The sequence below is a fragment of the Falco cherrug genome, chromosome 2, assembly GCF_023634085.1.
Source record: "Falco cherrug isolate bFalChe1 chromosome 2, bFalChe1.pri, whole genome shotgun sequence".
Lineage (NCBI taxonomy): Eukaryota > Metazoa > Chordata > Aves > Falconiformes > Falconidae > Falco > Falco cherrug.
This window is the reverse complement of record NC_073698.1, coordinates 69751239-69822538: the sequence shown is the minus strand read 5'-3', so window position 1 is coordinate 69822538 and position 71300 is coordinate 69751239. Positions and strand designations below refer to the sequence as shown.

Below are 71300 nucleotides of genomic sequence, written 5' to 3'. Positions count from 1 at the left end.
GCAGGTAGTAGAACTGTGTGCTACATTAGATGCCTCATTGAATGACCAAGAGGCAGCATTCCTCACTGTGAGAGGAGGATTTAGTGCCTCTTATTCATGCCTTTCCAGACTTGACTACCATGGTGCGCTATGCTATGGAGCAGAATGTGCTAATGAAAATGCATTAACAACTGCACGTTCAGTGCTATGCTGACAGCTGCTAGCCACCAGTGAAGAAGCAGAAACATAGATCTCACTGGGAATCAGTGGCCAAACCCCAGTAATCAGAGACCCGAGTTCTCTGCCTGAGTCTATACCAATATCTTGAGACACTGCATGCTTGTGACAGCCTCCCTTCCTCTATCTGTGAAGTAGAAATGGTGATAGTGATAGTTACCTTGTTGGCAAAGCACACTGGAAATCTGTGGCTGTCACCAGTCTGAATCTTGCACAGGTTAGAAAGCTGCTTTTTTCTTCAGGCTTCAGAGTGATGACTACAATTGCAGCCATGCACAGATTTATTAATAAGTGGTCTCCAGCTGTGGAACCAATTCCTGCCAGATTATCTGGCTCAACCCAAGTATTTTAACCTTTCAAGCATGTTGTTACTGACATGTATAATAATTAATCCACTATAAAAGGAACCAATTTTCCTAACTAAGCACAGTTAATAAGCTTTGTTGTCAGTAATTGGGCCTGAAAGTGTCTGATGAAGTTGAAGAATGTGCTGCATAGGCAACTGTACCGTTGGATTATACAGTTGCTAGTTCAGGCCAACAGGATTCTTGCTACTAATAATGCTAAACTGTAGTGGGGTTTAGTGCTTTAAATAGGCAGCAAAACCAACATTTGAGCCTGGGTTCTTTTTAATACTAGAGAATTTTTACACTGCCAGAGCAATATAAAGGACAATTGTGCTGGTGAAAAGTAACCCTCCTCTCTCTGGGATGTTCTGAAGTGACTGTGGCTTCCTCAGACATATGCTGCTAAAACTAATGGAAGTGATACACCCATTTTTCTCTGAGGATATGGGCCCAAAGTGGAAGATTTCATCTTAGTAACATGTTCAATGTTTATGCCATTAAAAAAGGGTTTTATGACCTAATAACTCTTGTATAACTTTATTCCAGGTTTCACGTTTCTCCTGGAAGAGTCTTACTTGCAAAAGATCAACATTTGCAGCTTGGCCAGTCAAGAGGACCAGGTGTGGCACTGGACATATGAACTGCAAGAGCAAGAAATTATCTGTCTTGATTGCCCTCAGTATGAATTAATTCTAAATAGCATTTATGCATACTGAAATGTTTAAACGAGTCCCTGTCTTGGACAAGTAATCAGTTTGCATTTTGAACACATCCAACCTAATCACACTGAACACACCTTCGTTTTCCCTGACCTTCCAAGTTCACCCTATTTGGCAGAAGCATGGGCTTGCCCATATTGTTAAACTTATGCTATGTTTATTTTTTGCTCTTTGCTGTTATTTCAGGTTTTAATCCAATGCCAATTATTAGGATTAGTCTTTAGTAGCCCTTTTAGTTATGCTTTGCCTCTGTGAGAGCTGACCTTAAGACAAGTCACCTGTTCAGCATCGAGTACTTGGGAAGAATTTTAAGTCAGCAGAAACACATGCTGTCCCTAGTGTACTGCCATTGTTAGTGAAATCACTGATCTGCTTCATGCCTGCATTTCTGTGGCATGATTGATCACCAAAAGAGATCTCTTATGTACAAGTATCTTGCTTTGTAACTGGGCAGGTGTGACACTTCTGACACGTAGTACATTTATTAGGGTGTGATCTTCATCACTAGATTCTGTCTTTCTGGAACTTGAGCAAGCTGGTTTAAATGTGGGTCTGGTTGATACATGACAGAACTTATGGAATACCTTCTGGCCTCCACAGTCATAAAAGACACTGCAGCAATCAAAAAAAAAGAGGCTGAGGAAAACAGCTTCATACAGATGCAGGATTTACTAGTATGGTCTACATATAATATATAAAGTATTATATATTTCCTGGATTAAACTTTATGTAAAATAACTTTAGCAAGGAGTGACCTATAAAGTGCATGTCTAAAATAGATGGTATATAGGAAAGACTCAGGTATGTGGAGAGATTGGGCAGCTTAGGGCTGATATCTGCAGCAAAATCAGACTGGCTTTAGCAGGGGCAAGGTCAGATCCATAAGCAGCAAATAAGACTTGTTTTCGTTTGAAGATTAAGTCCACTTTTTATTTCAGGGTAGAAGCAAGTTTTATCTCATGATAGCTGCCTTGGAAATTGGTAAATCTTTGTATATCATTACAACTATTTGATTGCCTTCTGAGTAGGAGACAAAAAGTTTAGACTGAGGCAAGTAGGTTGTTGGCTGAACTATCTAATTTACCTTGTATTCTTAAGACATTTAGTCTAAGCTGGTAGCTTGAAAGGGAAAACAGCTTTGTGGAGTTTATTAACAGCAATGAGCTGAACATGTTGCCAGGACTGGCTAGAGTAGCTAAGAACTACATTTAATTATCAAATCAATGTCAATTAAAATTGAACCAAATAATTCAAAATTAATTATATAGGTCATGAAATGAGCGCAGCCAACAAGCAAATTATCATGTCAATGTAGCAGGATAAATCTTTTAAAGATAAGTTTTTTAAACAAAAATCAGAAATAACAATTGAGTTTCAAGTCCCTGTTATGGGTGTTTTCCAAAGTAGAGAAATTAAGACAATTGACTGAATCAATTAGTATGCAAAACAAGTTACTTCAAAGTAACCTGCTACCCTCTTTTAACCCTGCTCTTTCCCCATGGCCTGAATCAGACAGCTGGATTTACTAACTTTTATTTCTCTCTGTGGCTGACAGAGTCAAAGTGGCAAGCAGCTGAGTCTTAAATTCACCTGTTGCATCCGCCAAAGGACAAATTAGTTCCAGACTATTTCCAGGTGACAAAGTTGCTGTGACACTGCAGGTATGGCACTCACCATCACTGTCATGGGACTGTGAGAAAAGAAAGAGAGGGGTGGAGGGAGAGGCAGAACCCAGGTCTCGTTGGCTAATGAATAGTGTTTTACATTAAATGGAACAGCTTTCACAGGGACACTGAGTGCTTCAGATAATTTATACTTGCTGGTTGGGCTGGCTCTTGGGAGGTGGCAGATGTGGTATCTATCAGGAAGAATTTGAACATTTGTTCCCCATATCCCTGTAGCCCAATAATTAACTAGGAACAGCACCACTCTTGTGAAGGCAAGAAGAAAATGTTCATGCCAGAAATTCTAGGCGATGTAAGTCTAGAGGGGTTGTCCTAAAATGACAGGCATTGCTCTACAATCTGAACTAAGGAAGGCATTCTGTGAGAGCTGGGACTTGACTTCACAGCTCTTGGCATGTCCTCCAGCCAAGGCAGTGCAAAGGCAGTCTGTGCTCTGGCCACAGAGGGTCACTCCCCAGGGCCTGTGGACTCCTGCACAGTGCAGCCCCTGTGCCTTACCCTTGGTGCCTGGTCCTCAGCCAAGAGCAATTTTGGAGCTCTTTATGTCTGACTGTTTCCAATGGAAATTAAGAGCCTATTTTTTTTCACAGAACCTGAAGCCTGGCCCATAATTTCCTTGATTCTTTATTTAAAAAGAAAAAGAGAGACACAAGGTGGAAATTCCTTGTGTTTTTAGGGGATTATTCTGCTGCTTTCCCGAATGTGAGCTGTTAATGCTACCATATGCCCTTGAGCTCACCATGCATGTTCAAATGCTAAAATATGAAAAAGAAAAAAAGGCACAAGGAACTTTCCTGGTCAACTTGTAGACAGAAATAGGCATAGGAGGAAGAGTTAAGAGGGAGAAGTTGAATTGTTTTGAAGAACGTGGTCTTTGGGGCTGCAACACAGTGGTCAGCAGAATTCTTTGGCTACTGAAACTTATGTTGAAGTTTCTTGCCCTTGAAAACAGAGACAACAGGCCCACAAGATATTCTAGCTTTACCTTTATTTTTTGTGGCAAATTTTTGTTTCCTTCAGCTTAATGTTTCCCAAGATATTAGTGCACAGCCAGTCCTGGGCTGCAACAATAAAATCTTGTTCTCACTAAGGTGAGAATACATGGGAGACTGTCTGTTTGAAAGGTCTCATTTTTAAAATAAGCATTGTAAGCAGTTGTGGCAACAACCACCAAGGAGAGCCCTGAAAATATGAGGGGCTTGGTAAATACAGAAAGTTGTATGACACAGCTTTCAGCCTCACTACAAGGAAAAGGCTGGAGAGTGTAAGGTGATTCAACACTTAACATAAAGCTTTGACATCTCCTCAAGTATAACTGATGGTCATCAACAAACTTCTCCATTTATTCAGCTCACCCTAAGAGCAGTTGATGGAACTGCATGACCACCAACCATTCATCAAACCTTATACCAGGACCAGCTGTGATAGCTCCACCATAAGAAGCATGATGGCTTATCCCCAGGAATTTCTTCATCTAAAAAGACGGAGAATGATTTTACATCTTCTTGCTATGCATTCAACTTAAATGAAATAGGGTTAATGAGATAAAATCTGTATTCACAGACAATCTCTTAAAAGTATTTTAAGATACTCAGTTACAAAGCACACAGTTACATGAAGTCATTGTTGCTATTGCAATTGATATTTGATAATTAGCAATATTGAATGTGCCAGTTTTACACTGCAAACAAAGAAAAACATCATTGTTGTTTAATGTATTACACTATGCTTTGTATCCATCACTGTAGTGTTCAAAGAAGTATCAGAATGTGTTTTTTCAGCTGATGCTGATGCTCTAAATTGCAAAATCTACAACTGAACTCAAAATGATGGAATGAATTAAAAAATGACCAAACCAAGCAAAGATGTGGTTTTCAAATACGAAGTAAGTGTTGTCACAAAAAGTGGATTTTTAGTGATCCAGGATACCATCTTGGAGCACAGACCCTACTGACATGACTGTTCTCAGTTCCTTTATAAATATTGTGGATAGCCCAGATCAGCTGTATTAAGCATTCTTCCTCTTGCAATCTAACATCATAAATTCTTATTGAATACAATCTTTTTTGACCATTCAGAGCCAAACTTTTCCCTTTCTTCAGCTGTCAGCTCTTGCTGCAGGGACTAAGTCCTCTGTTCATCTTCAGGCCCTGCTCACAAGAATCTTACAGAATCACAACTATTTCTTTTTTTAGAATAAGGGACACCCCAGCCCTGCATTTGGAAGCATCACACCATTTTAGGCATGTTTCCCCAGAAACACTGTCTTTATTTTAAGTTGTATTCCCAGAAAAGAAGAAGGCTGCCACCCACCCGCCCACTTACCAATTCCCTCTAGACATTCTATCCTTTTATTTTTGACATTATTTAACTAGTAAGCTTTCCCAGGTTTGAAAAAAGCACCAGAGCAGTTAGCATGTGCTTCGTTGCGATATCATTATTGCCTAATTTACATGCAGCTTCCTTGAGCACTTACTTCATTAAGGAAACCATGTCACTGAGCAGTGACATTGATCCAGCCAATGTAAAGAGGGCAGATTTTTTTGTTCTTCAGGAACAATAACAACAGCAACACACTGGGCCTCATTCTCTTGGGTAGCTCGTGGTGCTAGATTGTGCCTAGCACTCTTGCTGCTTAAATGCGCTCCTGTTACAGAAGTTGTTGGGTCATATCCATTTCTGCTCTTTTCTCAGGAATGTTGGTGGAGTTAGAATAGGGAAAATTCATTTTGGCTGTGTTTTCTCTGAACAGAAGGCGGGGAGCTCTGCTTGATTGCTTCTTTCTTTGCTTTATTGTCACACCATAGTCAGTATGAAGTTAACCTTAAGCCACTGCACACAGGTTTCATCTTATCCAACTCTTTCTCCCCAAAGGAAAAATCTCCTTTCTTCACTAGGATTTTACAACTGGATAAGTGAAGCACATTATTGATTCCATGGTGAAAATAAAGCTGCTTTAAAAAAATGTTTGTGAATGGTAGTTTTGATACCACAGTTCCTTTAGCACTGCCTTTCAGAGTTGCAGGGAATATCATGGACCAGAGCAGCAGCATTATTATAGGCCAAAAGCTCAGCAAATGACTAGAACCTGTCAGGCTACACTGTAAAGTGAACATGTAAATTTTTAAATTTAATGATAGCTTGGATTTTGGAAATATATGCAATACACTCTCTAGAATTTGTTTTTTTAAATTTTATTATGCATCATGAAGCATTAATATAGTCTTTAATGGTGTATCCTGCCTGGCTTCTTTAATGTTATACTCATATATCTTACTGTATTTCATCACAGATGGATTGGTTTTTAATGTTACATCCCTCCTCACTCTTCTATTAAACACTGTCTTCTTAGACACTGTATTGCTGGCCAGGAATATGATAACTTTTTCAACAGAAAGAAAATCTAACTTGCATACAATTAATTCTCCTGTCTCAGGACTATTCAACTAAACAAGAACAATGCGATCTCCAGTTTCATATGACTTCGTGAGAATCACATACCTCTAGCCATCTCAAATCTCTGAGGTTAGCATGGTAAACCAAACAGGATTAACCACTTATTACACTATATCTTTTTATACGAAGAAGTGATAAGATGCAGTCTCAACGTATCATCTTTGCTAAAACCTCATCCCTAAGATGTACTTGGGAGAAGGTGGCTGAGGTAACCATTGATGTGGCCACCTGTTTTCTTTCTGAGTTTTGGCTTTTCCTCCTTCTGTAGCAATTAAGTCTTTCCAGGTGAAAACCAGAAGTACTCTGCTTGTTTTTAAGTGTGGTGTCTTACAGCAAATTATACTGTGGAGGAAAGTCTGGCTTCTCCCCTTACATGCAGACAGGAATGCTAGAGAGGCTCCATCCTCTGCTTGTTTCTGGTAGTAGGGCTGAGACAGGCAGGTACTGTGTTTGACAGAATATGAGGACTAGAGTACTCCTTCGCTGAGTTAGAACTTATTTTTCCCTGTGGGTAGTCACTGTAAGAAACCTAGCTCTCCACTCTGTCATTATTTCCCTCAAGTCATGCTTATTCTCTCTCAAATTTTCCCCCTTCTTTTTTGGCTTTGGAGTAATTCCCTCTTTACTTTGGAGACTTCAGAGCCAAGAGGAAGTGCAGCATGCCATTTAAGACGGACAAGATGCATTCTTAAGATGTGTTACTACAAAAGCTCACCTTATTTCATGCACAATGTTGCTAGCATTGGGGGACGCTCAGGTGCATACAGGATGTCCAGGGGAAAACTGTTCATAGTTTAAAACAAACCAAGATTGAAGGGGTTTATTAACAGCATATAATTAATCAGCTATTGGTGAATAAACTACAACACTAGACACTCATAAACTGTTACTGAACTCCTACAAATTTTTGAACGCTTTTCTAATCCCCGAAAGTTCAAATCCTGCACAGGGAGTGGCAAATGCCCATCCCCTTCCCCTGGGTGTGGGGCTCCCCTCCCTGCCCACTTCTGCTTTGGGGGATGTGTCTGCTCTGGCTGTGTGCAAGCCCCCACTGCTCCTGACAACCCCCTGAACCCCCATGCTACTGAGGAAGCCCTGTTGGGCCACAGATGCAGGGTCCCTCTGCACTGCACCCACTGGCTCACCCCCCCACTGAGTGCTGGCTGTGTCCCCCGTTCCATGTGGATGCTGCAGCCTTGGTGCCGGGCAAAGGCTGTGGTGTTGTGGGACCACCCCTGGCACTGCCAAACCCTGCTCTGTTCCCATCACCAGGGCACTACCCTCTGTTACAAATTTTGGTGCATCTTCTGTACTTCTTTCAAGCTCACTCCCTTTTTTCAAAAGACTACAATTCCCTGTTTACTGTTAAATCTTGCTGATGTTCGTCTTCCTCTTTAGCAGCACCAGTTGGGGCAAATGTTCTCTCAGACAGTTTCTGGTGCTCCACTTGTTGACATTCAAGTTCCTTTTTATCAAGGGTGGTCCACAAAAGCAGTCCCACACACAACATTTTGCTGGCAAGAAATACTTACAAAGAGAAAGTAAATGCAGATGAGGGATAGAAGCTACAAGATGTCTGTAATCCTGCCACCATGTTGTTGTCCCTTATTTGTCTTGTTTGGTCAGTGCATCATAATAGGGGATCTCTTTTTCTAGACGTTTATGTCTAACCACAGCTTTGGTCCCTGTTGAGCTCAGCAGGGGCTCAGCACCCAGTGCAGAGACCAAGTGAGCAGAAGGGCTTGTTTGTGGAGTCCTTCCCTGTGCAGGGAGAGCTCCCTCAGTCCAAGGTTTGGCCTACATGGAACAACTAAACTCAAGAAGATAACTTGTAAACAGGGTATTGATGGAGGAGCCAAATTCTGTAACACAGAGCCCTTATTCTATGCCTATAACAAAAGCCACTGTGCTTCTGCAAATAGACTGAAACTGCCTTCAAATTTATTTGAGGAGGAGATTGAAAGCTTTAAAAAGATATTCACTGTGAAACAGGGAGTCCCCTCCAAAGAAAGTCCACCTTTTTTTGTTTGCCAGTGGCTCTTCTGGCCAGCTGCTTACAGGTAGACCAGGCAGATCTTTGTGATCCTCTGTAGGGAAGGGACATACATGCTCTGTGCACGAAGGGCCTCTGGGACTCAGGTGTGGAGAGGAACAGATACCGAGGGTGAGAAGCCCTTCTCAGTAGAGGCTGTGAGGGAGGCATCACTACTGACAGACAGTTTTGGACCCTAGTCCAAACAGAATAAGCAGACTTATTATTAACGGTGCTTAATTTATTGTTTGTCAATCTCGTCTGATCACTAGACCCTGGAGTGGCTGTTTCCCTGAAACTTACAGTTCCAATATTTTCAGGCTCATAAAATACTTTAAAAGCTGAAAAGTTTTGCTTTTTGCTACAGTAAAGCTTTTGAAGAGTGATATAACCTAATCAGATAAGCAAATACTCAGGCAATGCATGTCCAGGCATAACCACTTTGGCCAAGGGGCAGAATAGAAGTTAGCCCAAGTCTTACAGCTGTCAGGAGTGAGAACATACAAAAGTTCATACAAACAAAATGTAACATGTCAGGGAAGCAATCAGTTAATTGCAATGCTAGTAAAACTCTGTATAAATACATTTGAACTGAAACAGAGTGAGAAAATTAAATTGCTTTCATATTAAATGAGTCAAATTACTTAACAGGAAAAATACAGATATCTTTAGCAATAATTGTAAGTGACATTGAGTGCTTACTCATTTTGGATGGCACTCAACTCGTATCTCTGACAGGAGTAAGTGCTGCTAAATAAGTCTAAGGGAAGCAAACCTTTAAACTCCTTGCTCCTAACTCGGTAGTAAATGCCTAACTTGGAGTGACCAGAGGCCTGAGCTGCCAGTTATTTACACACTCAGCTTCCTAGATGTGTTGGGTTTTGTGTGTGGTCTCGAAGTCAGCCAGATAATAAGCAGTATCACAAACACAGGGTTGGTGGGTCATATGCTACTGACATGGATTAATGTAGTCTGGTGGTTTCTTCTCTCTGGCTGGTGGGTTTAGGGTGAGTGGTGTTTGAGGAAACTTGGTCAGATAGTAAAAATGGTCTGGGATCCGTTGTCCTTGTACCCAGCTCTTGCTGAGACAAACATTTATTTTAACATATTCTCTTCACATGTACTAATGGATTTAGGATTTAGGTATTTGCCAGGAATCTGAGACATGGTACACATGTTAGCCTATATGCTTTACTCTAGTAATCAGTGTAAGGTTTCCATTACCACAGACTGTGGTTATCCCTCAATAAACACAAAATTATGATTTACATATAACTATACTCAAAGAAAATTAAAGCTATGAATTAAATCATTCAGATTTAGGAAGCATGGATGAATGAGTTCTGGCATTATAATTAAGCTACTAAATTCAGATCTGTTCAGCTGGTGATGCTAAGTATGTGTCAGCCACTCCAGTATTTGACTGGGAGACCCCCTGGAAATTTCTGGTAGGGGCACAAGCTAAGAAGCCGGGAACAAATCATTCTGGACAAATCCTTGATGAAAGCTCAACCACAGATACTGATTGAGTTATCCCACCAGTTGCCTAAGCAGAACAGCATACCGCTTCCCTGTCTGACTGGAGAAGCACCAAATAAAATCAAGCCAAGTGGACTTACAGATTGAAGATCTTTCCAAATGCCACAAAGTGTGCTAATTATAATGAACTTTCAGCCCACTTTAGTCCAGTATAGCCCACTGCCACAGTGCTGTTTCTATACAGCACAACCTAGTAGGTGCAAATTGCTTCATTTCAGAGGAATTTCCATATCTCTGGCTGAAAGTAGCAGACATAAAATCATCTTTATCCAAGAAATTATCCAAAAGAATGCAAATGGTCAGACTCCTGGTCTAGTTCTCTAACTTCCCCATTAACACCCATCCTCCATTTTGATGCTTTTGGTTAGCTTCTTGTCTTTGAACTGCTACCCTATGGGGCATGCTTTTACTAGTGCCCTTGAAATATTTACTTGCTGGCCGACTCAACTTTAAGACCATGGCTTTATAGCTGTAAAGTTTAGCAATCCAACTATAAACAAAAGCAAAAAAATTAACTATTCTGTACTTACTTGACATTCTGACAACCAAATCAACACCTATGCTAGATGCCAGTTTTATAAAATGTGATGTGTGCTCGTAAAGCAAAGTTTGGCCCCACAGCCCTGCGTGCTGGGTGAAGCTTTGCCCATGTAAAAACAAAAACGAGACGATCTCTCACTCTTTGGACCCCTTGTCTGTGCTGGGAAGGTAAATTAATGTTAACTAAACCCACATTAAATACAGCCTTGTATTCAGTATAAATAGGCACTGTCATATCTAATAGAAGAAAAGTAGTGGGAGATATCTGCAGGCTTTATGGCAGGTTTGCCTAATAAATACCCTCCAATTTCTGCAGTTTTCCTCATCTTTCCAAATGGGTCATGGGTTAGGTATAGAAAGCGCTCAGAGCAGGATAAGGCTTTATAGCAAGAATTGCCAAGATGCAGAGGGTGAGAAGCATGTGCAAGCAGAAGCGAACCAGTTGGGATGTGCTCAGGAACTGCACAATGGCGATGTTTGGCCAACTCAGTCCTCCTTGTCTGCGATAACCTGCTGATTTCATTGCAGAGATCATTTACAAAAGGGAAGCCAGCCCTTCACCCTTATGCCCACTGAAGCCAATTTTCCTTCTTATTCTTTATTTATCAATTACAGGATGTTTTATTTTACGAGTACCGTGACAGCGGTATTGCTAAATATATGCCAAGCCTCCTGACTCACCATAAAAAATCCTCTGGTTTCTCATTGACTCCCCACTAAAGCTTCATTTTTAACTTGTTTGTGATTCACTGTGGGCACTGAAACTCTTAACCTATTTCTCTCTCTGCATGCAGGAAGGCCAGGACTTTAAAGCAGGAATTTCATTTGTGCAGTAAAAGTATGGCTTATTAATGTGGCTTGGTGCTGATATATCGGAGCTGCACCTTAGCGAACACCTATGAAATGAAATGTGTAGCAGCAAAGAAAGTTCTGATTTAAGGAAGGTGAATGCATTCATATGACACACTCATCTGTTTGAAATTTTATTTTTAAATACTTTTCCCCATTCTTCCGTCATACGGCACAGTCACTGACAAAAATAGTATTTTCAGTTTGGTAATGTGTTGTATTGATGTTTTTTAATGAAGCTTGTATGACTTAATTTTTTGTTTCGTCTTTAAGGATAAATCTCACTTGAAGCAAATTAATAACTCCACAGGCTTCATGGGACAAACACAGGCAAAATTCGCTGAAGGAAAGCACAGGATACATTTAGGGTACTCACTGGGAAAGGGTGAAATATAGCAGCAGATCCTTTATCACGCATGAGAAGGAGGAAGGATAAGTTCAAGTAGCATCCAGTATTTTATGTCAGGGAGTGGTAGATTTTACCCACCCAACGTGATCGCATACCCCTTTCTCTATTGCAAAAAAATTCCCACTCCTAAACCCAGATATATTTAAATACTTTGAAAGGGGCTGTTATTCAACAGGCTGTGTGGGACAGAAGTGGGAATTTAGGCAGGTAATGAGTAGCCTGAGAAAGAAAGCAGCAGACTGAGCCTTTCTCACCAGACAGGGAAAGCCAGAGAACCACGCTCTACTCGAAAATGTAGCAAATCATTAAGATTTAAAAGTATTAGTATCTAATATTCTAGCATTCAAAAAGATAGTAACAAACACTGAATCTACAATGGCTCTCTAGGATCCCACGTTCCTGCAGCATGGGAGTGATTTGGGTGCAAAATCTGCGATAAGCATGGTAACAGAAACACTATTGGTGAACAATAATTTTCAGTTTGGTTGAAGTGCCAAAAGACAGAAAGAAGATCATTAATACAAAACGGTGCAGTCCTTTGGAGTATCTTTACCTTCCGTCATTTTGCTGTCTAACCCTGATGGGCTCAGCTCACACTAGCGTAGCTCTGCTTTCACATTTCTGTGACCACTCTGGCTTAAATGAAATTACACTGAACAGGAACCTGCTTCTTGCTGCTATCAGAAATAAAATGCCATCCTCCTTTTCTGAGAAAATATAACAAGTACTTTCACACTGGGATTGCATGGGCTTGGACAAAAAGCAGGGTTGCTGCAGAAAAGGGGTACAGGCTTCCTGGAACCCTCCATCTCCTCATTACTGAATGCCTGGGAGGGTTTGCTGTGAGAAGTCATCATCACAAAACTCACTGCAATCTTCCATAGCTCCCATAAAGGGTAAAAATTATGCAGTCAGAAGGAATAATCTCTTCAAATACTATCCTGTCTTGAAACTCCAATCTCCAGTTCAGATCAGTAAGAAGCGAAGAGCTGAGTGCCTGCTATAGCAATGCCTGACCTCTCCTGACAGCTCCCCGCTCAGATTATTGCACCCAAGGGGCTGCGATGAGGCGAAGACGGCCGCCTCTCCCAGGGGAAGGAACAAAGGGTGAACTAATGGTGCTGGGGTCACTCAGCTGCTCCTGCACCTCTTTACGTACTCAGGACACACAGCTGTGGAGCTGGCGAAGTCACGTGAAGTCTGGCTCTCCTTTTCCTCGCCGTAAGAAAGCAGGTGCCCCTCCTCTCTGACTGCTCTGAGATGCTGAGATGCTCGCACCAGGAACCCCTTATCCGTGCAAAGCGCAGCGGCGGAGGGACGTTATGAGCTGAGGTGGGCTGCTGTGCCAGCAGTACCTTCTGCAGCTTTTTATGCCTTGTACCTCACATGGCGCCATCGCCTCCCGAACATCTCTACTGCATATGTCAGGAGTTGGATACCTGGATATGTATTGGCTCCAGCAGGCCCAGAATCTATAAAAAAGAGGTTGGGGAGGACTCTGCCTTTCTCAGTCTCAGACCTGATTAGAAAGCGTTGCCCGTAGAACTAGCTCTGGGGAAACCAGGAAGCATTTCCCCATGCAGCGGTGGAATCAGCTAGAACAGAGAATCCCCCTTCGTTAGGGCAGATCCGCGTCTGGCCCACACCGCCTAGGGCGCGAAGGAGGAGGTGGGTGGCTTTCCTCATTTCCCGTGAAGGGAAACACGGTAAGATGGGCCGGGGCTCGTTCGGCACGGGAAGTTCTCACGCGCCCCGTTCCGAAGGCAAGCTGTGCCGCCCCCGCGCCGCGGCGGCCCCGGCGAGCCCCGGCAGGACGTGCGAAAGGGGAACGCCAGCAGCCCCGCCGCTTCCCCCCGCCCAGCCTCACCTCCCCTTCCCGCCTCCCTCCCTGTCGCCTCCTCCAGAAAACCCGCGTCGCCGGCGGTTCCCAAGGGGCGGGGCCGCCCGGCGCAGGACGCCGGCAGCCCGCGGGCGGGGGTCGCGGGGGCGGGGCCGCCCGGTGCCCACTGGCGGGGCGCGGCCCGGGCTCGGCGCGGCCCCATAAAGGCGGCCGTCCCGCCCGCCGCGCCCCCGCCGCCCCGCCATGCCCCCGCTGCCGCCCGCCCTGCCCTGGCTGCTGGCCGCCTGCTGCCTCTGCGCCCTGCCGCGGGGCTCAGGTACGTCCCGCCCCCGGCGGGGACACGCGCACACCGGAGCCCCCCTGCCCCTCCCGCCCCAGCCCAAGCCTTGGGAAGAACCGTCCCCCCCCTTGAGCGGCGCCGTCGGGGCCGGGCTCCGCGGCGTCCCCGCACAGCCGTGACCCCATCCCGTGTCCCCGCAGGGTTCCCCCAGCCCTTCTCGCGCTACGGGGACGGCGCGGACCTGCCCAAAAGCCAGGTACGTCCCTGTGTGTCCCCCTGCCTTCCCCGACAGCCCGTCTGAAAGCGACGCGCGGTGGAGGGGTAGGACGGGGGCGCGCCAGCCCGGGCTGCCCGGGGCGGGGGTGACCCGCCGGTGACGGGGGGTGCGGTGAGACAGTGGCATCGGACTGGAAATGCGGCGTGGGACCGCTGGGGGTGGTGGGGAGCGTGGGGGGCTGGAGCCCTTTGCAGCCGGGGGAGGGAGGTGGGACAGGTGTGGGCAGGGGTGCGATGTGCGGGGTGGGGTACCCGGGCCGGCAGGAGCTGAGGCGGGTCCCCACGTGTGACAGACTCACTGCCAGTGTCTCGCCCTTACTTTTTAAAGCAACTGGCGCTGTGCTTCAGTCAGTGGATGGAACTGTCTAATCAGCCCCAGGTAAACTGACTTTGGTAACGTGTTTGATCTGCTGGGACTTTCTCTTCCAGACATACTAATTGCCCAGGGCAACCCTGGGCGTCCGTGTCTGCAGGCGGCAGAGCCTCCGCCACAGAGCGAGTGTGCTCGTGGCTGTGCTCTCCTCCCTGCAGAGCTAACTCAGACCTAGAGAAAGGAAAAGGTGGAAGGAAAAAAAAAAAAAGTGCTTTTCATCCCCTCGCGGTGGTAGGCAGCGTGGCAGCAAGAGCTGCTGGTCAGTGCTGTAGGAGATACCGGCAGGGTCCCGCCTGGTCCCAGCTCACTGATGGTGGGTTGGATGGGTTTGCTTCGGGGTGCTTAGAGGAGAGGGGAGCGAGGGGAAGTTTTCACAGGTTGTTTCGGCTGTGGTGTCTCTGGCCCAGACCTTGCAAACAAGTTAAAAAACAGTAGTTTTGAAAGATCAGCCCCACTGCATTAGATAGTGAGCCCAAGGGTCATTCCCTTTTTCTAAGGGGAGAGAAAAATCTTGGCAGGATCAGGAATTATCTGGAAATTTTGAATATTTTGTGCAGACTTTTTTCTTTCTGAAATCTTTGTTTTGTAAACCAAAACTTGTGGGAAATGGCTCCCAGAGCCAGTTGTTCATGTGTCTTAGACTTTACTTCCTTTGGAGCCATAGTTATTTCTCATCTAATGTAATTGCATGCATCGGCAAATCCCTGTCCTGTGGCAGTGAGAGTGGGACAGTGCATTTCAGTATATGGTTAAAGGTTTATAGTATTGATTAACTGAAATGCTTGTAGATTAAAATGAGTGTAGATGCCGAAACCCTAAGTATTTCTAGAACACTTAGCACAGGAAGATGTATTTTAAATATAATAATATATATAAAATTTAGATCTCTTTATAGCACAGGACTGTGACATTAGCAGTATTGTGTGTATTCTCCTCCTACAAAATAGTAGTTTTTAGCTTGTAATAGCGTCAGTAAGTCTTACCTTGCTGTTGAGTGGTTTTAGTGTAACTGTGTTCATTTTAAATTGTGCTGGGATCAGAATCAGGCCTGTTCTATATCCAACAGGGTACACCACAACCCCTCAGTAAATGTATTAAGGTACTGTTTGGCTTTACAGATCTCCAGCACAGTTTTGGATCTCTGTTATTCCATATTCAACAGCATGCATACAAATGAGGTAAGGTGTAACTGCTTCATTTATTTCAAAGCAACCCCTCCAAAAACAACTTTCTGACATTTCTTTCCAAACAGTAATGTATAATCTAATATTCTCATGGTTTATGAGATGTAGGAGAGTATATAAAAGACTGTCTTCTGTCTTCTCATTATTAGTTTGCCTGTAATTCTTAACTCTATTAAACTATATCTGTGAAATTGCTGTTTTTCACCGATTCAGAGCTCAAGAATCAAAACATCTACTTACACCCAGGATCAGTATTTTAACCCTCACTTTTGAATAAAGCAGGGTGGAATATACTAAAAAAAATAGATACATATATAACAGCATACTTAAGGTCATGCTGAACATGGAGGTGTATGAGTTACTTTACTGATTTTAATACTTTATTTGAGCTTTTCTTGTGTTTCTGACTGATCCAAAAAATTAAGTTGAAGAGTCAGTGATTATAGCTCTTCCTCATTGGTGCAGTCATATTGGAATCTATCTCTGAGTAGTTTTGCTTTATATTAATTCTTTATTATTACCAGTTTATTAAGAGCCTTTCCCATAAAATTAACTCTGTGGCTGTGGGTATGTTTAAAAGGCCAGTTTACTTGAGTTTGAGTCCCCTGTTTCCAATCACGAGCAGAGCTTTCAAGACAATAATAGAAAGTATTTTGACATGAATTTCAGTATGTCTTCCTGCTGGTGCCTTTAGCTTGTAATTCCAAGCATGCTTTCCTAAAGCAGCCATAAAACTGCAATACTGTAGTTGATGGTATAAAATTCTATCATTTCAGTTTTAAATAGCTAATAAGTGTTTTTGAGTTCTATATTGACTCCTATGCTTCTGCAGGTTAGCTAATGAAGGGACATCCAGAATCATCCGGTAACTTTGAATGGAGCCTTATTCCTGGTTACTATTTCAGTTGCTAATTTTGGAAAAAAAAAAAATCACTTTCTTGTGCATCATCGAGATTGGGACCTGAATCTTGTGCAGTATCCTTTCAAGACATATGACATATCAGCTACATACATGCAATATGGCTTCTAGGTGTGGTCTGATTAAGTGGCAGATCAAATATAAATGTGAGGTATGGGAAAAGAACTAGGCAAAAGTAGCCAAGTTTTACCCTGCTGAGTAAAATTCTTATTACATGAAGTTGTACTTTCTCAGCCCATTCAGAATCTTGAGAAAGTACTGCAAACATGAGTCTGTAGTACACCCAATCAAACGGTTATGAAATCCTACTGATTTTAACTGGACTTCAGCTTTTTACATGATTTTACATTTGCATGGATTTTTTTTAAAAAAAAATTGATTCAGTGTTGCAGACTACATGGAGAAGGTAGATGGTGTTTCAAGAGAGGGAATGGGACCTCAGCACTCTGAAAGGCAAAGTCAATGGCAATTTGGGCATTAATGGGACTTGAATTCCATCTGGGGAACTTAAAATCTTTTGGGAGAACTAATAGACTATTTAACTTCGATGTCTAGTCTTTGGGTAAATCTTGCAGATGGAACTTTCAGAAGAATCAGGAAGAGCTACCTAAACCCAGCTGTATTGCAGTCACCTCCACAAGTTTGAAATTTCCATCCTAAAGTCAAGCTGACACACTGTTTACAAGCTCAGTTTTTACCATGTTTCTTCCACATAGTAAACCCTCACCTGTTATAAATTAGCTAGGATATTTGAAGCTGCAGGTTAAGTCATGAGTCAGTCTCTGTCTTTGGTATGTAATAGTCATCTCTGAGCAAAGCTAGCATTCACACTATCTATTTGCTATAGTCTTCTCCTCTGCATCTTTTAAAGCACCTTGATGGAGCAAGCACTTTTTTCTTCCATAATATTTCATAGTCCTGTAAATCATAGTCTTGAGGCTTGAACCAAGGTATCATCATCTCATACCCTGAATCATGATTTCCTTCTCCTTGCTCGTATATTTTGTAGCCTTAAATTCTTCCTCACCAGTTTCCATCTACATGCTTTTCCTGTGTTATCATTCCCTGTCTTCATGTCCTTGCTCATTATATGTGCTTGTTTTTTCAAGGCTGTCCCAGGTAACTCAAACTGTTCATGGATATAACCGTGGCTGTGGCACACAGAGCTATCCCATTCCTGGACAGCTGGGACCGTGCAGCCTGGAAACTGTGCCATGGGCAGGAGGGCTCCCAAAGCTGGCCAGTGTACCAGGCTGCAGGTTCAGGGCTTTGTTAGACACCGAGCTTAGCTGGCTTCTGTGAAGTCATGGTGAGAGCTTCTGTTCCTTGATGTAAGGCTGAGTAGAAAAATGAGCAATTTTCGTGAAGCATAAAGGGTGCAGGGGAAGGCTTAAAACCAGTAATCATGCCTGGGTTAAAACAAAGGTCAGTCCGAAAGGCAAAGAGCTACCACATTTTAAAGTAAGAGCTATCGGTACAATTCAAGCCTGAGGAATGGAGCTGCCACGTTTGCTCCAGGTGGAGCTCTGCTTCAGCCCCCAGAGCATGGCTGTGCTTTGCTGCACAGTGAAGGGGGCATGTTGAATGGTGGTAATGAATGGGTTAACATTGGTTAAGGCAAGGTTTACAGTCAGTCATTAAAAAGATCCATTTGCTGCTGTTCTTACGCTTATCACAGACAGATAAAAGATTATCCCTCTTCTCACACAAGAGTGCAGCAACCTCATCAGTGATGGAGGATTACTGTAACAAACCAAAGAAGTGACAGCATCTTGATTAACTTACATTGTCCACTTGCAGGAATCACAGATTGCTGCTGCCAAGTTTACAAAGAAGGTATGTAAATGTGGAAACAAGTGCGTAGCCCTGGACAGGGAAGTATGGCCCTTCCCCTGCTTTTTTTGCTGCCTTTTTTTTAAGTCAGCTTGGTTTTTTTCCAGTGGTTGGAAAGCCAGTTGTGCTGACCCTGCTTCTGCAAAGCAATCAGCTGTGTGTAAAGCTTTTTTTATACATTTTCTGAAGCCTGTGAATCTTTAATTATGGTAATTTAGTATATTTACACTAGACAGAATGGATAGTTCTTGACAATGCCCTTTGGGGTATTTTTAATCTGCGTTCCAGATGAATGGGTATTGGGGACTATCAGCATCTTGTTAGCAGGGCCTTTTTCAACAGTGTGAATTAATTGCCATTCTGATGGAATGACACCAAAACCTGTCAACAGATCTATGGAACTGAGTTTAAACTATTTTGTTATTGTTTGTGTTTTTATTTTACAGGATAGTCATGGGACTCTGGGACGCCCTTTTTTCCTTTTCAGGGTATCTGAATCTCTTACTACTTATAGATTCTGAACCAGTGTTAGATATCTATAAATGAGCAGCTGTTTGCCTTCACAAGTTCTTGCTGCACTTCTTTTGACTAAAGGCCAAATAACCTTTGCTTGAAAGCTTAGGGAAGTTTGTTTAAAAAGCTCTGGTTCAACTAAGAGATGACGAGACAATGACATGTAGTAATAGATTAAATACTTCTGTATTTGAAGAGGTGACTCTAAATATCTGGCTCTAGATAAAATGTTTGCAAAGACAGAAGTAGCATATGGGTTTTATCTTTGAGGCTGCCAAGGTGTGCTGATGCTAAATGTGTTAGATAAAGTGTGTGTGAGCTGAATGTCTACTTGGTCTGAAAGGTCTGGCCAGTAAGTGAGGCACACTGCATAACAGGATGAAAAGCCAAAGAAAAACTATGGATGTAATTTCTCATGTTTTTCACCCATTGACTTGCTGAACTATGGCACGGTCTAATGCAGAATATGCTGTTTTAGAGACACTCTGATTAACATCAAACTAGTTTTTAGGAACATCTCCAACACATTAACAAAAAAAAAAAAAATGTTCTAAAGTAGGTTGTAGCAGGTAACCAGAATCCCAGTTCAGCTGTCAACTTACATTTTAGCTCACTTCAGGTGTGTTTGGCCGGGTATTTTCAGTGCTTGTATTTATATGCTCTTTCTTAGGCATCTACATATAGTACCCCAATGAATTGGGACCAAGACCCTTAACAAGAATAAAGCCAGACTGTTTAGCTCTCTGGACAGAGGCTGAATGAATATTTCTGTTTCAAAGGCAAAACCCACCCTGCATGGATCACCTGGTATTTGACAGGCTGTCCCTTTAAATGAAACATTCTCAGTCTTATGTACTCTGTCTGCATGATGGGAGACTTATTTTGGTGTGCTTATAAATCTGGCATCTAATACTTCTGCACAACCATCTAATTACTTTTTTTTTCAGCCTCGAAATGGAAGAACTATCGAAGGCAGTGGTAAGTAGGCATTCAAAAGTGAAAAGAACTTGTTCTGGTTTTCCTCAATAATGATGATCCTCATGACAGAAGGAGTTACTGAGAAGTATTACAAACCTAGATACCCACATGGATGTTTCATGTAGTCACTAGGAAGTGTCTGGGCAGAAATGCATTTTTCATGCTCAGATATTTACAGTGTATGCTCTTGGCAAAAGGATTGTTTTCTCTTTAAGGTTCAGTAAGGAGGAGCTTTCGTGCTCTGCAAATGATAGAAACAGTACATAAATTATAAAGTTTAAAAACAGGCTGTAAATTGTGCATGGAACACAAAAGCTAGACTGCTTTGTTCCAAGAGAGCTTCAGTCACCTGATCCTGCATGAGACCACTAATACAGGTCTGCATGCAGGTGGAGGAGTCATCCTCACATCAGAATTGGGACCTGTTTTGGGGTAAACATTAACTAGAAAGAGAAGGGGTGGGGATATAAGGAAGGAAGACAATGAGATCTAATAGTATCACTTAGCACTTGTATATCCATCTTTGAAAGTGTTTGTTAAAGGTCTTCTGAGCTTTAGTGGGAAATGAACAATACAGATGTTCCCTCTCCACCAGTATGTGTCCCTCTCCACCAGTCTCTCCTTCCAATATCTCCTTCCCTGCAATAAACAGAAAATGGTGATCTTTTGTAGTATAAAATTACATTACATTCCAGCTGTTGACTGAAAAGGTTGGATATTTTGGGACAGGACAGAAGGATAGGAAAGAAAAACTGCACGCACAAAGAATACCTTTATATATTCAGGAATAAACTGTTTTATAAAAAGAAGGAACCAAAAACTTAGGAGAATATTGCAGAGCGGCATTGTTACTTGCTGGCTCTGGTCTCAGGCCTGCTCTGAGCATCCATTGCTTTTCATGGATGGAAGGAAGATAAGGAGCTATATGGATCATTGTTTTGAGCTGATGCAGCTGTTCTTGTGTTGTTAGATCTGCATGTGTGTGGGAGACATTTCTTAGCCATGAAACCTGTAGGGGCAGGTAGTGCTGCCCAGATCCGTTCAGAGTTACACGGAAGCTTGAGCTGACAACCAACCACTAAGATAAGCCAAACAGGCAGAGAGTCCCTATAGATTTTGGGCAACGCAGTTCAAAAATCAGTTCGAGTAAACTTGCATGAAACTATCCAGAGTACTCTGGAGTTAGCATAACTGCTATGCTATCAAACGAGTCTCGTTGAAGTGCTGGTGTAGAAGCCACTACTCTGTAATCATGCCCTAGCCTCCCATGCAGTGGTAAATCGTATCCACAGCTCAGCCCCCTGAACCAGCCTGGCTGCAAGATGCACACCACGCCTCCGTACTCTAAAAGAAGGACAGTGGAGTTAGGACACGGTGGAGAGACGAGAACTGTACAAGGAGGGAGGATTCATGTTTGAGTAAAAATAACAGCTCTGGGCACTTATTGAAACTTTCAAACTTTCATTCATCTTGGTTTCAAATTCTAGCACCAGAAAATTATTTTATTTCAAACTTTGAGAAGGACTAGACATATGGAACTGAATACTAAGTCATATGCAGATCAACATCTCAACATAAAATATAATACTGTGTTAATTTGTTTCAGAATACCGTGGAATATGATGTTCATGGGTCAATTTACCAGCTTGATGACTTGGTTTACATAAAGAACAGAGACTTCCCATTGCACTGGCTGTCTGTTATGTGACTCAGTTGTCTGGAATTTACTGTTCCATGTAATAAAATCGCAATCATTAACTCATCTTGTTGTCCTTTTTTATTGAAGCAGGTACTGGACTTTGTTGAGCTATGCTGTAGCATTGCCTGGTTCCAACTGTATTCAAAGGAAATAATAATCTGAGTATTGACCATTTTCAAATCCAACAGTGCATTTTATATTTATAATATCATCTTTAATAGGGTCATGAACAGATAAGCTTTCCCTTTTGACTAGATAATACATTTCCCCAGTATCTCAGAACATGCATCCCAAACAGCATGATAATGTTAAAATAATCATAGACATTTCAATGATTTAATTCTTATTTTGAATAACTAAGGGCTTGAGTGTGGTACTTGACGAATCCAAAGCACTCTGAAAGAAAGAGAACAAGTACCACTATTACACAGGGGCACTATTTGATCAGAGGATGTATTTTTTCCAGCCTTGCCTTACTATTGTAAAGCACAAGTCATTTATGACAGAGATTTTGAACCTGCTCTTTTACTGAAGTCATGCATTTAAACTTGTGGTACCGCCAATTGTGTTTGCAGTGTATAGAGTGGGGTGATGTGTTTTGTTAAAAGTTTTCTGCCCACAAATATCTCCACTTAAAGTACTAAGCAGTTACTTCCTTAGGAAGAAAAGAGCACAGTAAAACCCAGGGTCTGGGGATACATACCAGGTTGGTATTCCTCGGCACAGCGTCCCATAGTACAGAGTTCCTCAAGCCCTTTGTTATTCCCCCTTCCCCCTCTGTGGCTACTCTAATCTTAGTGCCAAGGCATGGTACCGTCTCTGTTACGCTGGCACAGCTGTGTGTGAACTGGATTTGGGAACTCCTCTATCCTTAAAAACAAACCCTGAGAAACTGGGTAAGTTCCTGATTTGGGTTGTATTAACAGAAGTTTGGCTGATAGATAAAGTGATGAGTTATTTGGCAATTGTTAGACCACACCTAGGGTAGCGTGTCCAGTTTTGTGCCCCACAGTACAGGAAGGGCATGGTCAAGCTGGAGGAAACTCATGGAAGGCCTTCAAAGTGGTGGGGACTGGGGCACTTGCCCTGTGAGGAGATGCAGGGGCAGCTGGGCTGGTTCAGCCTGGAGGAGGGATGCCCCTCCAGTGCTGTGAGTGGTCATCAAGGAGGCAGTGAAGCTCCTTACAGCAGGTGAGAGGACAAGTAGCAGCAGGCGTGAGTTGAAGCAAGAGAGGCTGAGACATCCAGGTGCTGCAACAGGTTGTCCAGAGAGGTTGTGCCATTCAGTCCTGGGAGGTTTTCAAGACCGGAGTAGACAAAACCTGGTCTGAGTTCCTGCTTGGGATCAGGCTGGAGACCTCCTGAGGTCTCTGCCAGCCTCAGTTATTCTGTGCCATGAGTACCATTTTGTGCTACCTATTTCAGCCTCTGACAGGGTCAAGCCCTGGCTGAGTTGCAGCTCCTGAGCCTCCACCTGAGCAGAGTGCTGGTGGGGTAGGGGGTCCCCAGGCAGGATGCTCAGGGCAATTAAGGCCGATTTGTGCCCTCAGGGCACCCTGTTGCTGCTGTTCACCATGTTGTCAAATCCTGTTGGAAATGATTAGCCTATAGAAAGACTACCAAAGGGCTGCTGGCTCCTCCGGCTCCTCAGTATTTGGAGCCAGCTGGGGTGCCCCTCTGGAAGAAACAGCTAAGCCAAATGCAAATGGTGGTGATGCACTGTGGTAATGCGAATAAACAGAAGATAATGACACAAAAACAGCAATGGCAATTCTGGCCTGTTTGAATTCAGAGGCCAAAGCTGAACTGTATCCAGTTTTCCTCAGTTCTGCATAAATATTTGTACTGGTTTTGGCTAGGATAGAGTTAATTTTCTTCATAACAGCTTGTGCTGTGTTTTGGATCTGTGACCAAAACTGCACTGGTAACACAGGGATGTTTTAGCTATTGCTGAGCAGCCCTTGCACAGCCTCAGTGCGTTTTCTGCTCCCCACCCCACCAGTGAGCAGGCTGGGGGGGGGGCATAAGAAGCTGGGAGGGGGCACAGCTGGGACAGGTGACTCCAACCAACCGAAGGGGTATCCCGTACCGTATGATGTCATGCTCAGCATATAAAGCTGGGGGAAGAAAGGGAGGACATTTGGAGTGATGGTGTTTGTCTTCCCAAGTCAGTCTTACGCGTGATGGAGCCCGGCTTCCCTGGGGATGGCTGAACACCTGCCTGCCCGTGGGAAGTGGTGAATGAATTGCTTGTTCTGCTTTGCTTTACCTATTAAACTGCCTTTATCTCAACCCATGATTTTTCTCCCTTTTACCCTTCCAGTTCTCTCCCCGATCCTGCTGGGGGGAGTGAGCGAGCGGCTGCGTGAGGCTGAGCTGCCTGCCAGGGTTACCCCACAGCAATGCTGTACCATGGGCAGCCCATGCTGTGTTCCCGCCATCAGCAGTGGCTTCCTCCACCCACAACAGGTTTCAAGAACATCTATTTGGGCCTTGAAACTGGTGAAATGAGACTGACAAATAGGTGGTAATTTGCAGGTTAGGACCTAGCTTATGTTCCTTAGCCATATTTCTGTAGTAAGTGTGTCTCCTCTGTAAAATGCACAGGAGAGCTCTTGTTCACTGCTCAGTGGAAACCTTTGCTCCCTGGAGCAACACAAGTGTCACCTGTGGAATAGGAGAGATTAATAATATTGAAATGTAAAGGTCACCCCTGGCCTGAAAATCTTTCTAAACTCCCCACTGCAGAATCCACAGCAGAAACTGAGGAGTGCAGACACAGGTGACAACAACAATTAGAAGCACAGAAAAAATTCTGCAAGAAAAAGAAGTGAAAGCTCAGTTCCCATTGTCAGCAAGAGAAGAGATAAAGAGTGACATGACAAGGTATACAAAGTAATGAGGGCATTTAGAAGAGTAAATCTGATGCTTATCCATCCTCTAGTAATAAAAAGGAGCAAGGAGGGAGACTCAATTACACTGAGAAGCAATACATTTAAGCTGCAAAGGGAAATTTATTTTCTAACACTTGATCAACTCTTGAAACCAGTTGCCACAGCTTAAAGCACATGGTTAAAGACAGCTTTGCTGGCTCTTGGGAAGGCAGGCATGTTCAGGAGCGCACACCTTAATTGCCTCAAAAATCACTTTAGGCTGGCCCAGGACCTCCTGTTTAAAAACCTGGCCTGCTCGAGCTGGGCTTAGCAAGGCTTTGCTCAGCAGAGTGCACAGCAAGGCACCTGGAAATGGGCTCGCTGGTGGGGGAGCGAGTGCCGCCCAGCCTCACGACATGCTGCTCACCAAAGAGCCAGAGCACGAAGCACCAAAGAGCCAGAGCACGAAGCACAAGAGGAAAACCCGCTTGGTGCTTTACTTCACTCTTTCTGGCTCCTTCATGCTCCTTTGCCTCGGACTGCCTCACTCCCTTCTCAGCTCCCACAGGGAAGAGCACACTTACTCAATCTCCAGGTGATTGCAAACTGGGAGGGACAGCAAGCACTGGAGGACAGAGTCATCATTCAGAAAGGTCTTGGCAAAGATACATCTGGAAAAAATATGTACAGCTCGCTGAGGATGAAAGGAAGGTATTGCACATACTGAAGAATAATCTGTTGCAGATTTGCAGCAAAGGGGATGGGTAGCTGCAGGCTGTGAAGTATCACAGTGTTGGGGAGAACACAAAAATACGATGTGGAATGAGTAAGAAGCTGTAGAGACTATGATATGAGATGTGTTGCACTGCTGATTATAAGGAAGACTTCATGTCCAGAGTAGCACTGGAGAAGGAAGAGGGGGCCCAACAGGAGAGAGCCCAGCAGAGAGGAAAGGCAGAGGTCAAGGAAAGTTGGTACCTTGAATGATGAGGGTTTGGTTTGCAAGAAGGGAAGTTTGAAGAGGGGAATGATAAAATGCTTCATCTTAGTTCTCAGCACTCCTGGCGGTATCCACTGTGCCCATGGATGGGTACTGCCGGGAGAGATATACTTAAAATGAGGAGATACATTAAATCTGCCAATCATCGGGAGAATGAAGCACTGACTTACAGGCAGTTACCTTTTCTTGGTCATAAAAATTCTCCCGGGGGACTGACACCTCACTTGGACTTTAAGTTACAAAAGTCCCCGCTCTGAAATAACTGCAAGCAGCATTTTGTCTCTTCAGTGTTACATCATGGTGCAATGTTTATTCCTAACTATGTTCCATTTAATGAAAGACTAGTACCATTGTTTTGTTGAGTATCTAGCATACCTTGCATAGAAGTTGCTCTGGCTGCTTCTGGAGAAGTGGAAGATTCAATTTTAGAGAACCCAGCACTTACACCTTATTTACTTTTGTCTTGTGACAACACTTACCACACTAACAGCTGTGACAAGTGGCACCTGACTCCCAGAGCTGCAGGGCAGCCCTGGAAAGGACATTGTCTTTGCTTCTGGAACACTTGTGCAAAACAAGAGAAAACATCCCAGCATGGAAAAGGAAGCATATGGATTACAGAACAAATGGGGAAGCCCATTTGTGGCCTGCAAACTTAGACTGCACACAAACTGAAGTCCTTTGAAAATGCAATGAGAGGATTCAGATGACTGGCAGTGAGGGCTGACTGATGGCTAGCGAGATAACTGCCGTGTATGCATGACATGAAATACCATCTGGGAACCAAAAACACATCAGCTGACTGCTTGTCTCATCTTCACAATTCTCAGCAGGTGACGACACAGAAGTAGCTGCAGAAATTGCAAATCTACCTGCTGGAGATTTAACACCATTTGCTTAACATAGCTGGTTGGGCAGAAGACAGGCAACTGCTTGACAGGCTGGCCAAATGCTGCCAGTGTTGCATTCCAGGTTTCTTAGTGCATGTAAAGCTGCCAAATTAACTCCTGCTACAAGATGGATATGCTTATTATTCTAAACATAGCAACAAAATACTTATTTCTTTGCTGGGATCTTAAGAGTCAGTGGTGATCTAAGGATCTCTACTGGCATCCAAGAGCGATGCTTATGTGGGGATCGCTCTGAAGGGTTGTCTTACTTCTCTGTTCCAGACAACTCACACATTGCAATTGCCACTTCTCTACCTTATTAAACAGGGTAAAAGCATATGTTTGCCTGGGCTGGACTGCATAAACTGTCTTAACCTATACATCTATCATGCTGATAGATTTCTGCACTGAACAACTAGAAGTAACTGCCAATTCTCTTCCTCCAGTCATTTCTGGATCTACTTTTTCCACACGGCAGGAACAAAAATGTGACTGATCTTATAGCTGCTTATGATTCACCATCTAAAATGTTGACATTTCTTTGGGGTAAAGGACCTTGTACACCAAACACCATCATGTACCTATTAGCCTTAAACCTGCTAGGAGATCAATAGAGGAAGTCTGAAGGAGAACATATGGCAAACTCAAATAAGTTTTGAATATGTTTACCACAAAGCTTATGCACCCAGGGGTTTCTACACAGCAGTTCAAACAGTGCCTGCAGAGTTACTGTGTAGGGGAGATGTGTGCATATAAATGCATTCTTCTGGAGTAGAGTTATCTAAACATCAGCCAGCAAAACACCTAAATATGAACTAGAACTTCTAACAGAAAAGGCAAAAATGCAGAACACGCACGAACCGACCTCAGAGCGCAAAGGACCGGCAATCACGTGTGACCCACCAGGAAAGTAGCAAAATCCAGGAGCCTCTTTCAGCGTAGGACCAAGCTCTCTCATGACCCTGGAGTGGAAGGAGATGCCACAGCCACCCACCCTGCTGGGCAGTGTGGCCTCTCCGGGCACTACACCAGAGACACTGCTACATAAATAAACACCAAAAATAGATTTTGATTGATTGTAACCTGGTAACCTTATACCACATCTTCCTCATTTCCACAGCTGTGCATAGCCTGTAGAGTTCCACAGACTACGTGTAATTAAGATAACCCAGAGTCACTATTTTATACTGGCTTGCGATAGGGTGCCCCACTCGACTTCCAGGACGAGGATGTTCGACGCTGCAATATTGGGAGCGGTCAGCAGAGGGCACCACCACCGCCAGCTCTGTGGTGCTCGGGGGGGACCCGGCCCCGCGGCCCCGCAGCCCCGCGCTGCGCGGGGTCCGCTCCTCACCCGCCTTGAGGGGCGAGTCCGGAGCTCGCAGCCCTTGCTCGCCTGGACACGGCTCTCCGAGCCCATAACTTGGGATGCTTCCGCTCCTTACAAAGAAAGCGAAAGTGACAGAAGATGGCAAGTTTATAAACACACAAATCTCAGCGCGCAGTGAGCTGCAAGCGCTCCGCACAACTGAAACATCCATCAGCAGCACTGGTCCTCTAGACGGGTAAAAGAAGAAGAGCTTTCCCAGGCGTCATTTCATCTCCACGCTTCCATCTACCCACAGCTTCATTGAATTGTGGAGCACCACGTACAGACATTTTCTAATGGGTATTATTGAAAACATCCATTTTCCTTGACAGACAATTGTGCCATGTCACAATTGAGTTAGGAATGTAACGCTACATTGAGATAAATGTGTTTTGCAGTTTTGGTAACAAGAGAGGTGTCAGAGAGGCCGTGTTTTGAAATTTTTCATTGCTTTGTTTTACAACTAAGTCACGTGCTGGCCTCAGCTACGGGTGGCTAGACCTAAGCTGAAATCTGTAGGATGGGACATGAGAGAACTAGTCATGTGCAAAACTACCATGCAATGAACATCTTATTTTACCAAAGTAAATGAGCATTTCTGTGACCAATAGAACTAGCAGAGTTATTTCTATTAGATTTGTACTTTGAGGAAGTTCTCCTATATACGTATTTAATGGAATATAGTTTGTTACCATTTCATTAGTACAACTTCATGCTGCGGCCCCTGTTTAAGTCCTGGCATACATCAGAGCTCTTTCTTTTACAGAGCAACCTATTTCCATGTAACTGGTAGGAATCAGCTTATGGTTTCAGCTCTCCATCATATTTGCATAGAACGGCTTGGCAGATTCAGAAGTTGATGGATGAGGACAGATAGATAAGCAAGCAATGGTGTACTGCCATAAATGTTTGCTTAGGAGGAAGGCCAAAAAACTGAAGAGAGTAAGGCAGCTGAGTAAGGAGTGCATGAAATGGGGAACTGGGTGTCTGAGCTCTAGTTCTGGCTCTCTTGCTGTGTAACGGTACCCCTACATTTCAGTGAACCACTTAAGGTCATGATTTCCATACTTACCAAGTGCTTACCTGTGGTATGAGGTTAAGCTTGTACACTACCAAGATGGCACCTTTCCACCTGACTCAGATTCCCTCTTTGTGAAACAAGGGTATGGTTACTTTGCCTCAGGTTTGCTATGATACCCTATGATACAGTTCATTTCTGTTCAGAAACAGCCTCAAAATCCTCAAGAATGTCTATTAAACAACCTGGATAAAACCCCAACCTTTCAAGGAAGCCGGACATTGATGTTCTGGGTATTTGTCTGAATTTGTTCCAAATCTCTATGTCTAGAATAAATAGTGACATCAGTTATTGTAATAGATTAGTAATATTTTTTCACAGAGTTTAACTTACAATCAAATTAGATAATTTATCCTTACATTTAATTTATCCTCAAATAAAAGCTATCATCTTATTACCTTAATGCATCATTATTTATCAGTGTAATTAGCCCTACTCCAGTAAACATTCAAGTACTCCTCAGTGCACATTTTGCAAAACCAGGGGCCAAAACCCAGTTCTGCATTCATCCTGTTCAGACTGGTAACACCATTAATCAAAAACCCCCAACTTTTCTCAATGTTCTATCCCCAGGATTCTGATTATCTATCATTTCTCTGCTGACATGTTGTAAGGCAGCAGTGAAGTGTCATGACGGTGTTTGTTTCCTCTTCAGCAGCAGACGTTTGATGTATTGGTGGCCCCTGCCAGGGCTGCTACAAAGCTTAATGAGCTGCATTCACTTTTAACAAATGCTGTGGAAGGAAGAATATGTCTGGAAAATATCAGTAGTCCTGTTGAGTAGGTAATGGGACTGCAGGTATAAACGCACAGCTAGAACGGCTGGAAAGTACCCTGACATTCATCTTGCTTGACAACCTCCATAGCATAAATGAAAGAACATCACCCAGTAATTCCTGCTACAAAGGGAATTATTCTTTTTTTTTGCTTTGTTCTATCATGAAATGCTACTTCACACAATAAATTTTATGTTCACTTCCTGCTGATATTTATGCTGCTCTTTCCTTCACTGTGTCTATTTTTACAGCATTTTCATCTTCATTCTCCCATTTCATAGTTTCTTGACACTTCAGCACCATTTCTCCCAACAACTTCTACTTTAGCCCTTCCTCCTCTGGTTGCCCTGGTGCCAAGTGTCCTGGTACAGATGAAGGAGGCAATGGATGTGCTCAGAGTAGGAACATGCTTCAAGGCAGGAACCAAAGCAAATTTCCTTTGAGAGGAACTGTAGATTGTTAATGTAGTGAAAGTAAGTTAAAACCCCCTGGATGTGGAAGAGTCACTTTACTTCTTTAAAAGTTACAAAAATTACTAACAAAAAAGAATTACGGATCCATGGAGGAAAAGCGATGGATTACAGGGCACAGAAGGAGGAGTAGATCCCTTCTTAAGTTCTTAATAACTTGCATACTCACTTGTACCACAGACCAGTACTGAATTTGTAATCTGTGTTAAAAGGGAACAAATGGCTTCATCAGTTTCTGGATCTTTTGCAACGATTTCAGAGGAAGGAAGACTAGTTCTATTTAAAGAGAGAGTGAATTTCAAAAAGAGACAGCTTAAAGACATGAGGAGTCCCAACGCACACATCTTTTAATTTCTCAGAAGAATGCTTCAATTGACAGTACTAAGTGACGATGAAGCACTCAGATTTTGCAAGGATATTATTTTACCAGGATTTAGTGTTGCTGCCATTGTCTTGTCATGGAAGACAGCCCGTTATGCCCATCAGGAGGGTACAAGGGACGTGCTCAGCCAGAAGCAGGCCATGATCCAAATCTCCAAACAGTTTCACACCAGTGTATCTCCACCAATTCAAACAGATTTAAACTAGTCAGAGTGAGAATCGGGCCTGTGTAATAACATGTGGAAAGAAGACCCCAGACTTGTAAATAGGAAGCACACTGAGGCAAGCTTCCCAGGTCTTCTGCTGAACGGTGTCCCAGTGAGCAGGGTACATGTATAGGGTACCCTGGACAAGCTGGGTCCCAGGTATGTTATCTGATCTGTTACAATGACCCTGATAGGAGGTATCAATAATGGAAAAGTAAATCTGAAAACCTGAAACTTGGGAAGGGAGAGGGACCAGGATATGTGGCAGATGCTTAATGTTTCCTCGACAGATGTATGGGCTGTGTTTGAGTTCCCTTAAAGCAGCGAGCACCTTCCTTGGTGAATTCAGCTGGCGAAGTATGATTTAAGCCTCATCAAGAAACGGCATGATGTTTGAATGAATAGAGAAGCTCATTAAAAATATATCTGTTTCCTATTTCAAGCAGCAATCTTCACTGTTTTCTGGGCATGTTTGAGACTCAGCACTATCTGAGTTTCAAAAGAGAAAGTTGTCCAAGTGCTGTGACAGCTTGACACAGCCCCTCACTGTTTTGCCATTAATTCCAGCTTAACCAGTGCCCTGGATTCAGTGCATGCTGCAAGGAAAAAGAGCCAATTTTCTCCTCTGACCTAGATGAAAGACAGCTATTTTAAGGTTACTAACTCGCACTTCTCTTGTATTCTGCATTACACAAAGTAAGCCTCTTGGCTCTGCCTTTTATCACTGTGTGGTATGATACCTAGAAGCATACTCATGGGCTGAGATCACATCTGGACTAGCCATTGAAATACAAGGGAAAAAGATATGTCAGTACCCCTGCTGAGTTACCTAACCACTGAGTAACAGAGTCACGCTCCCTCTTTCTGTTGCTGTGCTGACTCTGCACGGTACCTTCACTTACCACAAGTCCTTGGTGGAGTCGAGAGCCCTAGGTTCAACACGCAGTGCAAAGCAAGGTGCTGGGATAACGCAGCTCCAGGGCAAGCTGTTAGCAACAGAGCTGGCTAATGCCTTAGGCTGACAGCAGCAAGTCCAAAAGAAAGTACCACTGCCAAATCAAGCCTTAGGCAGCTTCGTGAAAAACCTCCTGGACCGGGGGCATGTGCAGAAAGACACCTGAATTCTGGTGCTTAGGAAGAAGAGAGGTACAGCTTGACCTGGCAACGCCTGAGAACATGTGTGCGCATTCCTTGGCTTGGCAGATCGAAAGCTTGCACTCCGCCAAAGGATGCAGCTAGCAAGTTGATGCAGTGAGTGTTTTTTTCTGAGTCTGCCACTGTGAACAATGCATTCAAAATCTAACTCAGCCTAGTGACCACATCCCCCTTCCCTGCTTTCAAGAGAGATCAGAGCACAGAGTTAACATAGGGTCAGCTTGGGCATTTTGCTGGTTCATTGGTTACGCGTTTCTAAGAGTATGACTGGCTCCTCTCCCCAGCTGCCACGTTGTTGCAGGCATAGTGTTAAAATGGTTGCTAGCCGAGTTTAAATGAACTTGTCTTTTTGGGGGGTAGAATGATTAAGAAACCCCACCATGGCACTGCTGGCAAAAGTATTCTCACAGATGCTGTGTACAGCACTGCAAAGAAAGGCACACAGATAGCTGGAGCAAGCTGGAAAGAATACGCTTTTCATTGCAATGCTGGAAATGGTTGTGCTGTTCTCTCCCACACACTCTTTTCATATAACCCCTTGTTTGGGAGTCTAATGAGCTGCTTGTATAAACAAAACAATAATTTCCAGTAGTTCTAATGCTCAACAGCCTCAAAATAGTCAGTGAACATTAGCTAGTTAATAAGCAATTTGCTCCCTGAAGTATGTAAGTTGTGACACAAAGGAGAGCTGAGGAAGAGAGACCCAGAAAGAAGCGAAGCTGGTAACAGTGGTGGAAACAGGAGCAGTGTGACCCAGCTGCTAGGACAGCCTTCACAAACCACCTGCTTCATGTATTATCAAGGTATTTATTTGGGACAGAGTAATGCACAACCTGATAATGAACAGGGGTGGGGATACACTAGAAGACTGGACGTAGGTTTTATTGTGTATTTAAACTGAGACTGGATTTGTTTAATCAAAGATTAGAAGTGCCCCATTGAAGCATGCATAATGTATCTTCAAAAGAAAGACAAATCAGGCTTCACAGCTGCAGCAGAGAAACAGAACTAGGAGAATTAATGAGTTCCCCAAAACTGATGTCTTAATGTTGGGCATTATCTTTTCAATTGTCTTGAGACTACACAAACCCAAGAAGGAATGCACTGATTGTTCTGCATTTAGAAACACAACAGAAAAGCTGTAGTCAGTAGTCACGAGCACAGAGAACTAGATAGCCACAGCCAGGCATGTATCAGGAACCAGAATGTCTGTAGGTCAGCTCTAATCCCTAAAGACTGAGCAGAGCTGCATGACAGGAGCTGGGACTGCTGCATGCTCCAGGGATGCTCTTTCTCTGTGGCTCTCCTTGGACCTATCAATGTCCTCTCCTTGTTGCAGTATTCCTCCAGTTTGTTCTCATCTGTTGAGTTTTGCCAAGGAAGTGAGGGTGAGCCACTGCTGAAGGTGATGCCTCTCCCCACCTTGCAGTTTAGCAGACATGGGCTGCAGACCCCAGAGCACCTATTTGGCACTCAGCTGTGACAGGGCACATCTTCCCAAGCTTGCTGCTTCTAGAGCAATGGGATGCCTTGAGCTTGCCAGCCACCCTACAGTCACACTTAAGCCTACGTAAATTTCTGGTAAAGCTAGCTGGGTTTAATACAAGATGTATTGAATTGGTTATTTGGCTACAAAGACAGAGACACGTACCAGCACCATCCCTGATGGTTGATTTCTCTCTGACCAGGTCTCAGACTGAGTCCTGTGCCCTGGGCAGCAGCAGCATCTCTTGGCTAACTTGACCCAGCAAGGCCATACAGCTTCTTGAGATGGGGGCATTCCTTTACACAAGCCAGTGTCAAGCTTTGCTTCTTCTGCAGAAGAGCTGAGACTTGGAAAGAGGTCTCCATTAATTCCTGCCCACCCCACCCCCTTTTCTTTTTGGTAGGATTTCTATAGGCACAGAGGGTTGCTGAAACGTCCTGTTCCATGGGTCATGTCTCAACTCATGAACCTGGTGTGATACAACTTCACTCCAGACAGACACCTTTGAAATTCCCATTAGGCTTCACAGTCACAGCCCACATCATGGAGGCGTCGAAAACAGACTCTCCCTCCGCAGCTCCAGCCATCATCCCACCCTTGGTCTCTTCTTCCTACCCCCACAGAAACTTTCAGGTTGTGCCAACACCACTATGAAGGGTGGGGTTTTGCTTTAAGAAACAAAGGAAAATAAGAACAAGAAAACTGTTAGCACATGAGCCTGGCAGCCTGGTTTGCAGTAGAGGCCATGAGCAGCTGTGTTGGCACAGCGACAAGAGCGGTGTGGCGTGGCAGGAGCCGCACAAGCCCACGCTGCTGCAGGGGCACCCATGCTGTGGGCAGCTGGCTTGGACAGGCCAGGAACAAGCCTCTGAGCCCACACAGACATGAAACATAACTGTCAGCCTGACAGGGGAACAGAGGACTGTTTTTCTTCAAGCACAGCTCATACGGTCAATGTTGATTGAAACTGCTGTAGAAAAACATCCAGCAGCCCCCTAAGGAGCCACTGCTGCTTTCCGAGACAGACACTTGGGTTTGTGGTGCAGCTCAGCAGCGTTTCACCCGCTAGATCTCTAGCCAAAGGTTGCAACGTTCACGCAGATAGCAATGGCTGGTCCTATGACTGCCCCAAACCCCATTGTCTACTACCCACACTACAAACCACCTACCTCCTGTGCTCATAGCAGCCAGTCAGACAGGGACTGACCCAATACCAACAGACTCTCCTCCCTTTCTCTCCTCACAGACTGCATAGTAGGCGTTTGCAGCTTACACACATGCCAGAGGTTTCACACACAGAAAGGTCTGGCTGCAGTCCCACCAGACCTCATTCCTGGCTTCTTGCCTTTCATTTAAATTCCCTAGCCTGCCTATATGAAGAGATGAGGTCTCTGCAGCTCATTCTTCAATAGGTCTCAACTCTTACAAGACCAGAAAACCAGGGAGAGATCTGAATTATGCTAGAGAAAGCAGCAGAAAATATGGATTATTATAAGGCAGATACGGGAGAGAGAGGCTCCCAAGACCTTGAAATAGGTCAGTTTTGAAGCATTTCTCTAAATAACCTTTCTACCTGGATGAATTAATAAATCTGAAGCTGGCGGACACTAGGGCCTTCCCATTCCATGTTATGAATAGAACGATTCAAACACCTGGTAATGCAGTTATAAGCCTCTTAAATTTGAGAGGCATCCTGCTGGTGCAGCTGTCCAACAAAAAAAAGTCTGCAGCACAGCAGACATCAATTACTAGCACGTGTCCACCACAACATAGCAATCCAGAGTGCAAATTTAGTAGTGCTTAGGTAGGCTTTCAAGCTGCATAGGTGGATGACAAGAATTTTGGAAGGTCCTGGAAAAGGCCATTTCCTGGATTGCCTTGTAACACACAGGTTTCCTTGAGCTGGTTCTTAATGGAACAAGCCTCAAAGCAGCTAAGGAGACTCTCAGTATCAGAGAGGTAAAAATTATATTTGGATCCATTCTTAAGAAGAGCTTCTAGAAGACCCTTCATGCTCAAGCGCTGACAAGGTTTATATACTGTCTGCAGAAGACTGCTTGGATCGCAGAATCAATGCAGAAACTCAGAGGATGATTCCAACACAACCTTTGGACCAAGGTGTGTGCAGTGATGCTGAAGTTACAACACAGCTCTACCTCCATATCCAAATGTTAGAGATGATCCATCCATCAGCTTTGCCACCATAAGGCAGTCCAGTTTAAGTTTCTCAGGTGCATCTGCTTACACTGAACAGTTAACTGTGCCCATGACGAGGTCTAAAGCAGTCAGATGAAGCAGACTTTTACACATACTGAATAAGGAGATTCCAGCCATGCACATGGAGACACAAGGTTTAAAAACCATAAAGCAGGTTTCCTTAGGTAAGTGTGCTGCCAACGAAAATCTTCTGCTTGGTGCAACAAATTATTTTATAGAAGGGAATAAGATGGACATGAGTCCTTTGCACATTTGTTTATCCATAGAAGTAGTCTGTTGATTTTTTTTTCTTTTGAAGTACAGCTAGGGGGACATAGACAGAGTTGCTAGTTATATTTCCCTGCCTTTAGCAGCTTTCCAGACATGCACACAGGTAGACACACATGAATTGAGACCAAAAAATGCTAACTGGCATGAAAAACTCTAAGCTGTTGAGAAAGCCAGAATCAACACCACCACAAGGTCAGGAGCCTGGTGGCAGCTAGAACTCCTGTGACTGGACATATTTGCTGGGCAGTTTAAGTGACATGGTCTTCTTAGGAAGAAGCTTGGGAAGAACATTAGATAATACCCAGCCTTGAGCAATGGTCACACAGGAGAAAAGCTTGTTCAGCTCATCATCATTTCTCACGGCCAGCTGGGTGTGCCTGGGCAGGATCCTGGCTTTCTTGCTTGCCTGTGCAGCGCTCCCTGCCAGCTCCAGGATCTCCACGCTCAGGTATTCCAGCACCGCAGCCAGGTAGATGGCAGCACCAGGACTGATCCTGTCAGAGTAGCTCCCTCTTTTAAGGAGCCTGGAGACACAACCCACAGGGAACTGCAGACCAGCCTTGTGTGATCTGGTTTTCTTTGGCACGAGGAAGAGCTTTGTGGTTTTCATCGCACATTCAGATATTTTAACATCAAGTCTAGTATAAAATGAGAAAGAATTAAAAAAACCCAAAACACAGAAACCGAGCATTTAAGTCCTTTCTTCCTCCTCATTTCACTGCCTTTCTAATTCTCTTACAAATAGTTTTCACATCTCTGAAAGCTTGCTAGCTGTTCATACTTTTGTCTGAAGGAGCAGATGGGTCAGGCTGCCACTCCAGGAGTGTCTGACAAGTTTCCAGCCAAGAAGCATCTACAAGCTCAGTCAGAGCAGCAGGTCAGCCATCTGCTAGATTTCCAAAATTTTTCAGGAGAGTCAGGTAGAACTTAGGAGCAAAATCTTCTGACCCAGTATCAAAGGAGAGCTGCTATTAAGGAGAAACATTAAGCAAACTAGGCTTCTAGATACTTACAAGTGCTCAGAAACCCTACAGGAAAGCTTCTTTGAACTTACCCCTGGTAGGAACCTACGCAGTTTCTACAATGATGAGCTTGAGAGCACCAGAGCTAGAAGTTTGTATCTGTCTGAAGTAATAACAACAGAAGAGAAATTCACCCACTGGAAACCACTTCAAATGGGTCTTATCTTCCAGAGGTAAGGGGACCTATTGCTGCAGGTAATGGGCCACAAACAGGAACAAAACTTATGGGGAGAAGCTTTGTTTTACGTCAGACACCAAAATTGCTCTGCTTAGCACGCTGTGCACCAGGCTACTACAAGTGCACAAGCACCATCTTCTTGTACAGTATTGCATCCATTCTAACAAGCCCTTTCACTTACTGCTGGCATAAAGTCTCTGGTACTGAGTAGTACCAATGACACTTCAATGCATAACACTAAGCAACTGGAAAACAAACATAGGAAAATGCTGCTCTTGTATATAGAGTTGTTCTTAAGTTTTAATCATTAGTTGTTTTTAAGTAGTGAGAAGCTCTACCAAGATGTGGGGAGGAACTAAATCAGATACCAAGCTGAAGTGCTTAAAAATACAATAAAGAGTTCTTTCAGGAGATTTTTGTGGGCCTTAGAAAGATAAGCTTTTAAAAATACACTACACAAGTAAATTTATAAATAAATACTTAAATATTTATAAAATTATAAAATCATAAAATTTAAAATTATAAAAAAATAAATACAGTATGCACTAAAAATAATTAAAAGCCCCCTTCAGCAGCCTTATACCAAACACAGAACTTTACAACCCCCTTATTTCCCTCAGGAGTTTATCTAACAAAGCGTGCTGTCATTTCTTGACAACAAACTCTCACCTGAAGAAATTATTGACTTCACCTCTTTTTCTAACACCACCACTACCCAATCTCCCAAACCACAGTTCCTGGCAAGAGCTTTCCCCTTTTAAACTCCACAGCGGTAGCCATATAATTACTAGCTCTTGCATCATTTAATGCCACCACAATAAAAAACCATCAAGGCCCTAACACAAGAGCAACTCAGTACACCCCCTGAGAGCACGAGAATTTGCCACTACTCCTTGTGGAGCCACTTAGCACCTGGTTAGCTGATCTCCTCTGGTAACAAGCCTAATATTTACTGTCTCGGAGAACTGCAGTATTGCTGGCTGGCAATTAAATTATTACAGCTGGAAAGGGGGCACACTTCACCTTCCTGTAGTCATCAAGAATTAAACCCACCGACCCATACTGCTGGTCTTTGTGCTGCTAGCAGTGGCCAAACTGTTTTGTGACCATGCTGCAGAGCCTGGGAAAGCTCAGGACCTCTGACGTTGGGTTCTCTCTCTTCTAGGACTTGTTCTCATCTGTCACATGGTGCAGTTTTTTTCTGAAGTCGTGCATAGCTGTGTTGCAAGCTATAATACGTCTTTTCCAGCTTCAAGGGTGTGGTGACAGCTGAATAATTTTTTTCTTCAATATACGAGTGCTGAAAAGTTGAGGTCTGGCCCAACAGGAACTTTTGCTGAGCAGCTGGGTTAGGAGATATGTCCCCTCTGTTGCTGTGAACCAGAGGGGTGAGTCTTCAGATCACTATGCTATCTGGTTAATTTACAAATGGGTTGAACTGTTGACTAGAAGAAAGAGTAATTGTTCTTGATCAGAGAAGTACTTGAAAAATTGACTTTTGATATGGACCATTACTTCGACACAAACTCTGTCTTTAGGTGTAAGTAGAGGTAGGGCCACACAGGTCATTCAGTGCCTTTTAGCATACAGCAAATGGCAGGTGGAGGCATTTCTAGAAGCTACTTAAGCACTGGCAATGCCTTTCAGGGTCTGTTTGGTGTGGTGCAGAGAAGACTCACAAGAGCATCTTGCATCCAGGAGTGGTGTGATGAGACACACAGCTCTCCAGATTAGCCAAGAGTGCTATAAGCACCATGCTTAAAACTGCACAAAATTAGTACCTTGCTCGAGTCTACCATTAGTGCAAACCTTTATACTTTTGCTTGGTCCAAAGAACTAATCATTCCCTTGCCGTGGTCAAATGGAGGAAATAATTTGAGTTTCATGTGTTCATGTCTCATGTACTTCCTTTAAAGCTTTTTTTTTCCATTTACAGGTGTAAATACTTGGCACCAGGCTAGTTACATATAGCACCTTCACTATATGCACAAAGCTTAAGATCTACTCTCAGACATTTTTACTTCTCATTGCTACAGCATCCTCTACTTTTTCTCACTTCACTGGGTAAATTGCAGACCAGTCAAGATCTCATCAAACTGCTCCAGGCAGCATACAAAGTCTGTTCCAGCTGCCCACCACCCCAAAATCGTGGTTTCTGCTCAGTCAGGTATCCTGTCTCCCCATTTCTGTGTAAACACAGCTTGGAGTGAGACATTAACTCAGCTGCATACAGCTCTGACATCTGTCAGCACTGTAAAAGCTGGCCAGGAGGCTCTGACACCCTCGTGCTTTGCGGGGGCAGAGGAGCTAGGTGAAACTCAACAGGACAGGACAATCTTTTTAAAATAAAAATTTTATCCTCCAGCTACAGTTCAGGAAGCTGGCCTAACCAGCACTTCTCTGTGTGAGATGCTATGAAATCAGTGAGATACTGCTGCAGGGGTGGACTGATGCTAATGCAGCTGCAGCAAATCACTGATTTCCAGTTCAACAGCAAGCCTAAGCACCCACTACAAACAGAAAAACCCTGGGTACTTTCCCTGGGGGGGAGACTTTCAGTGACTTGGTCAGCAAAGGCCTGGGGACTGTTTGGATATGGACACTTTTGTTTTTCTGCACTGATAGACAGAAGCAAGACAGTCACATCTACCAACAGCACAAACATTGCACCAGATTTTAAATACACTACCTACAGTTGCTACGACAAGATGGAGAGTATAGACGTTTAGTGTCGTGGTGGAGCAGTCTAAAGAGAGGTAGTTGTTCACTATGGCTTTACAAGCAGTAAGACTTTGAAATACAGGGTTACTAGCTTCTAAAGCAGACTTAAACAACCTCTGAGGCACTGAACTGATTGCACTCTGTGATGGAGTTCATGTGAACAGCAGTGTGTGTCCTGGCTCTGCCTTCTCCACAACAGTTACCTGTAACATGTTTTCAAAAGTAAACATGTACTTGACTTCTAAAAAAAAGTTATTTGGGTGGTATGGTAGACTTTTGACATTTTCTGTGTTCCTGCATCCCTGAAAGGGATGAAAAGAAGAAAAGAAAGGAGGACAGTCTGGCACTCTAAGAACTTTGTTACAATCTTTAAAAATGTATTACAACTAGCAGAAAAAATATTTGACAAAGAAGCAAACACATACAGATTAGTGCTACTGAGTCCCATCATCCATAAGTGCACACACCAGGGAAAGCACGTTTCACTGGTTACCACCTTGTTCCTGAGAAGGAGCAGCATCTCTAACAGTTTTCTTGGGAAGGAGCTGGGAAAGGATATTGGACATAACCCCCCTTGAGCAATGGTCACACGGGAGAAAAGCTTGTTCAGCTCATCATCATTTCTCACGGCCAGCTGGGTGTGCCTGGGCAGGATCCTGGCTTTCTTGCTTGCCTGTGCAGCGCTCCCTGCCAGCTCCAGGATCTCCACGCTCAGGTATTCCAGCACCGCAGCCAGGTAGATGGCAGCACCAGGACTGATCCTGTCAGAGTAGCTCCCTCTTTTAAGGAGCCTGGAGACACAACCCACAGGGAACTGCAGACCAGCCTTGTGTGATCTGGTTTTCTTTGCTGCAGCTCCAGGTTTGCTAGCCTCTGCGTGTTTCTTCCCATGTTCAGACATTGTGGCTGTGAGGAGATACAAAGGGTTGGAGATCTTTAGATTACCTGGGTGCTTGGGCTACAGCTAACTGGTAGCAAGAGGAGACAACAGTGAGGCAAGTTACACTTCCTGCTCTTCCACATCAAGGAGAAAGCTTGTTCTTTTCTTGAGGAAAAAGCACCACACGCCACATTTCATTAATAGCAGAGCTAAGATTTTAACTGCCACGACCATTTTACTGGCTACTTTTTAGGAGAGAGGCCTTGTTTTAAAGCCAGAGTACTTCGGCAACTTGTCCAGAAAGGCTTACTGAAGTAGATATGAAGAGCTCAAAAGAAAAGACACTTTTTTGTGCTACTTGGCATGTATTTGGGATTGAGGCACAGTGGCTCTTCTTCAATAACATTTTCTTAATCACCACAACTGTTACTTCAAAGCTAACTTGAGGTCAAGCCTGCCTCTTTTTCCAAGAGGAATCTGTATTTTAACTTCATCCATTATCAGGTTAGATCTTTCTTTCATTTTAAATCTAACAATTGAAAAATTCCTGCATCCCACAGCATCTTATACCTAGAATACTCCAAGAGGTTTTCATACAAAGTTCTAAGCTAATTCCCCAGGGGATATTCCCTGGCTGCTGTGAGAGTACTGGAGGTCTTCTGCACCAGGAAAAGGAAGAATTGACTTGGATGCCTCAATGCAGACTGAAGAACAGAAATTACCAACTATTTACTTAAGACTAAGGAAATTCAGTCCAGTTACTATACTCTTAGAATTAGGAGTGGCAAAAGTACTTATTTAAATAATGTTTCCAATCTATGGATAAACAGAAGAGTTAGCTTCCAGCACAGTTGTTTGCAATATACAAGAAAATCCATCACTGGATGTAAGGGGGTTGTGTAATTTCTATAGAGAGGCTTAAATAATTAAGAAAAATCAGAATAAGATTTGGGAGGGAGGAACAAAAAGATCCCACCCCATAATATGATCCAAGCAAACCAAGCCATAACTCCTTATTCTTATTATCAATGATTTTCAAATTCTGATTACTCACAGACATACTGTGCTACAAATGCAGCTACCTTACAAAGTAATACAAAGTCCATAATAACCTAAATCTTTCATTATGTCTTATAAATGAAAAATATATCCCATTACCTTCAAAATTTCTTATCTTGGCCTAGCCTGTGCTTTGCTATAGCCTGCTTGCAGAGGCAAGCAAGCTTCATAACGTCATTCTCCCTACCCCTGGGGCAGCACCTTTTTCTTAACATCTTTTTCTCCTCCTCAGTGGGTCACCTAAACAATTAATGAGTCATTATCACATGTGGTTCATCTTTCTTCTAACCCCTGAGTTGAGGGAAAAGGAAGAAATATATTATAGATGCCCAGAAGCAAATTCTTCAGGGTGGGGGGAGAAGCCAGGCTGTCTCCAAGGGCTGAGCCACAGCTGTATTTCAGTCTCGCTGTGACAGGGAGAGCTCTTAGCCCCTCTGGCTGGAGTATTTCTGTCTGTGCAGCATGCACAAAAACAGTCCCCTCTTTCCTGCTGAAGCTTGATTTTAAAAAAGGTACATAGGGGAAATGTGTTTTATAAAGCTGATGTATTTATAGTTGGGTGGGAGGAGGGAAGCTGTGTGTTGTTTTATGTGTGTGCTGGGCAGAGTTATGCTTCATTCACACTGTCTGAGCCCCACCAAGCGATGTGATGGGGCTGCTCCTAAGATCTGGGCTTCTGCCCCCTCTTCTGGTAACTCTCTGCCCTGGATGGGGCTCAGGGTTTACTATAGGAACAGAGAGGTTCTGGTGCCAAGGGTCCTTGGCTGGTTTTTCTCAGTCCACCTGGGCAAAAATCTCACCTAATGCAAATGAGTATTTTTGAGCACCTATTAGAAAACGAGTGCACAGTCTCTGCTCATGCTTCTTCTGTGTTTATTTTCTGGTGTTCAAAGGAGATTCCAACCAGCAACACACAAAAGCCATGTGTGTGAATGGTATTTCAGCCACAAAAGATGACTATTAAACCAGCAGGTCCTACTGAAAGCCCAGGCTCTGACAAAACATTTGTACAGCAAAACTGGCACTGATAGCTAGAACTTTGGTTCTGCATGCTGAGGACTAACTGCAGGTCAGAGCCAAAGGACTTTGGAGCACCTGCAGAGGACTGCAAAATTGTCGTCCTGAAAACTGTAGCTCACATGCTGCGCTGCCAGAAGGCTTCATAACCCTTTACTTTCTGATTTAAAGTTCTCACATTGTCTGCATTTGTGGCTCCATCTATCACTCAGTCACTTTCCCCACAAGGATGAGCATCTAGTCCAAACTGGGTGAGGCTGAGTCTTCCTCAGCCTCAGGGTTCTGAGAGGCAGGTATGGGGCACCCTCTGCACATCCAAATACTCACCGTAAGGATGAGACCCTCTCAAAACGCAGCTCTTTTAAAATTAATTAATTAAATTAATTTGGTTTAATTCAGAGGCAGAAAAGGTGGCTGTGCCTTCTCTTCACTAAATTAAACTTAGGACGGGGTAAGTGCCACAGACACTTCAGGATACATGGGTGTCAATGGGATGTCCGTGATGTTTTAACATGTCATAACGGGGCTTCCGAATTTCCATTCCAGGCCCTTGATGGAGCAGAGGCACAGCTGTTTCTCCACATGCCCAGAACAGACTCTTAAGGCCTGCTGGCAGGTTGCGTGGGGGTGTTTTTCTGGGGATTTGGAAAAGGACTCCCCCCTTCCGGGTGAGCGTGCTGTCCATCAGGCTGGAGCATAAAAGGAGGGGGAGGTGGGAGTGAGCCTCTTCTCCCTTCCTCTCTGCTATGTGTCTTTGAGGAGAAAGTGCAAGGTCTGCTCAGTTCTTTGAAAGGGCAGAGGTGTCCGTTTTTAGGGAATCGGGTGTTGATCCCAAATGGACTGGGTTCACCACACTTGACCCACTCCTCAGTGTTTGCTGAGTGATGCTTTAATAGAGACCCCAAAACAAAATAAAAATAACTATCTAACACAAATTTCTTGTAATGCTAAGTGGCTATGACCTAATCCTAACTGAATCTGAAGTACTGATAATTATGTCTGACAAGAATAGATAATATAGGCTTCACTGTTTTATTTTATTTAACAGAACAGGGAAAGAAAAATGAGGAGAGAAGCCAGTGGAGAAACAAAACAGGGTATGAAATGCAGACAGATGAGGTTCAGTGAAGTGGAAAGGGAAGAGTTACATAAAAAAACCCCAACTAAGGCAGAGGAGAGCCTCAGAACTCACCATCAGTATTTGGATGCACCTAGGGAAGTTTCCCCTATGGCTGACAATTTATTTGGGGTGTTTCCGTGACGGTGCCCGGTTTGGTTTATGGTAGCTCCAGCACGCTGGCTGGTGGGCGAGTGTGAGGAGCTGAGCCATGCCCAGCTCAGCATGCTGCCTGGTCGGGATCCCACCACCCCATGGCCACGCTGCTTCCCCTGGGCACCCTGCAGTGGCCCAGCGTCCGGCAAGGCCGGGGGGCAGAGGGACACAGCTCTGCTGCTGCGCTATGGACCCCCTCCAGCAGGGCTGACCCACGGAACTTAGGACTTAGCACTTAGGAAAGGGGTGCTGGAAGGTGCTGAGGACTTTCTGTTTAACTTCAGAAACACGAGTTTCAGAGTCTGTTACACGTTTTCCAAGCCGACAGCAAATTCCTGGTTTTGCTCCCCGCTGGTGTAGCTCGTTTCCCGGGGTGTTTAGCAGGCTACTTTTAGAGGACACTGTCCCTGGCCGTGCTGCTAAAACAACGACACAAGCAGAGGGCGAGGCAAGAGCAGAGCCGCACGGCAAACCCGGCTGGGCTGGGGCAGCCGGGGCACAGCCTGGGATGTGGAAAGTCTCTTACAACGTAGTGCCGGCTGCGGGGCTGTGCCACCTGGAAGCCGGGCAGGAATTCCTCTGCCCTCCACGACTCCCATCCCGCGTCGCTTCCGAGCTGCCGTGGGTTGGGGGGGGGGGGGGGGGGGAAGGTACGCGGAGAGGGTAGGTGCACCTCTCCAGATGAACCGGTACGGGGGCCACAGCTCGGCTGCGGTGGGCTGCGGGCGGGGGCGCAGCGGCACGGCGCCTCGCTGGGGCGGGCTCAGGGCGCGTGGAGCCCCGGGCAGGGGCGGCCGCCTGCAGCCCCGGGGGGGCGGCTGTCACCGCGGCTGCTGGGGCACTGGCGGTGCCCGGCAGCGCCGCGCTGCTGCGTGAGGGACCCGCACCCTTCCGAGGGCAGCGGGGCAGGGGAGGCCGAGCGGGCGAGGAAGGAGAGCTCCCGGACCACGCCGGTGCGCCTGCCAGGGCTCCCGGCCCACGAAACCATAGGGGCAGGGGCCAGACCCGTGCAGATGCAGCGGGAGCTACGGAGAACGGTGAAGAAAAGAGACGAAACCCCCAGCAAGAGCTGAAACCTGTGAGCTCACGTAGCCGGATGGCCCCGGCTGCGCTGCCCCCAAACGCGACACCTCCCCCCAGAGCCACGCTGCCGGGACCGGCCTTATTAGGCCGTACGGGAAGGAGCGGCAGCGGCGCTGCACCGCCCCGCCGGGGAGCACCGCCTCCTCCGGCCGCGCCGCGCACGCCGGGACCGGCCCTGCCCTGCCCTGCCCAGCGCCGCCGCCGATCGGGCCCCGGCCCCGCCGGCAGGATGCAGGTGAGCGGCGGGGCCCAGCGCCCCCGGCCCGTGTGCGGCGGTGCGGCAGGGCGAGCCCGCCCGGGGGAGAGCTGGGGCCGGTCACGGCGCCGGGGCCGCCGGCGGGGAGAGCTGGGGCCGGGCGGGCCCCGCCGCAGCCGTGGGCCGCGCTCACCGGCGGGGCCGGGGCGGGGGAGCCCGGTGGCAGCCCCCTGCCTGGGGCGGGGTGCCCGCCGTGTGGCGGTCCTGCCGAGGAGCTCCGCGGCTTGGCTTTGTGGCGCTTTGTTGCTTATTTTTTCAAATACGGTGTTGATTTCACTACTGTAGGAAGCACATGGGCGGGTGGGTGTTACGGGCACTTCGTCAGTGTGTTGATAAGCAACAGTAGGTGCTGTGAAATGCTGTGTTGAGGGAAAAACGACCACAAAACACGATTAAAAAAAAAAAACCCAAAACAAACAACCTGGTGTGCAATTGATAGCGCTACTTTTTTCTTGTCCTTATTACACCACCCCACCCCCCACCCGGCAGTGCAGAAGCACAGTGATTTGGTCTAGAGGAGATACGGTCTTGCACGGACCCTAGTGTAAACTATATATAAACTATAGCAGAACAGTAGGTGGTGTGTCCAGTTTTCAAAGTTAATGTAGGCCAAGACAGCAAGGAAGCAAAATCAGCCCGTAAGTGCTTACTGCTGAGCTTTCATCTATTTCATGCAATTAAATAAAAATAGAATTACTGTCTAACTTGGCAAAAGTTAGAGCTTCTCAACAATACCTGGGCACCTGCTGGCCTTGTTTCACAGGAATATTGTGACTATTTCGTGGTAAAGTCTCTTAAACTTTCAGGAAGTGCCTAGGCATAGGTTTAGGTTTGATTCCCTAGCAGTGGGCTTGTCAGGCAGGGACAGTGCTTGCTTCTCTCTAAGCACTTACGCAGCTACGCTGATTTTAATCTACTGAGCAGACTTCCCATATATCCAGAGTCAGGTCTGCAAGGCTGCCAGTGTGTCCTCTCACCGGCACTTCCCGATGCGCTGGTTGCTGGTCTGGTGGCCTGTTGTTCTGCTGAGGCTCTGTACGTGAGTGTGAGCGCTGTGGCCAGCGTGCTTCCCTGTCACCCAGCTGATTTCCTCCCCTTCCATCTCACCTTGTGAGAGCTGCAATGATGGTTACAATGCTTCAGACTTCTGTACACTACCAAGACCTCCTGTATGTGTGGTGAGTGGGTAAAATAAAGTCACTCTTCAGGGTTCTGGTTGAGCTGCGAAGAAGCATCAGGAGAATGCACACTGTGACTTTCTGCTGCCATCTGGACAGTTAGGAGTCTAGCAAGTGTGTCTGGAAAAACTTGCCTGCGTTAAATTCTGGAAGTGGCAGTGTTCACCTTGAATGCATCATCCATTTCTTCTGTTCTAGGACCCGAATAAAGACACGGAGTGGAATGACATCCTGCGCAAGAAAGGTATCCTTCCTCCAAAGGAAAACCTGGAGGAACAGGAGCGTGCAAAGGAAGAGGAACAACTTGCCATCCTCCAGAAGTCTCTTGGTGAGTGACCAGCCAACTTGGACAGCAGCAAGCAGGAGAAGTCTTGGAGTGGCTCCTGGGGATGCTTGTCCAAAGAAATGGCAAGCAGTAACATTTACAGGCCTGCAAGGCAATGTGTCCTTTTCCAAGTTTGTAAGGGATACCAAAGCTGCTTCTCATATAGGGTGGTCATCTGTTAACAATATCAAAAAAATGTGCTCCTGGACACATGGATTCTTCCAGCACAAGAAGAGCTTTGCTCTTGATGTCAGCTCTGAATTTTTATAGAAGTAAATGTTTGAAAACTGAAGAAAGAACAGTACGATGGGAGTTTGCTGCGTGTATGTGCAAGTAAAAGTATCCCATGACATTACCTGTTGTATGCTTCCTCCGTTCTTCAGGCATCCCTGCTGTGTTGCGTGTGTGTTAAGTATGTCTTTGCTGCAACTACCAAACTTGAAAGCTAGTGCAGGTACTCGTGTGCTAGTCTAGACAGCCTTTGGCTCAGGGATTGTCTTTCCATCTATGTCTAAAGTGCATAATATTTTCTAAAAATCCAGTAGCAATAATACCTTAAAGAAAGCCCCTTATTTCCCACAGTTAATCTGTCCTTAAAATCAATCAATTATTGGACTGATAAAAGCCGGTGAGTTTTAATCCTGGAGTAAGGTTTTTGCTGATTTGGTGTTTCTTCCATTCCAGTGAAAACGTACGAGGACATGACTCTGGAAGAGCTGGAAGAGAATGAAGATGAATTTAATGAGGAGGATGAGAAAGCTATTGAAATGTACAGGTCAGAGCAGCATGAAGAATTCTGCTTTAATGAAAACTGGAGTTTTCTTCTTCTGGATACTGTTAGATATTGTTGAAGAGAGGGAGGATGTTGTTAGGCCTAATAGAAAAAGTGGGTTGTGTTTCTGGTCTCTTGTAGAGCTTCTAAGTGTCTTCAGTAGGATAACTGCATTTAAATTCAGTGTCCTTTATCAACAACCTAGTTTTGCAGAGGTAATGTGCACCTGCTGAGTGCATGGCTGTGGATTCTGAGCGCTTTGAAAATTGCCTCCGAGATTTCTCAGTTTTTGCATGAATGAGATTAAGGTGCTGCGGATTTACATCATTACAGTGTTGGTTTTCTAGTCCCTTAACCATCTCTCCTGTTTTTTTGCCATTTAGTTTTGTAGTGTGGTATCTGAAGAAGAAATGGCTGCTGAGGGTAGAAATGAGGAAAAAGAAGTCGTCATGAAACGTAGCTGTACTACTTGCATGTTGGCAGTTTTAACTTGTAATAAGCATCTATTGACTACGTCAGGGTGCTTTTGTTGCTCTGGGGTTTGAAGAAGTTTATAATGTGCCTCTGAATTCTGGGTTTCAGCCAGGTCCTTTAACTGTTGTTCTGTCAAAAATGCATCTATTCACAAGGTCTTTTTCTTCTTCCTTGCTGTTCAGGCAACAAAGATTAGCAGAAATGAAAGCAGCTCAAATGAAGAATAAATTTGGGGAAGTTTTGGAGATTTCAGGAAAAGATTACGTTCAAGAGGTTACAAAAGCTGGAAAAGGAATATGGGTAGTCCTGCACCTCTACAAACAAGGGTAAGAATTTGTTTTTAACCTTTAAGCCTTGTGCTGTCAATAGCTGAAAATACTCTAGACAAATGTGTAGTTATTGTGGAAACTAAGGAACTGATTCTGGACTTCTAAGAAACAAAAACTTAAATTAGTAATTTCATCACTGTTGACTCAAGACTGCTGAACTTAGCTCTAAAATCATGTTACCATGAAGTGGCTTTCTTATAAATCTATACAGCACAGTGTGACTGGTACCGTACAGCTGCCACAGAGGTAGCTGCTGCCACTGGAATATCGAAGCTTTGGAAATTATTCTGGTTAAAGTGTGCGGTATTGTGCATTTTAAGGATCACTGTGTGTCTTTAGCCTGGTTCCTAAAGGCATAAAAATGGAGTGAACAAGGTTTCCAGTCTTGTCAGTGTGATGGAAAAACATGTCAGAAAGGTCAGATAATCACAGAGCAGTTTGGGTTGGAAGGGACCTTAAAAATCATAAAGCCCTTGGTTATGGGCAGGGGCACCTTCCACTAGACCAGGTTGCTCAGAGCCCTATCCAGCCTGGCCTTGAACACTTCCAGGGATGGGGCATCCACAGCTTCTCTGGGAAACCTGTTCCAGTGCCTCACCACCCTCAGAGTGTAGAATTTCTTCCTTTATAGCTAATCTAAATCTACCCTCTTTCAGCTTAAAGCCATTCCCCCTGTCCTAGCACTGCCTGCCCTTGTAAAATGTCCCCCTCCAGCTTTCCTGTAGGCCCCCTCTGGGTACTGGAAGGCTGCTATAAGGTCTCCCTGGAGCTTTGTCTTCTCCAGGCTGAGCAACCCCAACTCTCTCAGCCTGTCTTCATAGGGGAGGTGCTCCAGCCTTCTAACTGTCTTCATGGCTCTCCTCTGGACTTTGTCCAACAGGTCCAGGTCCTTCTTACATTGGGGGCCCCAGAGGTGGATGCAGCACTGCAGGTGGGGTCTCACCAGATCAGAGCAGAGAGGCAGAATCACCCCCCTCGACCTGCTGGCCGAGCGGCTTTTGTTGCAACCCTGAATACAGCTGGCTTTCTGGGCTGCAAGCACATGTTGCTGGGCCATGTTGAGTTTCTCATCCACCAACACCCCTAAGTTTTTTTTCCTCAGGGCTGCTCTCAATCCATTCTCTGCCCAGCCTGTGTTTGTGCTTGGGATTGTCCCGACCCATGTGCAGGACCTTGCCCTTGGCCTTATTGAACTTCATGAGGTTCACACGGGCCCACCTCTCAAGCCTGTCAGTGTCCCTCTGGATGGCCTCCCTTTCCTCCAGATTGGTGACCGCACCACACTGCTTGGTGGTGTTGGCAAACGTGCTGAGGGTGCCCTCAATCCCAGTGTCCATGTTGCTGACAAAGATGTTGAACAGCACTGGTCCCAGTATGGATCCCTGAGGAATGCTACTCATCAAAATCAAAATACTCAAAAATAAATGTTTCATATTATTTTTCAAGCTTATGAAAAAGTTTCAGTACTGAATTGTTCAGAACTGAATGCATAACATAGCAAAGCAAGTGACAAAGATGTTGAACAGTGTGGATCCCAGAAGAATGCTGCTTGTCACTGGTCTCCACTTGGATGTTGAGCTATTGACTGTAACTCTTTGAGTGTGACCATCCAGCCAATTCCTTATCTATCAAGAAGTCCGTCTGTCAAATCCATGTCTCCAATTTGGAGACAAGGATGTCATGTGGGACAGTGTCAAATGCTTTGCACAAGTCCAGAGAGATGACATCAGTTCCTCATAAGTTGCTGGAATTCTCTGGAAAGGGTTAGAAATACTTGATTTTTGTTTCCTGTCTCTAATTGCCTCACAGGTGTTCATCATCATTTGCATGCATACTTTCTTCCAGGAGCTGCTTTTACTCCTGCTTTGCCCATGCTCCTACAATTTCTAAATATCATGTCTTTGTAAACCAATTTTTCTGTATGATAGAGGGGAAGGTTGTATTGCTGGTATCTTAAAACAAACTCGCCATGCACCAAAACCTCTAGTGATGCTGATTTCCTTTGAATGCTGGAATACTGGACAACAACAGTATTCAGAAGTTGCTTCTGGTACATTTGTCTTTCCATAAATGCTACTTGTCAAGCTGGTATTTCTGACGTTTCTTCTGGAGCGGATTACTGTCTGATTTGTCTTTTTTTCCTTATGTGTATTCCTGTTCTTCACAGAATTCCACTCTGTGCCTTAATAAATCAACATATGAGTGGGCTTGCAAGAAAGTTCAGAGATGTGAAATTCATCAAAGCTATCTCTACCACCTGCATTGCCAACTATCCTGATAAGAACCTGCCTACGATATTCATCTACCTGGAGGGAGACATCAAAGCTCAGTTCATTGGGCCTCTGGTGTTTGGTGGCATGAACCTGACAAGGGATGGTTAGTGTCCGTGTCTCCAGTTTTCCAAAGGAAAAGCAAAACTGCTTTGCTGGGAATGAGAGAAGTGAGGCTTAGGAGAAGGGAGGTACTAAAAATCATATTGGGGTTAAGGTTTGGGTTTTTTTGGTTGTTTTTTTTTTTTTTTTTATCCTTATGGTTCATCAGCCTGTGATTAAGGCTGTCGTGTGAAAGTGGCGAGTGGCTGAGTAGGACAACGTATAGAGATTTATCTAATGTGTGTGCAAGTATTTACACCTTGTGTCAGGTGAAACAAACTTTCCTGAATGTATTAAAGGGTAAATACTACCCATGTACATTCTTTGGGGCTCTTGTACCTGCATGACTGACTTTCCCCCCAGTTACTTAATAGCTGGTGCTTGCCTGTTGCACTGTAGGGCTTCTTGTTTCATTTTCAAGCCGATAGCCTGTATTTGTCTGGTTTGCCTTCCTGACACACAGGCTCTGTTCCTCATGAACCTTTAAAGAGAACCCGTCCATTTGTCCAAATGGAGCTGCTAGCCCCAAACTGGGCTGCTTCCTTTCCCTCTTGCCATCTCCTGGAGATGCCAGCACATTAAGCTTCTGTCTCGGGGGTTCAGAGGGCACAGGGCTCCATGGGGAGAGGCTGTTACCTTTTCTGGAGGTTGTGGTTTCCCCTAGACCTATTTCTCCTTGCCCATCTCAGCAGCCTGGAGGCAGCCTTGTCAGCATGACATGCTTCAGGAGATGAGTGGTGATGCAGGTCTTGGAGAGTGCTGTGGCTCTTCATTTTGGAGACAGTTGATCAGGGATTGTATCCTACAGCAGTGCCTGAAGACAGAGGTCAGCAGTGGAAAAGGCTCTTCTCGGAAAGCAAATGCAACTCAGATGTAACCTAGTGGATTTTACTTTGGTTAAAAGAATAACCATCAGGTTTCTGAGTAGGCATATTGGCCTAGATGCATTCAAGCTTTTTCAAGATTTAAGGGAGGGCACCTTTACCTGAACTGAAACACATTTAAACAGCATTTCAAGGTCCCTACTGAATGATGTCACTGCCTATACTGGGGTAGGCTGCAAAGAATTTTTTTGTGGTTTTGTTGTTGGTTTTTTTTTACTAAAACCCTGAAGTTTATAGGATATCTTGAGCATGTGCTGTTGAAAACTCCCCTGCCTTGAACTGTCAGAAGGGGAAAAGCTCACCAATGAGACTGCTGATTTGAGAACAGCTAACTAACTACAGCAGATGCCTAATTATGCACTGAAGTGAGCAGTGGTAGCAGAACCCACAGTGAGCTTTCTCCCATTTTTACTGTATAAGTAACTGATTTTTGGGCAGGTCCAAAGGTGACTGAGCCAGCTTAATTCAGTCATCACAGAAAGCTGGGCACTGAAATTCCACACTTTCTTTTATTTCTTCCTTCCTTCTTCCCTAAGATTAAAGAAAGCGTGAAGTTGTATTCATTACTCTGTGATGTCTGAAGGAAATAAGATTTAATGATAGGGTTGCCAGCAGGACTAGGAGAAAGGTTTCAACTGAATGTGTTCCACTTCTGGGAAGTAATCCAATTTGGGCTTATATAGCAATAGGCCTACTACTGATGGTGGAGTCTCTCTTACTGTCTTGCTAAGGAACTAATAGTGTATTGGAAAAGGGGTGAATTGTGTTTACAGAGTACATCCCTGAAAAATACCTATAATTCAGATGTGTAAATGGAATTGCTGCAATTTTTTTTGCCACTCAACAAGTCTAATCCCTGCCTTTCCTGGCTGTGATGAACTCTGTATATGACAGAAACAGCTGTAATACATGAGCAGTATTCCTGCACTGGGAACAGATGTGCAAACCTGTCTTCTGCCCTTACATGGCTAGAAGGAGGTAGAATTCATTTTCACCAGGAGAGTTGGCATCTAAAGCTGCTGCTCTCTATCCGTTGCCTCTTTGGCATTGGTTGTAAAGGAGTAGGAGGGCACTGGGGATGCCACAGGTGGGCTGCAGAGCAGTACCCCAACCTCTGAGCTCTGTGCTGAAACCTGTGCCAGCAGTAGTGACCGTGAAGGGAGGGCTCAGCTGGAGCTGGGTGTGGGAGACAGGGCAGCAGCTGGGACCTGGGTGTGGAAGAGGAGGGGGAGGAATAGAGCAAGGCCCTGGTGGTGGTGGTGGCGGTGGCAGGGTGATAAGAGAAGTCGGCTGGGAAAGCAAGGTGGGCTTTTTCCAGTTTGCTCCCCTGCATTCATGGCTCTCTTGTTTTGTGCTGCACAGAATTGGAGTGGAAGATTTCAGAGTCGGGTGCCATCAAGACAGACCTGGAGGAGAACCCCAGGAAGCAGATCCAGGACCAGCTCATGTCCTCAATCAGGGCAAGTGTCCCAGCCAGGGGGGAGAGTGACTCAGAGGATGACTAACTCCTGCGATGGCATCAAGACTGACACAGTATGCTTGCAGCCAGTGTTCCCACTTAGAGCCCTGGAGACACTCATCAAGGTCATGCTGAGCCCCAGAAGGGTAGTATTTCAAGACAGCTGTTTATCTAGAAACTTTGAGAAACTAAAAGTTTCTTTAAAAAAAACCAAAAAACAACAAAACCAACCATAACTTATTGCAGCTTCACTTAAGATCCTGAAAGACATTTTATATTCTGAAGCCTGAGTAAATCTTACTCAAAGTTTTAAAATACAGACATCAGTAGAAACAGAGGTCTCCTGTTATTATTTTCTTAAACTGCTGACTTCTTTACAAAATCTGAAATATGAAGTGGCCTTAAGTGCACTGTTTTTGACAAGCTTGTGTAAATCAAATCTAAATAGCTGGTCTTAAACAATTGGTTATAGCACTTGGTTGTGCCTTCTCTTAGCCTGTTGTGTGTAGATGTCTGACAGCCTGGATGTGTGGAGATGACCTGTGATGTGGGTGCTGCTGAAGGTGATGTGTGGTCCTTCGCAGAAGTGTGCTGGCAGGGGGGCCAGCACGAGGCCGTGAGCTGGGACCTCGGGCATCTTGAGAGAGGCCTTGGTGACAGCCAGCGTCTCCTGGGACCCACTGAATCCAGAACCCCCTTTCATTTAGCAGCAATGCTGTGCCTTTTACGGGGGCTGAGCTTAGTGCACAGTTTTATCTGCTAATTGGGAAAGAAAATTAAAGACAGTGGTGCTAGAGTGTGAAACTGCTGACTTCTTCCACAAAAATCAGAAGTTTGCATTACTACAGCAGTGCCATTGCCAAAAGGGAGGGAAAATGGTATTTCAGGACCTGATGCCTTTCTATATTAAAGCCTTCTGTCTTCTAGGTACAGAATAGTATAATAATAGAGACCTTAGAAGAGATTGAACTGAAATACTACCTTAATTATATATCTGCTGACTCTCAGAGCTGCTTGCTTATTTTGGGTTAGATTTAATGTCCACCTACACTTTCAAATTGTCTACGCTTGGGCTAACAAGCTCCAAGAGCTTTTGCTAACGAGGCTGCCCCAAGGGCATTTTGTTATATTGCTGATGGCTTCTGTGGGTGGCTGGTACAGGATGCAACACTCAATAAGCAGCAATTTTTTCTTTAGTTTTCTATCAGTTCATAGTGATTTTTAAGCTTGTTTCCTGCACTCTTGTCTCCTCAGTCAAATCAGTGTGTAGTTCAAACAACAAATAACTTCCTTAAACTTCAGGTGAAGTTTAAGTTCTCCTTTGAGTTCTCTTGATGGAGAGCTTCCTGTTTGAGATTTGAATGGTGATCTGGGTGTCACTTGTCTCCTTTCTTTTCTCTTAGCGTATTTTTGGTTGTTTTTGTTGTTTTGTTGTTTATTTTTGCAAAATAGCAAAGACACTAGCATTGTGCAAGTGAACCAAACGCAGCAGAATGCAAGCTGGCAAGTTCTTAGTACTGTTGTTATATATAGCATCACACTTCTCATGACAGTGGACTATCCAACATGCTATCAGATCTGATGCCTTTCTGTACTTACCAACAACTTCTTACCATCTAGGAAGAGGACAATTCTTTCTTTCCATAGAAGTCTGCACTGTTATTTTGCTTGTCTTTTGCTTGTCCTCATTTATCTGTGCTCTTTGGAGTGACCTCTGAGCACATAGACTCTGTTCCTTTTGGAGGAAACTATGTAGAACAGCCCCCAAAGGGAAAGTTGGTCCAAAGAGTGAGGGTAAAGCTAACCTGAAATAAGACCCTCTGAAATGTGTGTACAGCGGATGTCACATCCTCAGCCTGTCCTTCCAGATCTGCAGTTGAGCTGTCTGGATTGCTGATGCAGACACAGCTGCCATACTCTTCTCAACTTGTTTTTCATTTAGTTTATCAAACCTTCTAGGAAGGAGAGGTGGAATCTGTAATCCATCTTCAATTTGAAATCTAATTTAAAAACTAGGCAATGCTTTGGATACTTTCTTATTTTGTTATTCCCTTTTATTGTCTCCCATGTCGGTGGCTCTGTGGAGGCAGAGTAGTAATGTTGCAGCTGCCCTTTCGCTGTCGTCTTGACCGTTGATGATTCATGGAGCATAGCAAGAGAGGAACTTGAAGCAGGATGACCACTTTATTTGGATAGGGTGGCTGAGGGCTCTGTCCTGCAGGGTCTGGGAAACATCTAGGGGTGAAGACTCCTCAAATTGTCCCAGCACTTGGCTGCCTCCAGGGTATCCCTCTGTTCTTTGTATTCTGCACAGGCAGCAAGACCTTGAGCCAGAATAACTACAGGCAAGGAGTCTGTGGTCCAGAGCTTGATCCAAGGCTCATTGTTCCATGAGGAGAACTGGTGTTTGAAAGACAGACAGACATCCCTAGGATACTAACCATAGACCTGCTGGAGCAAGCCAACAGAGAAAGCTGAAGGACGGAGTGCATCTTGTGACTGAACCATACCAGTTTGCAAAAACTTTGGCCAGTGGCTCCCAGCACAGAGTATGTGGCTTGAACCACCTTCTGGCAGGGGGATGTTCAAGCCCTCTACTCCAGAAACTCTGCAAGTTCCTAAAAAGTGTCCTGCTTGCTCCTATCCACACTTGCACAGCGATTCTTGTTCCCTAATCTGCAAAGTAAGCCATCCTAGATGGGATGGTGTCCCCTCACCAGAAGGGCTCATGCCTGGTGAATGAGGCACTGCTTGGTGCTGGTCTGAGCCCCTCAGGCAGAAGGCAGAAGAATTGAACTGAACTGCTGATGCCCTTGGTGTGTGGTGTGATAAACCCATGGATAAATAAAAGGGCGGGGGTGACTTTGGGTTGTTTCCACCACAGTTTTCTCTTCCAGCAGGGTCTTAAAACCGCAGCTGCCTTCCCCTTTTGTACAGAGTCTAACGGGTTTTGCAGGCTCTGGGACCACCAAGAGAACTGAGCTCCTGTAGAGGACCAAGTCTGTGTATAGGCATCTTGTTGCCCCAGGCTGCTCAGCTGTGGTGAGCCAGATACCCTGTGCTCACGATCGACACTTACGGCACCCCCAGACAGTATATCTTTCCTCTGCAAGAAGGGAACCAGGCCTGCTGAGGGGATTTACTGAGGAGACTAGGTAGGGGAAGGGGAGATGGCCTCTTCTAGCCTGCTCCCTGCTGTCAGGGCTACAGCAGGGGCTGCCTTGCCATTAAAAGGTGATACTGAGCAATGTATAACAGTTCTGGAGAAACGAAGACAGTTTGACTTGTACTGTCTTTTATCCTGAACTGCTTAATGTGCTGACATGTTGGGGGATGCCATTCGAGGATGCTGTGCTGAAAGGGGTAGATGCAAGAATAATGGCAAACCAGAAGAGGCTGAATGTTCTTCCCAGCTGCTGAGACCTGTGCAGAGCATCATTTCAAATTGTGTCTGTGCTTCTCTGTATTTGGCTAAGTGTGAAAACAGCTTCTTGTAATCTTATTCTCTTTCCTGCCAATCATATCACCCTGCTCAAGGCCTTTTGTAGAAATTAGGTCTCTGCAGGAAATGGATAATGAAATCTGTTTAACCTTTCAGCGGAGCAGAAGCTATGGAAGCACACAGTTAAGGGGAACGAGCTTTAGTTTAAAAGGAAGCCGGCTGCTAAATAGCAAACCAAAACAGCCAATTAGTATACATAGCAGAGTGAGGCAACATAATGGGAGAAAATAATTGGAAAGCGTGAACTCTCGTTTGCCAAGATTTGGGGCACTGTTGCTAAATGCACTATCAATATTTTTGCAGCCTGTCAACAGTTTGGTCAGATCAATGCATACTTCTCACTGGTGTGAGAAGGGTCTTTCTGTCAGCTATCATGGAAGAAGTCAGAGGCAGCGATCCTGTAAAGAGTGCTGAGGCTTGTGTGATGACTGTCCTGCGTACTGCTGCGAAAGCATCCTGACTCTTCCCACACCGCAGCGGTGCCAGCAGGCAGGGGCCACAGATTTGGCAGGTGATCTGCCATTAGTGGGCAGTCACTCTGGAGGTTTTTGTGTGAAACGTAAGTGAACCACTAGTAATAACAAGGGGTTTCTTCATGGTATGGGTCTGAAGTTTACTGCCTGCCCAGGTTATGTGAGCAGCCACATTAGGTTCATGGCAAGCTGCCCTGCTCCAGAAGTCACCGCTCTGGTTTTCCTTTACTCAGACCTGCTAGCACTGACAATCTGTAGTCACCAAACTCTGCCTGACCTGGAGGGTGACATTTTGCATCCACCTCACACATAGAGGGAGAGCCAGGTGTCGGCCCTCCATGGCCTTGTCCTGCTTGCACAAGTTAAAACTGCCAGTTCTGCAAGTACCTAAACCAGCCATGGTGAGGGACCTGCAGGCAGAAGTATCTGCAGGACTGCCATCACAGGAGTTGAAATGAAGGAGTGTCCTTTGAATACCTGTGCTGTGCTGTGCTGTACCTGTCTTGGTAAGGTCCTCCTTTCCCAGGGCTCCTCTTTAGGTCTGGTCCTTCACCTCCCTTCCCAATGTGCTCAGGTGGGTACTTGGTTGGCCTTACTGCTGCGAGTAGTTCAACTTGGGTGAGATGATTTGCTATGAGAAAGCTGGGTGCATGCTTCCAGCTCTGCTGGATCAGGGTACAGAATAAGCACGCTATATTAAGCCATAAGTCAGCATGACATCTGAACACTAATATTTGTCTTTTACAGAGTTCATGAAGAAAGTAGCTCTGATCTATGGCAATTCCCATGAAAGTTAGAGTGTACTTTTTGTTCCTGTAATATAAACTCAAGTTCACAATAATTTGTCATTATTCTCTGGAAATCTAGGGAAGTTTCCTATTTCACAAGCTGTGTAGCAATGGAAAATGAGACTTCTAATAGAAACCTCAGTAACTTAATTTGGACTAGCTCTTGTTTTGTGAAGGGAGTGAAAAAAGCACCGTTATATGGAACTTTTGCTGCATATTTGTTGGGATTGGATCATGTCTAAAGAAACTTTGCTGTCACTGAGATCAAAGGGGAATACTTTCCCTTCTCTATTCTTTTAAATCACTGCATTGCTAAAACTAATCTATTCCCTGTCAATTGTTTGGAAGGCAGTTGAACTCATTTCTCATTACAGCCCATTATAAATCACTCCTCATTTCAATCTCATTTAGCAAATTCAGTCATCAAAGGATTGCGGGAGGCATTAAGTATTTTATTGATGCACTTAGCTCTTCACAGAATTATAAAAAGTATTGAACTTCTTAGGTCTGTCTATTTGCAGATGGCTCTTGTGATACAGGGAAAGGCTTCGTTCCCTCCTGTGGAAGGCAGAACCATTAAAAAAGAAAATCCAGCAGCAAAAGACACTCTCTAAGCTTGTGTGAGAGATTGATGAATGATCTGACTTGTTTTCATGTAACATGTTAAAACTTTCATCTCTTGACACCATGCAGAATTTTTCAGGACTTCGCCAAATTAATTTTAATTTACAGAGCTGACTGAAGGATTTGAGGTCTGATAAAAAAAGGCAGGAAAAATATCAAGTAATTTTAAGGTTGTTTCTATTTAACACTTCAAATGTTAAATAAGCAAGGAATTATATGAATCTAAGGCAGAACAGTCCATGTAACAGAGGTTAACGGACAATTAATGAGATGAATGTAATTATGCATATTTGTAAGCCTCTGGTTCAATACATCTACTCTAGGAAGTTGTATTTCTTCCAGTATATTGAACAACTTAAATACAAAGATGCTTCTTGTGGAGGCAAAAGTTACAGCATTTACTAGTGAGAGCAAGTCTTGATTTTTCAGACAGCTGTTGCCTACCCCCAAAGCAACACTGACTCCTGCTATGGCATGTGTCATCCTGATCCCACTCCCCTAAATAGCCAAGGGAACACTTTTAATTTACAAGGAGGGCAGCAGGGCCAGCTGCTGAACTTTTCTTCTTGCCTGATTGCAGTTTATCCTTCTGAGAAATAGTACAGACTGTCTAGGGGTGTTGGAAAACTTCGTTAATTATCTACCCATATGCGGATAATTTCTGTTATGTAAAGCTGAAAGTAGGGATGCCCTGGATCCTTCAAGTTGGCTAGCACTGTCTGTGGTTCAGTTGTTCCTTGCCTCAGGTGATCAGAGGAGCAATGGTGAGGGCCACCTCCATGGCAGGTTGAGACCAGCGATAGACACACACAAGGATCGATCTCTGCCACAGTACCAAGGCATCGACTATTTATTTTTTTTTTTAGCAACAAACTGCTGGTGGTAAAAGGGTGCAAAGTTTGAGGGGTGAAGCAAAACCAGGAGTATATGCAAAATGTGGAGCTGGGTTTCCCATCTGGTAACATCCCAAACTTCTTCAGCTGAGGTGCATTCCCTCTGATTACATCTAGCTAGCAAATTTAATAGTGTTGAGGAATGGGATGTGAACCGGGTCCTGTGGGGTGAACCAAGTCCAGATCAAAGGGCTGATCCTGGAAATGCTTGAAGAATTTCCTTCTTGTCTTCATTCTCATCCAGAGAAGAGAGGGAGAGCCCTCGAGACAGTGGAAAAGGTGAAGGGTAACAGGCACAGGCAGGTAGAAAGGGGCTTGGATGGGAGGCTTAAATGAGAAATCTGTCCATCACTAGAGAAGAAGAGTAGAGATGAAGAAGATAAAGAAAAATTGGAGATCTTGCATTATGATGAAGATTCAGGGATATTTGGTGTTGGGATACACTAGGAGAAGCACTGTTCTTCTCAAAGGATGGGCTTCATGTGTGTAGCTGGGAATTGTGCACTGAGGATAGCAGAGTGGGGCAAGACTGTTAAATTGCAGACCAAGAGGAGAATTTTGGTGCAGACCCATGAAAGCTTCATCCCTGCCTTTAGTATATAGGAAGAAAAAAGCTAGATAAACATGGATGCTCTGATCTGTAGAGAAATGTGAGGGGGTAGACTGCAGGTAAGTGCCACCATTAATGACAGCAGTAATTGGGCAGGTTTTTCAGTAAGTAAAATCGATCTGCAAGACAAAATCATGCGTAATTCAAGCCAGGAAAAGATACTGCTGTATTATTTGCATACTAATAAGCGGTCTTCAGCATAAGCTCAGCAAAAGCGATGAATCTTTCAGGTGAGAGGAGCTGTTTATATCCAGTTTTACAAGACACATTAAGCACTAGTGGCATCATGTCATCTGGCTTATGTTACAGACCCAGCCCCGTGGTTAAGATGGGCTTTCTCTCTACATTAAAATGTCAAATGGTACTTTCAATTTAACAGCACTATGCTGTCATTTGCAAACTTAGCTACTGCCCTGTGCATTTGTGTTATATTATAAAGAGATACCAGGGCAATTTTAAAAACAGTTCAGTAACTATGCCATCACTGGCTTTTTGGTAGCAGTTGCGCTTTGAATGCAGATATAGAAAAAGAAAAGCAGGAAGAAAGAGAAAACATCCTTTTGTCCTTCTGCTGACTAGTATCTGATACTTCAGGCCTTACAACCCTGGGTACTCCTGATGAGAAAATGGAGACCAAAAGCTTTGGTGGCACCTCTGCAAAACACACAAACCGCTGTTCTCCTCTCCTGCTGGTAATAACCAGCAAGCACAGGGACATCCTCCTAGCTAAAACACTGGCATGCTTCCATCAGGGCAAGAGGAAATGGTCTCAAGTTGCACCAGGGGAGGTTTAGATTGGGTATTAGGAAAAATTTATTCACTGAAAGGGTGGTCAAGCACTGGAACAGGCTGCCCAGGGAGGTGGTGGAATCTCTGTGCCTGGAGGTGTTAAAAAAATGTATGGATGCAGCACTTAGGGACATGGTGTAGTGGTGGATTCTTGGCAGTGCTGGGTTAATGGTTGGACTCAATGATCTCTAAGGTCTTTTCTAACCTAAACGATTCCGTGATTCTATGAAAATCTTTAACAACAAATCCACATCAGCCAGCTGTCACTCCAAATCTGCGTGGAGAACATGGGATTTCCTTAGGAAGTCATGCAAGAAACTGGACCTTGCCATATCCCCTGGGTTGTGCCCCATGCACCTTGTTCTGAAATGCAGATAGTGGCCTGGAGATCCTGTATCCAGTGTATCCAGGTGCTCAGCTGGATACAGACAGTACCTGCTTGGAAAGCAGGCAGAGGGAAACTTGAGGTTTTTGCAGACTCAACTTCCATCCATAAAAGCCCCCTCAAAAGGCCAAGCAATTCCCACCCCCAGTGCAAAGGACCCCTTGGAGCAGGGCACCTCCATGCAGTGATACAGAAGAAGTCACATGTTCCCTGTCAGTGCTGGTGGATTTTACTCCATTACCCTGTCAAATGGGGAACACGTGCACATCAGAGCTCATTGTGCCCTGGCAATGGTGCAGTGGTCAGTGCAGGTGGGATCCTGGCTGAAGGTGAGCAGCCGGTGGGATATGCAGGATGGGTGCTCAGGCCCACCAGGATCCAGGGATACTTGGAGCCTCATGTTCACCCCCTGGCTTTGCTGGCAGCAAGACAAAAACTGACCTGGAGCAGAGCTGCCCAGATGCAGATGATGATTAAAAAAGTATGGAAGGAGGCAGCATAGCGTGGAAATCCTGGGAATGGTCTGGATTTCATGGGGAATGGCGTGCCAGGTCTTCTACATACCCCAGTGGGAGGACTCCTGGGCTGCTGTGCTGTGTGTTGCTCTGTGTTTTAGGGAGGATGTGCTCGTGGGCAAGGCATGGAAATGGCATCAGCTGCCCCCCCTATGGCTATGGCAGTTTTTCCTTAGATAAACAACATGGCTTTGCTGGGCGTTGTATTCCTCACCAGGAAAATTCATATTTGTGTTTACTGGCCATGTATTGGTGTTTCAAGGTTTTTGCAATTCATATCTGCTATGAAACACTATAAGGGCAATTGCTACACTAGGGTAGTTGTTGTTGATTTGTCTATTTGCCCACCTTTGCCAGATTTTCCTGTACAGAAAACTCTGCTGCTGCTGTACTTACTGTGTGCCTGCATGGCTGCTGGCACTTGCAGTGTGTGAGTAAACGCTGCTGTTCCACTTGTTAAAGATTAACAGACTTCTGTAGAGCTTTGTTAGCCCTGATTTTCCACTATTTTATTGATGTAATTGTGATACAGCTGGCTTTTTTTTTCATTAAATATATTTAATGAAGCACTTTGCAAGATATAAAGGCAAAGTGTGCTAGTTCAGAGAGCAGTTCAGATCTTGTTATCATTGCTTGGGAACTGGAACAAGCTGATGCTATTTAGGGAGACTTCTCCATTCAAGGGCTTGAATGCTGCTTCAGGCATCCCAGAGTTTTCAGGAGAGGCAGGAAGGATAAAAAACTTCTGCAGTACCATCCAGGCACAAAGTAAATGCGGTTGTGCACAAGGTGGCAATGTTCTCCACAAAAAGGACCTTTACTTCCTTCTTTGCTACAGTCTGCCTATCTACTTTTAGACATAATGCTGGTTTCAGTGAAATATCAATGGCAGCACTTGAGATGCTCCATTCTGCTGTGTCCATGATTGAAGTCTCTGTGAATACATACGGTGAGATATGCACACCAGCGGTATGTTCAAATACGCCTCACTGTGAGCATGTGTAAATCTGTCCCACAGGTTTCTAACAGCTTTAGCTAGTACACCAGACAGCAGCTTGTTTTTCCTGTGTTCTGACCTGACTTGGGCCCCTTGCTACAAGACAGACGTGAAGGTGCTGGAGTGTGTCCAGAGAAGAGCAGCAAAGCTGGTGAAGGGTCTGGAGCCACAAGTCTGATGAGGAGCAGCTGAGGGAACTGGGGGTGTTTAGCCTGGAGCAAAGGAGGCTCAGGGGGACCTTATCACTCCCTACAGCTGCCTGAGAGGAGGCTGTGGGCAGGTGGGGGTCGGTCTCTTCTCCCAGGTAACAAGGGACAGGACAAGAGGAAACAGCCTCAGGTTGCTCCAGGGGAGGTTTAGATTGGATATTAGGAAAAACTTCTTCACTGAAAGAGTTGCCAAACATTGGAAGAGGCTGCCCAGGGAAGTGGCTGAGTCACCATCCCCGCGGTATTCAAAAGACATGTAGATGTGGCACTTAGGGACACGGTTTAGTGGTGGACTTTGCAGTGCTGGGTTAACGGTTGGACTGCATGATCTTAAGGGTCTTTTCCAACCTAAATGATTCTATGATAAATATTGTGTCTATAGCATTAGCTTCACAAGACTATTTTTCAGGAAGAATAAATCTGTCACCATGTTGGTCACAATAACTGGCCATACACACTTCTGATTCACCCATCCTACGGCTCCAGGCGTGTTGTCCACCAAAACATTGCATCTCAATCAGTCTCCAGAAAGAACTTGGATCCAAATCCAGTAAAGGCTGAGGAATGGGCTGAGTCTGTCTGTAGCAGAGCAGTCCCATCCCACCGTGAGATATGTGAAAATCTTCACAGGACTGAAGTGTCATCGTGTCTGAGGTAAGATTCCCATGCCTTTTCCTAGGAGGGCCTACTTCTCTTTTGGAGAAATGTCTACATAAATAGATGGCTTTTAGTGGATGAGCTACTTGGGTTAAGCATTAGGACTGTCCTGATTTAGAGTGTAGAGAGGACCCTGGACCAGGAGCAGACACATCTAGACTGAGAAAATTGTGTTGAGTGAAGAAGCTGATAGCTAGTCAGTGGTGTTAAAAAGGATGCAGAAACTTAGAAACCAGAAAAGTTTTTGGATACTGTATTGATTTGAAAGAAGAATATTGATAAAATATTAATGCAAATTTATTATGCAAATATATGAGAGTCCCTTCACAGACCTTTGATTTTCTGATCGGCCTCAGGAAAGTCCCTGGCTTGGCATTGCAAGTACCAGTCTGGGTGAGGGCTACAACACCAGCAGATACACAGCCTGGGAAGAGGCTCTCATGCCTGTGGACATCTGACCCCTTGGTGGCCACTATTGCAGAGCAGCAGCACTCAGTCTCCTTGTAGCTGAGCCACATGCAAGAATGTCACCGTACAGCTGCCACTGCTGCCTCTCCCTGCTGCAGCTGTGCTCCCTTGTTTATCCTGGCAGAGGCACTGGAGAGGGCTCTTCAGGAGAGCAGCAGAATTTGCTGTCTCCACTAGCAAAACCTAATTTCAAGACTTGGTGAGGGCACATCTAGGTGCAGTCCTGTGTGTTAGTAACTGAGAGTCAAGCATCCCCCACCTAAATGAGTCGTGGTGCGTAATCAGTTGAGGACCTATTCAGTGTGTCCCTCACTGAGCAGACTAGGAGACATTTTATCCCTAGTGAGATACTTCCCATAAGGCTCTTGTCCCACATCTCTGCTACAGGTGGTGATCCAACTTCATCTTCACGGGTTCACCTTCCTCTGTTCTTCCTGAAGACACATTTATGCATGAGAGTATTGCTTGGATACTTTGTTTACAGAGGAAGAAACAATCCAGATCGATCCCCATTTTTCTATGGCCAAAACCCCTGCAACCTCACCATCAGGTATGGTGGTGAGGAAAGGAATATCAATCTGGACAGCTTACAAATCAGAGCTGGACTCTGGATAGACACACAGAGAAATGACCAAAGAGGACCTGCCTAGAACTACTGGTGCACACAGCATCCAGTATACCTGTTAATAATGCAAGTGGCAGGGTGGACATCTGTTCTTACATTCAAGGAGGATGTGTGGTTTCTCAAGTCTTAGGATATAATTCTGTGCTTTGTAAAGCAGTAGTGCAGTTCTGTGAGATTTCAGGATCCTGTGTCTTGGTGATCTACTCATTGCTTGGAATGTGGATAGTCACTTAGAACAGAACAAAAAAATATCTTACCAAGCAATAAGTGAAGTTCCTGGAGATGGACTGGCCACTGGGCAGTTTGCCCTCTTCTTCAGAGCCCTGCCCAGGTGGGATTCTGCAGTTTAGTTTTCTAAGCTTTGCTTTCTAATCTGCAGTAGGCACAACCCACAATTTATGCTTTTCACATGGAGCATAAGAGCTCACCAAGGGCACGTGCAGGGCATGGGTATGCACGGTGGGCCGGGAAATGTCTGGGCTTGGGTACATGCGGTGGCCATATGAGCCTACTGCCTGTGGCCACAGGCAGAGCACCTTGTACATCTCTATTCCTGTACATGACTGACATTCTGTTATTAGAACCTCCATAGAGCTTTTCAAACCTTAAATAACCCAGCCTCATAATCACTCTGGGAGGTAATTAAGCTGCCTGGTTATCAACAGTGGAACTGAAATGTGGAGTTGGGATCTGGGTTTTGGATGAGTTATCCTTTTTTTTTGTAGATTGGGTCACAAAACATTAATACAAGTGGTGTGGACCAGGATTTCTGTTTTTGTCATGGCTCAGCATCGGTACTTGAGTTAGATGTTTAAGAAGCTTCGATTTCCTAGCTCTGTTCTCATAACATCTTCCCATAAGACAGAATCCCAATGTATCTTGTTAGAAAAATGAACAGAACAGGATGTTTCAAAAAATCTAAACTGTACCTAGCTCATGGTACTTTGGAGAACATCACAGGCATGTTTCTCTGTCTTGATGCAATGCTATTGTCTCTCTTTGTATCAGCTTTTAGCCTAATCTGTGATGGACTGAACTTTTTTTTTTTTTTCCTTTCTTCTTTTTACCATGGCAACCTCACTATGGTGATTTCAGGGCTAGGGAGCTTTATATTTATCTTGACCAGCATGAAGAAGTCTGAGCCTCATTAACTGAGGAAGGTGGATGGATAGCATACGGAACACACTGCACACAAGACAGCACTTCCCTTCCCAGGGCAACTGGGTCATTCATATTATCTACACGAGCTGCAAGTTTCCTTTTGGAAATACTGAGTTGCTAACTGTTCTCTCTGTCCCAAAGGAAGAAAATCCAGACAGATGGCTTCAGAGAAACCTTGCATCTTTAAGGGAAGACATCCTCCTGGAGCAATAATTAATGCTGGTGGGATTTTTTTTTTTTTTTTTTTGAGAAACTTGGAAAGAACTCAGTATCACCAGAGGGCATTAACACAGAGCCTAGCAGAGGACAGACAAAGATAAAGAAGGGAAAAAATAGCTATCACAAAACAGTGATCCTATTAAAATGACATTGAAGAATTCTATTAGTGCTCTTTGCCCCTGTGCCTGCCTGCCTTCGAAGATTCAAGGCGAAACACAAGTGCCTGTCAGTCAGACAAAGCCTGCTAATAATCTCTGCTAAAAGGTGACATTCACACATCGCAGAGGGACACATGGGGCTTTGGGCTGACCACATCGGGAGTCTGCCAGCAGAAAAGCTGCATCTGGCTGGTGCCAGCACTCCTCGCTGCAGGGAAGGGGGGGGGGGCAGATGTGGGCTCGGGCCGCTCACCCACCCCGAGGCTCAGCAGCTCTGCCTGTGTGAGTGGGGCTGAGCTGCTGGAAGAGAGGCAGTGATGCTGTGGCAGCGTTACCTCCACAGGAAAGGAGGCTGGTGCTGTGCAGGCTTTATGTGAGGACTCTCAAGCACTGGGCGAGTGGGGTGCACTTGCATCCTCACTATACCCCAGCTGAAGCGCCTTGCTATGCTGCTATTCAAGGCTTTCTGATAAAACCTCATTCATACTTAAATGCCATTTTTTGAGCTTTGGATGTGCTGATACTTATTGTTGGTGGGACTCATTAGAGACACGTAAGTGTAGGGGAGGAAAATCTAGATCCTAAGCTAGCCTTTTGCAAAAAAACTGTAACTACTGCCTTAGATGTGCTGCTTAGTTTGGTACTGTGTGCTATATCCCAGGGTTCCCCAAAACAGTGGTGATTTTGGGAGCCATGAAAACTAAGACTAAAGATTGCTTTCTACCTAAGATCCCTGGGAAAACGCAAGACCTCTTTCCTCACTAGCAGCTAAACCTTCTTATTTTCACTTCCTGAAATTGTTCTGCCAGTATATTTCAGCAAATGTCTGTTATGTGCAGGAGTATCTAGTGTACCATGCACAGGATTAAGAATGTATTCTTTACTTAAGACACATTCAAAATAAGATTTGAATTCTATTAATTTCTCTCTATCCCAGTTTTTTTAGTAAGAAAACCTATTTGGATCAGGGTGAAAGGGATAATTTATTGCTCTTTGTAGAAAAGCAGATTCTCTTTTACCTTTCGAAGTTACTAAATGTAGCACAGCAAACACACAGCATCTTGTCTGCTTTACTCAGCAGAGATAATGTCTCAGCTGGAATACTTTGTGTAGCGTTGGGTGCCGCATCCCAGAGAGGTATGGACCAGATGAAGTGAATCCAAAGGGAGCTGCAGGAAGGATCAGAGGGTTGGAAATCATGACCTACCAGGAAGAATGACTGCATTGGGGTTGCTTTGCTTAAAGGAAAGAAGATTAAAGGTGGGGGAAGGGAGAATGATAATATTCCTCAAATATGCAAAATGCTGAGAGAAGAGGAAAAATTTCTTCTCCCTGGTGGAAAGCATAAGAAATAATGGGTTCAAATTGCAGCAAGGATAACTTAAGTTAGGCATTATGAGAAAGCTTTCTAACAGGAAGAAAAACGAAGCACTGGGCAGGATTGTCTGAAAAGACATGTTACAGACCCCACTGGGAGTATTTAAAACCAAACTAAGCAACTGTTCCTCTTGGGCAAAGGAAAGGAACAGCTGACCTTGGGAGTTAAAGGGGGTATTGTGACATTTTAGAGGAAACTAATTCACCTGGAAATTCAGCTACTGGTAAAGAGGCAAGCTGGAAAAAAAAAAAAAGAGAAAAAAGTTTTTATTAATGTTTTTCTCTATCTTATGAACTTTTAAAATCATCCTTTCAAGCCTCCTAAGAGGTATGTCAATATTAAAACATTAGAAGGTGACACAAACACAACAAAATGTAAAGGGGAGATGTTTATAGGTTTCAGTACTGGACTGCACTTGGCAGCTCCGAGCCACTGACTTACCCAGGGGCACTTGGAGCAGTATTACTCTCTGGAAAGCTCATCTCTTTCCAGATCATTCAAGTGAGGAAGGTAGATTTCCCTCCTGCCTTCTTCAGGGGTCCTGGTGCGGCCAAAGGTGGTTCAGAGAGTGTTATCATGGCAATCCAGGAAGGAGAATTACACCTGCTCTAAATGGTGGCTAAGCACCAAGCTGGGTATGTAAGAGGATGGAAATGGGAAGAGACGATAAGAAGATTGCCAAGTTGGCCACCACAGCTGAAAACATACTGGCAAGCTTCCTCCCTTGCCTCTCTGCTATGACCTCTCAATCACCCTTGGTACAGCCCTTGTAATGCTCTGCCAAATAGGATTACACTCTGGCAGCGAGAGAATTTACACATTCCATAGGACTTGATGAAATAGCAATTGATAAGGACACGCCACAGTATTAACTGGGAAAAGTCCATATATGGGGGGGATGGGTGGGTGGGAAAAGGAGAGTTACACCCCCCATTTGGTTGGTTTTAAATCCAAGCAACCTTTGCCTGTGTGCAGGGAGTCCTCTCACAAGCCTTGCGCTTGTTAGAATTTAATTGCTTGCTGATTGTGCTGCTGGCGAACTGGTGCAAATAGAGATGATCCCTCATTAATGCAGAAGCTTACATGAGACCAGCTCCAAGGAATGATTTCAATAGTGTCTAAACACTCTCTGGTCCAAGTTTCCTTACACCAGAATGCCATTTTATTAACATATCTGACAGAAAAAGATCAGCAAAAAGTCTGTCTGGGCACTGTCTCCTCACCCTCTAGATGTTTTTAAAAGTAGGTCTGAGAGTTTGTTTTAGAGGGTATTTGTGGCCTGGAATTGCGTGGAAATGCATTCAGAGACACATCACCAGTCCAGAGGTCAGAGGGTTGACAGCCGCTATTAATCGCCTTGCAGCTAGGCAGGAGCCGAAATGCTACCCTTCAGCCTCACTCAGCCGAAGAGAGCATAGCACAGCTGTAAACAGCTGCACAGAGCTGTCAGGGAAGGAGAAAGCTACACCTACCTTTTGCTTTTGGCCTTGGCTGGGAAAAAAAAAAAAAAAAAAAGGAAATGAAAAAAATCAGCATGCGGGAAGCTATGCGCAGATTCCTTGTCTTCCTTTTCTGAAACCAAAGACATCAGTCTTCTTTTGCACAAGATGCAAGCTGTGTGTTGAGACACCCTGTGATTATAAACCCTCCTCAGCAAAATTACTGAGGGTCAAAGAATCGGGGGACTCGTGGGATGATCTGATTGGCAGGACAATTAGGTGTGGGCTGTGTTCTTTCATTTCTGCTGGAAACTCGGTGTAATTACAGCTCCCTGTCTCTGGCCTGTGTGATGCCAGAGGTCGGATGAGGTGATCGGGATACTCCCTCTGGCCGTAAAAATCTATTAACCTCGCTTTGCACCACGTATGGCTCAGGCACACAGAAATTCAATATCTGTCCGCCATCTGAAAGCTTTCTTGTCAAGGAGGAAGAAATAGAAGTACTGAGGTGAGCAGGCTTTCCCTCCAGTATTTCCATTGGAATTGCTGTAGAGAAGCTCCCAGATGAAGGGTTGGGCGTTGAGGCATGGCCGGGTTTTGGGAGCCCTGGGAGGAGCCAGCCCCGCAGCTGTGGGGTGCACTGCAGAGCTGCTCAGCAAGTGATGGACGACCACGGGAGAGGCAAGCCACAGGGTTTCCCGTGCTCACTAAAGGTGTTGCTTTCCTTATTTAAAGTGGGTGGAAAAGGAAAATCTGGTGGAGGCTTGCTACTCCTTCTTATAAAAGGAAAGTTCTTGAGCACAGGAAATTAGGCTGCCCCAGAAACAGGCCAGAAAATCACCGTGCTCCAGAGACTGTAATCTTTATTTTTGGACATACAGGGCAGAAGGATTTTTTGAGTGAGGATCCTACTTATCAGCTTTCTTAGGGGCTAGTTTTTGGAGAAAGGGGCAAGTGGGATCTTCTAGTTAATTTCGTAATCTGCCTTACCGAGCGGGAGATTCATCTGCCTTAAGTTAGGTATCTAAAAGTAAAAATGTCCAAGCCTGAGTCAGCTAGACTTTTACTGCCTCTGTAATTGGTAGGAAAAACAAAAGAGATGGCAAAGGCAGACCGGACTACTCAACCTCCAGCGATGCCCATTTCCCTTCGTCTTCTATACAAGGACCCAGTCTCAGGTGACCACTTCAAGCTTTAACACCTGACTTACAGGAATGCAAAGTTAGGTGAGATTCCCAGCAACCACCAGAGTAAAATCGGAGCGCTTTTCACAGATGATGTAAATGGCATTAGAGGGAAAAAAAATGCCACCTAATAGTCAATCATTAGCTTAATTAGCTCCAAGCTATGAAGTCAGGCAGTTCCAACTGGAGGCCAAATCCAGCCTGTGGGCTGATTCCATCTGGCTTAGCTCTGCTTCTGCTGGGGCTATGTGGTGGGACGAGAGGCGATGGGGAGCAGCTGTTAGCAGCCTGGGTGAAGTCCAGCAGTTCCTAATGCCTCCTACTGTGCTTGCACCCAGCCAAACCCTCAGCCTGGGGAGGTGCTGTGTCCACATGGCTTGCGAGGAGAGTCTCCAAATGGGCATCTGGGCTCCAGGAACACAAAACAAAGCTTGGACTATCCTGTGAATTAAGTCATTCTTCTTGGCCAGAAAGAGACTTAGGAAAGTAAACATCTTGAAGCTTGTATTGCACAGCCCTGCTTTTGAAAGCCCGAATTAAGTGCTTGGATGTGCAGCCTGTGCTGAGAGGTAGCGTTTGTGCAGTTGGGGTTCATGCAATTCCCTTTGGAGGAATTTTCACAAAGAAAAAAGGACTTTGTGTTTTCTGACATTTGCTGTAACTAAAAGGCATTGTGAGAACTTCTACAGAATACCAATTAGACTCACAGGTTAGTAAGCGAGAGCTATGTGCTTCATGTTGGCTGAGGTCACTGCACAGCAGAAAAAAAAAATCAGAGCTATTCACAAACAGCCTATCCCAGAGCTGCAAATCTGATTTCTCCACTTTAGCCAGATGAGGATTGTTAGCAGAAGTAGCGTCTTTCCTTACATCAGCTGATACAGTTAGGAAAGAGTAGACTAGCTGTTGGGCTTTGAGCAAAGTCTGAAACCGAACCTGGCAACCAGAAGAAGGGCTTTTGCTCCCAGGGGTTCGTCTGGGCTTTTCTTTCAGCTACATCAGCCAGTCTAGGAAGAAATATCTCCTCAACTATAAATCATTACTTTTATCTTTGACAATCACAGCTACTGCAACGTTGCTCTTCAT

General features: G+C 44.7%; 2 protein-coding genes across 2 annotated transcripts; both read left to right on the top strand.

Annotated features, from left to right (window-relative positions):
• Positions 1-13853: 13853 nt before the first annotated feature.
• On the top strand, positions 13854-20838 carry NMS (neuromedin S). The gene is made up of 5 exons (XM_055701076.1): positions 13854-13948; positions 14113-14168; positions 14517-14567; positions 15680-15739; positions 18465-20838. The coding sequence occupies exons 1-5, from the start codon at positions 13876-13878 to the stop codon at positions 18699-18701; spliced, it is 477 nt and encodes a 158-aa protein (XP_055557051.1). The 5' UTR covers positions 13854-13875; the 3' UTR covers positions 18702-20838.
• Positions 20839-44847: 24009 nt separating this feature from the next.
• On the top strand, positions 44848-53473 carry PDCL3 (phosducin like 3). Its single transcript, XM_055702983.1, has 6 exons — positions 44848-45326; positions 46724-46853; positions 47535-47625; positions 48279-48422; positions 50593-50801; positions 53044-53473. Exons 1-6 carry the CDS (start codon positions 45105-45107, stop codon positions 53184-53186), a joined length of 939 nt encoding a protein of 312 aa, XP_055558958.1. The 5' UTR covers positions 44848-45104; the 3' UTR covers positions 53187-53473.
• Positions 53474-71300: the final 17827 nt, after the last annotated feature.

Excerpts from the sequence above, each read along its gene's own strand:
- PDCL3 (XM_055702983.1), top strand. The coding sequence starts at position 45,105 with ATGGCCCCGGCTGCGCTGCCCCCAAACGCGACACCTCCCCCCAGAGCC. Across the intron at positions 45,327-46,723 it reads GCCCCGCCGGCAGGATGCAG|GACCCGAATAAAGACACGGA; the intron begins GTGAGCGGCGGG and ends CTTCTGTTCTAG. Across the intron at positions 50,802-53,043 it reads CATGAACCTGACAAGGGATG|AATTGGAGTGGAAGATTTCA; the intron begins GTTAGTGTCCGT and ends TGTGCTGCACAG.
- NMS (XM_055701076.1), top strand. The coding sequence starts at position 13,876 with ATGCCCCCGCTGCCGCCCGCCCTGCCCTGGCTGCTGGCCGCCTGCTGC. Across the intron at positions 13,949-14,112 it reads CGCCCTGCCGCGGGGCTCAG|GGTTCCCCCAGCCCTTCTCG; the intron begins GTACGTCCCGCC and ends GTGTCCCCGCAG. Across the intron at positions 14,568-15,679 it reads AACTGTCTAATCAGCCCCAG|ATCTCCAGCACAGTTTTGGA; the intron begins GTAAACTGACTT and ends TTGGCTTTACAG.